General features: G+C 35.1%; 4 protein-coding genes and 1 long non-coding RNA gene across 5 annotated transcripts; all 5 read right to left on the bottom strand.

The window, feature by feature from the left end:
* Window positions 1-10313: 10313 nt before the first annotated feature.
* Window positions 10314-11969, bottom strand: LOC110792022 (uncharacterized). The gene has a single exon (XM_021996813.2). It carries the CDS (start codon window positions 11967-11969, stop codon window positions 10314-10316), a length of 1656 nt encoding a protein of 551 aa, XP_021852505.2.
* A 4283-nt stretch (window positions 11970-16252) lies between these two features.
* On the bottom strand, window positions 16253-23078 carry LOC110792018 (uncharacterized). Its single transcript, XR_008919150.1, has 4 exons — window positions 21080-23078; window positions 19413-19623; window positions 17012-18446; window positions 16253-16706 (listed from the first exon to the last, which is right to left on the bottom strand). It is a non-coding gene; the product is annotated as an uncharacterized lncRNA (long non-coding RNA).
* Window positions 23079-25598: 2520 nt separating this feature from the next.
* Window positions 25599-32335, bottom strand: LOC130471306 (uncharacterized). The gene is made up of 2 exons (XM_056841356.1): window positions 32168-32335; window positions 25599-26441 (listed from the first exon to the last, which is right to left on the bottom strand). Exons 1-2 carry the CDS (start codon window positions 32333-32335, stop codon window positions 25599-25601), a joined length of 1011 nt encoding a protein of 336 aa, XP_056697334.1.
* An 11790-nt stretch (window positions 32336-44125) lies between these two features.
* Window positions 44126-47907, bottom strand: LOC110792023 (B3 domain-containing protein REM16-like). The gene is made up of 3 exons (XM_021996814.2): window positions 47742-47907; window positions 44790-45413; window positions 44126-44478 (listed from the first exon to the last, which is right to left on the bottom strand). Exons 1-3 carry the CDS (start codon window positions 47880-47882, stop codon window positions 44224-44226), a joined length of 1020 nt encoding a protein of 339 aa, XP_021852506.1. The 5' UTR covers window positions 47883-47907; the 3' UTR covers window positions 44126-44223.
* A 2997-nt stretch (window positions 47908-50904) lies between these two features.
* Window positions 50905-52185, bottom strand: LOC130459793 (uncharacterized). Its single transcript, XM_056827343.1, has 2 exons — window positions 52085-52185; window positions 50905-51183 (listed from the first exon to the last, which is right to left on the bottom strand). The coding sequence occupies exons 1-2, from the start codon at window positions 52152-52154 to the stop codon at window positions 50939-50941; spliced, it is 315 nt and encodes a 104-aa protein (XP_056683321.1). The 5' UTR covers window positions 52155-52185; the 3' UTR covers window positions 50905-50938.
* Window positions 52186-72089: the final 19904 nt, after the last annotated feature.

Below are 72089 nucleotides of genomic sequence, written 5' to 3'. Positions count from 1 at the left end.
AAGAGTCAGTGTATGATTAAATTTCTATTCCTAATTGGATAATTTAATTAAATAGAATTCATGTAGGATTCTAATTCCAATTAATTCGTATCCTACTAGGATTACGATTCCTTTTCCATAACTCTATAAATAAAGGCCTAGGGGTCATAATTTATACATAAGTTTCAAAGTATTCAAAAGTGAGTTTTTTGAGAGAAAACTAAAACACATCTTGCTCACAAAGTGCCGAAATTTCTAGTACCTTAAGGGCGATTCTAGTTGGTCAATCTTAAGGCGGATCCGGACGTGCTGTGGACTATCTACGGAGGGACGACACTTGGAGTCCTAAAAGACTTGTTCTTGTTCGGTTCGGGCGCAGCTAGGGAGGGCACGCAACAAAGAGTATGCATCTAAATTATGCTATATGATTATGTGTAAATAATATGTTGTCCTGGGTTAATGGTTGTTTCCGCATGATCTATGTAATGTCATATGTATCATAACCTAACAGTGGTATCACGAGCCCCTTATTATTTTCATAATCTAAATTGCATGAACATGGTTAAATATTACAAATTTGCAAGAATTAAAAGGGGTGATTAATTTTCGTAATTGTTAATTAATTGCAAATTGCGTTTATTTAATTATATGTACGCAGTTTTTCGGCAGTTTCTTCATTACTCATCCGAATTGAGTGATTTTTGTGTCAATTCCGCATGTAAAAGGCATTCTAAAATTTTGACAAAAATAGTATTTTTCTGCCGAACCCAGAATTCTCAAATTCGAAGCCTAACTATGACTTTTCGAAGGTTTTAGTTTTTCGAATGCAAAATTTCGTAAATTTAAGATGTTAAATTAAATATTTGCGATTCCTGTTGATAAATCTTGAATTTTTGATTGACCTACTGCATATGTTTAACAAGTTTGAATGCCTAGTCTTGTTAATTATGCAATCTAATTTGTAATTATGATTAATTTGTTGAAAATTAGAATAATTTAGAATTAATTTGATTTTCATAATTAATTGTAATTTAATTAGAAACCTATGATTAAAAACCACCATAAAAATTGTAAATTTACGATAAATTTTAAATTTTTATGACCTAGACTTGAATCCATATCAATCGGAAATCAATTGGATAATAAATTTTCGATTTTTCGCCCTAAAATTATGAAATTAATAATATTTATTAATTTGTCATTAATTTTAAATATAAATTTTAAATTTTATGCGATTCGTTCAAATAACTTGCACGCACGAAGCAATGGACGCTTCGTGTTACCCTTAAGGGGTGTTGTATAATGCGGGCATGCGACGACGAGCAAGGGAGCTCGTCGCCCGTGCGGCACGAATGCAATGAGCAAGGGCGTAGTGCACGAGCACAAGGCAGCAGCCCTGCCTTGTGTCGTGTGCCACAAGCAATGAACGAATGGGCATGGGCGAAGGGCGAGCCAAGGCAGTCGCGTGTGGGCAGCAAGCGAGCTGCGCCACAACGCGCGCTGCCTCGCACAAGTGCGCGCAGCCTCGCGCGCAGCGAGCGCAAGCTCGCGTGCCACGAGCGCTGCGCCCAGCACTGCTCGCGCGCGCAGCGCGCGATGTCGCTCGCCCAGCGAGCGATGTCGCGCCCCAGCGAGCGATGGCTCGCGCGCGCAGCGCGCGATGTCGCTCGCCCAGCGAGCGATGTCGCGCCCCAGCGAGCGATGGCTCGCGCGCGCAGCGCGCGATGTCGCTCGCCCAGCGAGCGATGTCGCGCCCCAGCGAGCGATGGCTCGCGCGCACAGCGAGCGAGCCAGCGCGCCCAGCGAGCGATCTCGCGCGCGCGCACTGCGAGCGATAGCTCGCGTGCGATGGGGCGCTGTGCGGAGGCTTGCGATAGGACAGCAGCAGCTATGCGACGAGCGCATGGGCTGCGCGCACATGGCCAGCAATGGCTGTGTGCGTGTGGCCCATGGGCGTGCAACGCGTAGGGTGTTTGCGTTACGATTAGATCGTTTTGAATGTTTAATTTGAAAATTTCAGTTCACGTAATTTTAATTAATTTTAAAATTAATAATTTGAATTAATTTCTTGGATTTTAATTTTGAATATTATAATTATAATAAATGGAATTTATTCTAATTATTTTACTAAAATTAAAATCATGAATTAATTTAAATACGACTGAAATTAAATTAAATTTTTGGATTCAATTATAAATTTATATGAGCTTTAAATTTTAATTAAATTTGTATGTTTCCGGTTAGACTAGAAATACAATTTTATGTTTAAAATTAGTAAAGCATATGAATTTATTGGTTTGAGTGGGAGCGCTTTTTAGTCATAAACTCTTGATTAGGTCTACAAATCCTTAAGGTTAAAACAACTCGATTAGAATTAATAAGGACTGAATAATTGGTAGATTATTGGTGCCCTTGATTAATTGCTGCAAATGTTTACGTGATGCATAATGTGTTTTACTAACCAGCTATGTGGGCCATTCATGATAATGAATGGGTGAATGGTATATATTGTATATGTACTGTTTTGCAGGTTATGAAGTGACTGGTATGGCCCAAATAGGATAGAAAATATGGTCTGCGTACCATTAATTTGAATGTAATTGGTCTAAAGTACCAAAGTTATTTTTCAATTCAAATATGGTCTGCGAACCATCAAATAGTTGTAATTAGTTATAGCTTATCCTATTTGAAGAAAATGGTGCCTCCCACGGAGATTTTCAAGACGGACTTTGAAGTCAAAGCTTCAAGATGAAGTCGGGCCATACTAGATCACAAATATCTTATGCATGTTTTAAGTTATTTATTGCTTTAAATATGTCTTAAAATGCATGAGATCAAAAGCTTGATTATGTTGCATGATTAAGGATTTTAGTTCACTTAAAATCTAACCAACATAGTAAGAGCCTTAAGTTCCAAACCTAAAAATTGAGTTAAAAGGTGCCATGCCAAAATATACACTTGCTTGGATATCCTTTACATCAATCTAGTAATAGTTTTCGCTCAGCGAGGTGTTACTTATTGGTCCTAAAGGGGCAAGGTACACAAATAATTGTGAGTACATGTTAGTTTTGGTGAAACTCAACGATATAAGTAAGGAGTCCTTTTATGTCGTGGCAAATTCGATAGGTTTACCTAATAAGTTCTTAGACGTACCTATCAACCAAGAATAGTTTCTAGACTATTAGCAAAAGGCTTTTGCTTACCTAAGATGTTCTAGGATTAAGTCGACAAACTGTGCTTAGTTCTTCAATGATTTTAGGATCTTGGAATCATTTTATTCACACCTGCCGGAACACATAACTTGAATAAAATGCTTAATAAACATTGAATTATGCATGTATGCTAGAATTTAAGTTTATTAAGAGAAACTGTGAATGGTTATTTATTTGTTTATTCTTTTCAATTGTAGTTTTTAATATGGCAAACAACAATTCATTCAACATTCGATCAATTCTCGAAAAGGAGAAGTTGAACGGGAAAAACTTCCTTGACTGGCAAAGGAACTTGCAAATAGTTCTTATGCAGGAAGAAAAGGAGTATGTCCTGGATGAGGCGATGCCCGAAGCTCCTGGCGACGGGGTCACTCAGGCTGCCCTCAATCGTTGGATTGATGCCAACAAGGATGTGAAATGTCTAATGCTCGCCACCATGAGTGCGGATCTGCAGAAAACGTTCATCAACTCAGATGCTTTCACAATCATCAGTGAGTTGAAGAACATGTTCCAAGATCTGGCTCGAGTCGAAAGATTCGAGACTCATAGGCAAATTCTTGAGACCAAGCTTAAGAAAGGCGAGCCCGTAAGTCCACATGTTCTCAAAATGATTGGACTCATTGAGAATATGAGTCGGCAGGATCAGCAATTTTCTCAGGAAATGGCTATAGACACCATCCTCCATTCTCTTCATAGCGGGTATGATCAGTTCAAACTGAACTACAGTATGAATAGTCTGGACAAAACGCTCACTGAGCTTCACGGTATGCTGAAGACCGCTGAAAAGACGCTCAAAAGTGATAAGCAGGATGTGCTTATGGTGCGTGGGGGCAAGTTCAAGAAATCTGGAAAGAAGAGGAATGCTAAGAAAGGTGGCAACAAGGCCAGCCCAACTAAGCAAACTGGCGCCAAATCTGCAAAGAGGAAGGTCAGTCAACCCACTTCTGAATCCGAATGCTTCTACTGCAAGAAGAAGGGGCATTGGAAGAGAGATTGCTTGAAGCTAAAGGAAGATCAGAAGAACGGAACAGTCGTTCCATCTTCAGGTATTTTCGTTATAGACTGTATACTTGCTAATTCAACTTCTTGGGTATTAGATACAGGTTGTGGCTCACACTTATGTTCCAATCCACAGGGACTAAGAAGAAGTAGAAAGTTAAGCAAGGGTGAAGTCGACCTACGAGTGGGAAATGGAGCACGGATTGCTGCATTAGCTGTAGGAACTTACTATTTGTCGTTGCCCTCCGGGCTAGTTTTGGAACTGGAAGAATGTTTCCATGTTCCAAGTCTTACTAAAAACATCATTTCAGTTTCTTGCTTAGATGCTAAGGGATTTTCCTTTATAATAAAAGACAATAGTTGTTCGTTTTATTTTAAAGAGATGTTTTATGGATCTGCTAGATTAGTCAATGGACTTTATTTATTAGATCACGACAAACAAGTATATAACATAAATACCAAAAAGGCCAAAAAGGATGATTCAGATCTCACCTATCTGTGGCATTGTCGATTAGGCCATATAAACTTGAAACGCTTAGAAAGACTTCAAAGGGAAGGAATTCTAGAACCATTTGACTTAGAGGATTATGGTAAATGCGAATCATGTTTACTTGGAAAAATGACAAAGCAACCTTTCTCCAAAGTCGGAGAAAGAGCAAATGAACTATTGGGTTTAATCCATACAGATGTATGTGGACCAATGAGTACAAATGCTAGAGGTGGTTTCAGCTACTTTATCACTTTCACTGATGACTTCAGTAGGTATGGTTATGTCTACCTAATGAAGCATAAGTCTGAATCCTTTGACAAATTCAAGGAATTTCAGAGTGAAGTAGAGAATCAATTAGGCAAGAAGATTAAGGCACTGCGGTCTGATAGAGGCGGTGAATATCTGAGCTATGAATTTGATGACCATCTGAAAGAATGTGGAATTCTATCAGAATTGACTCCTCCTGGAACACCACAATGGAACGGTGTGTCAGAACGGAGGAACAGAACCTTGCTAGACATGGTCAGGTCAATGATGGGTCAGGCCGAACTTCCATTAGAATTTTGGGGACATGCACTAAATACAGCTGCACTCACTATAAATAGAGCTCCGTCTAAAGCTGTCGAAAAGACTCCATACGAATTATGGTTTGGAAAACCTCCAAATGTGTCTTTTCTTAAGATTTGGGGATGTGAAGTATACGTCAAACGATTAATTTCAGACAAACTTCATCCAAAATCTGACAAATGTATCCTTGTGGGCTATCCAAAGGAAACAAAGGGGTATTACTTCTACAATACATCTGAGAACAAAGTGTTTGTTGCTCGAGATGGTGTCTTTTTGGAGAAGGATCACATTTCCAAAATGACAAGTGGGAGAAAAGTAGACCTCGAAGAAATTCGAGTCGAACAACAAACTCTAGAGAATGCTCAAGATGACATTCAGGATGAAACTCAGAGATCTTTAGAAGAATCTGGTGAGAATCATGGTCAATCTAGAAATGTTACCCCGCGTAGATCGCAAAGATATAGATCTCAACCGGAAAGGTACTTAGGTATTTTGACGAACGAGAGCTATGACGTTCTATTACTTGAAAGTGATGAACCTGCGACTTACAAGCAAGCTATGACGAGCCCTAGCTCCAAGCAGTGGCAAGAAGCCATGCAATCTGAATTAGACTCCATGTCTGAAAACCAAGTATGGGATTTGGTCGATTTGCCAGATGGCTACCAAGCCATTGGAAGCAAATGGGTTTTCAAACTGAAAAAGGACAAGGATGGGAAACTTGAAGTTTTCAAAGCTAGATTGGTTGCAAAAGGTTACAGGCAAGTCCACGGTGTGGATTACGATGAAACCTTTTCACCAGTTGCAATGCTAAAGTCTATTCGAATAATGTTAGCAATCGCTGCATATTACGATTACGAAATATGGCAGATGGATGTCAAAACTGCTTTCTTAAACGGCGTTTTAACAGAAACTGTGTTTATGACACAACCTGAAGGTTTTGAGGATCCAAAGAATGCTAAAAAGGTATGCAAGCTAAAGAAGTCAATCTACGGATTGAAGCAGGCATCCAGGAGCTGGAATATACGTTTTGATGAAGCAGTCAGTGACTTTGGTTTCATCAAGAACGCAGACGAATCTTGTGTATACAAGAAGGTCAGTGGGAGCAAAATTGCTTTCCTAGTATTATATGTCGACGACATATTGCTTATCGGAAATGACATTCCTATGTTGAACTCTGTCAAGATTTGGCTTGGGAAATGTTTTTCGATGAAGGATCTAGGAGAAGCACAGTACATATTGGGCATCAAGATTTACAGAGATAGATCTAAAAAGATGATTGGACTTAGTCAAAGCACTTATATCAATAAGGTGCTTGATAGGTTCAAGATGGCGGACTCCAAGCGAGGCTACCTACCCATGTCTCATGGAATGACTCTAAGCAAGACTCAGTGCCCAAAAACACTTGATGAGCGTAGACGAATGAATGGGATTCCATATGCATCATTGATTGGTTCAATAATGTATGCTATGATATGTACACGCCCGGATGTTGCGTACGCACTCAGTGCTACGAGCAGATACCAGTCAGACCCAGGAGAGGCGCATTGGACTGCTGCCAAGAATATTCTGAAGTACCTGAAGAGGCACAAAGATGACTTCCTGGTCTATGGTGGAGACGATGAATTAATTGTTAAAGGCTATACGGACGCAAGTTTCCAAACCGACAAAGATGATTTCAGATCACAGTCTGGGTTTGTCTTCTGCCTCAACGGAGGAGCAGTAAGCTGGAAAAGTGCTAAGCAAAGCACCATTGCGGATTCTACAACTGAAGCGGAGTACATTGCTGCACATGAAGCAGCAAAGGAAGCTATATGGCTAAGGAAGTTCATAGGAGAACTTGGTGTAGTCCCCTCCATTAAAGGACCAATAGCCCTGTATTGTGATAATAACGGAGCTATTGCACAGGCAAAAGAGCCTAGACACCACCAGAGAGTCAAGCATGTACTTCGTAGATTTCACCTTCTACGAGAGTTCGTTGAAAGAAAAGAAGTCGAGATAAGCAAAATTGGAACTGATGACAACATATCAGATCCATTAACTAAACCTCTGCCGCAAGCGAAGCACAACTCGCACACTGCAGCTATGGGAATCAAGCATATTGGAGAATGGCTTTGATGTCTCTGTTTAATGTTTTAAAGTTTTAGAGTTTAAATCTTTGTAAAACATTATTGGTTAATCATTCACAACAAATGAAAGAAATTCATTTTTCCATTTAATTTGTGGTTTATTAAATGATGAGTCCCTTCAATTTGACGATATATTCAAGATAGACTGTCAGGACCAGTCCTGTGACTAAGAAATGTCTATCAAGTGAACTTGAATGTCAAAGGTTGAAAATGGTCCCTAATTGGAGTTTTCTATAAAATTGGACGCATAGAAAACGTTAGACGATTAGAATGCAAGATGACTAGTAGTTCTGTTTCTTGAACTATGAGGACATGGCAATGTCATAATCATTTGCATAGATACTTACTTTGGGAAGACTAGTATCGGACAAGACCTATGAAACTTTACTGTAAGAGATGAAAGTCTGTCATAAGTAAATTTCATTGAATTATTAGACACTAAATCCTCAATACCTGAGTGATTTGAGATTACTTGTTTGAGAACTGGTTGCTTTGACGTTGACCAACCGTCGCACCGTAAAAGGAGGCTATAAAGGCAACGCTCAGGTAATCACCTATCAAACGAAGTCTAATCTCAAGATCGCAAGATTGGGATTGTCCTCCCATAAATCGGGATGAGATGCTTAAAAGTTGTACAAGGCCACTCGGAGAGCTAGAAACTGTGAAATGCATGGCCGTGCTCGGATGAATCATAGGCTATGATTATCTGTTTATTTGATCAGTTGAACTCTGAAACCGAGGAACACCTCTGGACATAATAAGGATGACAACTCTTACCTTATGTTCAAGAGCAAGCATCGAGCGACAAAGGAATTAGGAAATGCACACTTGTCCCTAAGGACAAGTGGGAGACTGAAGGAAATAATGCCCTTGGTCCAAGTATGCATTCTATGTTAAGTCTAATAAATGCGGTTCAGTATTAATTAACAAGTTAATAATTCAGTGAGATCAAGTGAGCTGAATGCCTAGCTAGAGGCCGCTTCAGTTCAAGTGGAATTAATGATATTAATCCACAGCTTACTCTTGACTGAACCCGTAGGGTCACACAAATAGTACGTAAACGGATCAAGTATTTAATGGCATTAAATACTCCATCTATGAATATTCGGAACCGACGGATCTTGGTTTCAGTGGGAGCTAAGATCGTCACAGGCAAGAAATGAATACTCCGGAAACGATGATATTGCCGGAAACGGAAATATGGATCGTATCGGAAATATGAATATTATCCAAGTCGTAGATGTTGCCGGAAACGGAAACATGGTACGTATCGGAAAATATTATTGGAAATGGAAATATTACCAGAATCGGAAATATTACCGGAAACGGAAATATTGTCAGAATCGGAAATATTGCCGGAATCGGAAATTAATTCCGGAATCGGAAATATTAAATATTGTTCGTATCGGAAATAGATTCCGGAAATGGAAATTTAATCGGAAGCGTATCGTACGAATTAGCATCGGACGAGGCTTGCCGGACGAAGGCCCAGCACGAAGCCGGGGCCATCGCCCAGCAAGCATGCGCGCCACAAGCCCAGCCAAGGCAGCGCCCAGGCCTACCGCAAGGCAGGCCCAGCGCGCGCCAAGGGCCACGGCTGCGTGGGCCGTGCTACGCGGGCTGCTGCTCGCACGCGCATGGGCAGCCCTTGTGGCTGCCGTGTGTGTGTGAGTTTGTGCTCATGCGTGATTCCTGAATCTGCAAGAGTCAGTGTATGATTAAATTTCTATTCCTAATTGGATAATTTAATTAAATAGAATTCATGTAGGATTCTAATTCCAATTAATTCGTATCCTACTAGGATTACGATTCCTTTTCCATAACTCTATAAATAAAGGCCTAGGGGTCATAATTTATACATAAGTTTCAAAGTATTCAAAAGTGAGTTTTTTGAGAGAAAACTAAAACACATCTTTCTCACAAAGTGCCGAAATTTCTAGTACCTTAAGGGCGATTCTAGTTGGTCAATCTTAAGGCGGATCCGGACGTGCTGTGGACTATCTACGGAGGGACGACACTTGGAGTCCTAAAAGACTTGTTCTTGTTCGGTTCGGGCGCAGCTAGGGAGGGCACGCAACAAAGAGTATGCATCTAAATTATGCTATATGATTATGTGTAAATAATATGTTGTCCTGGGTTAATGGTTGTTTCCGCATGATCTATGTAATGTCATATGTATCATAACCTAACAAAAGTCTCCTTAGTTACCCTGCTAGTAAGGGTTGGCATACCTAGATACATTCCCAGGTCTGATGTTGTAGCCATACCCAGTTCTGAACTTATGCACTCTTGAAGCTCCTGGCTGACGTTGTTCGAGAAGTAGATTCGAGATTTAGATAGGCTGACTTTTTGGCCTGATGCCCCACAAAATCTATCTAAACAATCCTTAATCACACATGCTTGATCCACCGTAGCTTCTGAAAACAAAACCACATCGTCTGCGAAAAATAGGTTGGACAGCAGTGGCCCATTTCTACTCGCCCGGATTGGTTTCCAACGTTTTGAGATGATAACTTCTTCTATAGTCTGAAACAATCGCTCCATACATATAACAAACAAGTAAGGAGAAAGTGGGTAGCCTTGTCGCACCCCTCTAGTTGGCTTAAACTTTTCAGTAGGCTCACCATTTAGTAGTATGCTGAGGGTTGCCGAGGAAACACATTCCATTATAACATTTACAAGCAAGTATGGCAAGTTCATTTGTAGCATGGTGTCTCGAATGAACGACCAACGTAGGCGATCATAGGCCTTCTCGAAATCAATTTCAATAGCCATGTACCCCTTTGAACCTTGCTTCCGTTTCATCGTATGAATCACTTCTTGCACTATCACTATATTATCTGTGATTTGACGCCCCGGCACAAAACTCGATTGAGTATTGGAGATGAAGAATGGAAGATGCGGCTTAATGCGATTTACAATAGCCTTTGAGACTACCTTTTAAGCAACGTTGCAAAGTCCGATTGGCCGGAATTGAGAGGCATATTCTGGATGATCAGTTTTGGGAATGAGTACAATATGTGTTTCGTTCAGATGTTCGGGCATCCCCTTTCCTGCTAGCACGTCCAAGGCCATCTTGTGCACATTCGTAGCCACCAGATTCCAATGTTTTTGGTAGAAAATACCTTGGATACCGTCCGGGCCAGGAGCTTTTAAAGCTCCTAACTGCTTTACTGCAATATCAATCTCCACTGGGGAAAAAGGTTTAGACAAGGTTGTCCATTCCGTCAGTGGAAGTTCTTGAAATATGTCACTAGGAATGTCTCCTTGGTGATTAGAACCTTCTTCCGTGAAAAGTTTAGAGTAAAACTCCACAAAGTGTGCACGTACCATCTCTTTGTCAGTGATCCATACATCATTAAAATCCTTAATAATAGCCGTGATCCTGTTCTGCCATCTCCTTACTATTGTACTCAAGTTAAAATAAGAGGTGTTTCGATCTCCATTTTTGAGCCACTCGACTCTCGATTTTTGATACCAGAACACTTCTTCTTTTTCCAGAATATCGTCTAACTCACGTCTCAACTTGGCTTCCAATTTCAGGAGCCCACGGTCTGGCTGTTCAGCAACAATCTTCTGTATGCCCGAAATTCGAGCAATAAGAGTTTTTTTCTGGTGAAAAATGTTACCAAATATTTCCTTATTCCACACTTGAAGGTTTAGGGATAAATTAGCTAAAGAGGGGACTAAAGCACCGTTTTTATCCCATTTTTCACTAATAAACTCACTGAACTTCTCATGGGTGAGCCAAGCTGCTTGAAACCGGAACGGTTTATTCATTAACTGTAGTGGGGCAAAACCATTAAGAGAAATTAAGAGGGGACAGTGATCAGATTGCACAGCAGGCAAATGTTTCATTTTTGCTGATTCAAAACGGGATCCCCACTCAACGTTGCACAAAGCTCGATCAAGTCTTCCACTTCTCCTTGTTTCCGGGGTGAGGCCCCTAGCCCACGTATGGGCTGCACCTGAGAACTCTACCTCAATCAGCTGCATATCTTCTACCCATTCGTTGAAGAAAGCAGACCGTCTTGTTGTTTCGTGACAAGAAGAGTTGCGCTCCGAAGGAAACCTGGTATCATTAAAATCTCCTGCAATAAGCCATGGCTTATTATGAGTTGTTGCAAATGCCTTCAGATCATCCCACAACTCCTTGCGTTTGGAAGGGTCGGGACTTGCATAGACTGCTGCAAAATACCAAGGAGTGGCCCCTACTCTCTTGATATCCATGGTGATGTGTTGGTTATGCTTTAGAATTGGATCCACGGTGACTAGCTCGGGTCTCCAGTACACCCATATACCTCCGCTAAACCCCTGTGCATCAACTCTGCTATGGCCTGTGTATCCCAAGATTGAAGAGATTTTTTGAGCCTGTTGCCCTCCCATGTGGGTCTCCACCAGCACTAGAACATTAGGTTGATGGCTCCGAGTTAGCTCCTTAAGGGCTGCAACAAAGGCCTGACTTCCTGCCCCTTGAACGTTCCATACCATGCATGAGATAGGTAGGGAATCCGGTGCCAAATTTGGTATTCTGTCTTCGATAGAAACTGGAATTAACGAAAGAGAAGTCAGATAAGCTTGACTTACTAAACGCATGATACGTTTGATTTCATTGGGTAGCAACAAAGTCACTACCAATTCCGGCGGCGTCGGGTAGGGCTCTATCCACGAGTCCATTCTCACCTCTAGCACATGGGTCAGGGGGTTCGCTGATACCATGTAAAGATCGTTCGTCTGTTGTCCCACACAAAGGGTCTTCTCTGTGGGAACTGAAAGTTGAATGATGTTGGGGAGTAGGGGAGACATGGGTGACATCAGTGTTCTGGCTTTGAAGGGGCTGTGTAGGGTCAATATGGGGGGCTTGTGAAGATACTTGTGAACTGGCTTTAAAGGCTACGAAGGAGTTTTCTTTACCTCTGAAGTCTAGATTCGATGGCTCAATAGGGGTATTTTGCATAATATTCGGGTTAATATCATTGAGAGCAATCGAGATTCCTTGAGATGTAACCTTCCTTTTTTCTTGATATATTTTAGTAGAGTTTTTAGGGGAGTTGGATTTTCCTTGATTGGCCGAATTTTTTCCAACTTGAAATTGAATATTCGCACCCATGATTTCAGGAATTCCTTGGGAATTTACTCCCAACTCGACTGTTTGAAGATCTTCAATTACCATATTCTCCACAATATAGTTTTCTTTCTCCTTGTTTACAGGCGAGATATGCTCTTGATTGATGGTATTGTGAACATTTAGGACAGAAAATCTTGATCCAGTTCCTCCCTTTTCGCTAGCTTCTACGCCCCCCTTAGGGTTCGGATTTCTGGTTGTTGTTTGGCCGCCTTTTGCCCTTTCCCCCTTGTTGCCAGTTTGGACTGCCTTCTCCGTTCGAGGTGTTCTTTTTCTGATCGGTTTCTTCACCAACATCCAGGAACCAAAATCTTCCTGCTCCTCTGGTTTGCTAGTAGTATTGTTGTTGGCAATTCCAGTAACTGCAAGTTGGTTGTTCAGTTGTTCGATGACTTGTTGATCAGTATTACTTGACTGTGGACATTTACTTTCTTCATGCCCCATAACTCCACACTTGTAGCAAATCATACGAATGCCTTCGTATTGAACTCTCCAAATTCTTCCCTTAAGCCAAAACTTGGACAATAAGGGTTTTGTGAGGTCAATCTCCACGCTTAGACGTGTGAATTGTCCTCTTTCTGCTTGAGCTGTAGTTCTATCCACACGGAGCACCTTGCCTATCTTCGACCCAATTTTGCTTAGAAAATTAACATCGAAATACTCCACAGACAAGTTCGGGATACGCACCCACGCTGTAAGTACCTTTATAGGAGCTTCATCTGGTACAAAGTTTGGAACCCATTTTCGGATAGTTAGGTAACAATCATCAATCATCCAAGGTTCCTGAGTGAGCACGAAGTTATAGTCCGCTTCATTGGTAAATCGTGCAATGAAGTAGCGACAACCAATGTCTGTAAGGGCAAGCTCTCCCCGTAGACTCCACTTTTTCTTGAGTCTCCTCATAAGCCCCATATATCCTAGATTTCCATCAAACATCTTAATAATTAATGAATTTTTCCATGGTTTTCTCATTCTCCTTTTCTCCTCCTTTGTCAGGAGGATGACTGGACATCGCTCATCGACTTCATACTCCTCAGGAGCCACATCATCATCAGACACCTCATCGTCTTCATCTTGCACGATAATAGGAGATGATGTTGTGTTATAGTCTCCACTTTTTAGCATGTCACGGAAGGATGGAGGTGGTGCCATAGGTTGAGGAGGTTTTCCATTAGCAGTGGTCTTTTCCAATTCCAATCCATCCTGCGGAGTTAGTACTTGTTCAGCTTCAATCATCTGTTCGTCATGATTCCGGTTACCATCAAATATGAAACTTGTAATTTTTCTTTTCGGTTTCTTGTTGGATCGAAGAATTCGATCCTGTTCTTGGGGTGATTTTGGTTGAGAAGGGGGTTTTCCAGTTTCGGTTTCCATAGAGAAGTTGTTAGATGAAAATAGCTAATTTGGCACTTATGTTACAAAATAATCTTTATTATTATACATTAATAAACGTGCAAAAGTCCAAACGTAACAAACAAAAAGAAACGGAGGGAGTAGTAATTTTGGACCGCTTAGTCAAACCACTCATATATGAGTGGTTGTTTCCCTTTGATCAATGATATAAATAGACCACAAAAATGAATAATACAAATGACATCAATAATTTGAACGACCTTAATATGATTATACTACGATCACTAGATTAGAAGATAGAAGACTTTCATACGAAGTATAATCATATTTATGTCATTATCAATATGTATAGGGTAATATACGTATATTGTATAAAGATTTGAGACCAAGGAACAAGTCTATGGTTGATTAAATTGCCATTTGCCACATCTATTATCAACAAATCAAATAAGATAAAATGAAAAGGAAATTAAGAAAAAGACATCGATGATCAATATCATCCCCCACATTATTGAATGTTGATCTTATTACTCCGTACTTCTTGTTATTAATAATAAGAAAATGTTAAGAGAAATGGCCAAAATTTTGGGTCCCACTTACGGACCATGAGTATGACTACAAAAGGATATCAAACAGACTTATAATTTGAGGATGAATTCAATGAAAAATTTAAAGTGTAGCTTCATCGATTGAATGTTCCCATATTTTCTACTTGATCAAAACGTGGGACCTATTTGATTGAGACTTTTATATTTTGAATAATCAATATTTTGACCCTATAAATTTAAGGCATTAAATAGAACGAAATTAATTTGAACCTTGTTCGAAATTTGATATTGCAGGAGAGGTACATCGATTTGCCGTGGCCCGTGTATAAACATCATTTTAAAATTTGGCACGAATCCTTTATGAAAATGACGTGTTAAAAACTGATTATCCGATCTGACTCACACCCGGCAAAAAGCGAAGTGACTCGAAAATAAATATTAGCACATTCAATCTGCACTAGAATAATGATCCAGCACAAAACATTATTCGATTATATTCGATTGAAAGAATATCATTCCGTCATTATTTCATTGCTTGAGTGTCACAATATACACAATGTACAACGTAATCTAAGGCTAATTTGACTAAATAATATCTAACCTAAAATAACAGATTACACATAATATAAAAAATTACAAAATATTCTCCAAATATTTATTTACATAATCTATCACCGATCTATAACAAGTCGGAACTCGATGATTTGATTTGACAACCTTTTTATTAAGAAACTATAAGTATTTGCTAGGAACATACTTCAGATTTCAACCATGTGGTTGTGCGCACTGTTACGGTGCATGGTCTCGTTAAAGCCCATCAACACCTATTTGTTGTTGTTGGACTTTTTGTCTATCGATTCTCTCTAATCATAGGCCAGATGTGTTAATACTTAATAGTATAGATTCGCAAATTTTTTATTGTGCCCGTGTACAGCCAGAGCTGGTTATACCCCATCCAAAATGAACATTTACTATTTCAGTAATGAACATTTATTTATTTATTTGGAAATGAACATTTACTATTTTGGAAATGATCATTTATTTATTTATTTGGAAATGAATTATCTACTCATTCAAATATGAATGTTTATCTAATTATTTGGCAATCTTCATTAATTCAACCAATTTAGAAATGAAAAAATTATCTACTAATTGTGAAATGAGTATTTACTAATTTTAAAATTAACTTAGTTATTGCACTACTATGTTATTACTTTGAACATATACTTCCTTCATTTTTTAATAATTGCACCATCTTGGTTTTAACACTATTCACATATTCTTATATAGTTATTTTTTGTAATTTATATGTAAGGAAAAATATATTCATGTGAGATCTTGTTAGATTCGTCTTAAAATATACTTTCAAATTATCAAATTTTTATAATTTTTTAAAATGTATAATGAGAGATATTAGTAGTTAAAACATTGCATGGGCAAGTGTGAAATCTCATATGGTGCAATTAAAAAAAATGGAGGAAGTATTAAGCAATTAAACCATGTGAAATAACATATTTTACCAAAAAAATTAAACATTTTAGGCATTGCCTATGTAAAATTGTACTTAAATTACAAGATATTGGTAGAAAGCATTCACTTATTTTTCTATATTTTCAATCTTGCATCTTGCTTTTGATGTAGTCTCGAGTTCTTATACTTTTAAATGTGTGTATGAAGTGTGATTTGGATACAATATTTGACTTTCACGGTTTCAATTTCCTCATTGTTGTAGGCTGAAAATGAAAATAGTAAGTAATTTGATATGATGGTCACAACTAACTTAAAAATGAAAATCTACTTATATGAAAATGATGAGCATGCAAAGAAAACAAATAGGTTAAAAAAAAAGAACAAGAGTTTAAAAGATGCTCAGTAATAGAACAAGAAAGAACAAAGAATACAAAAGGTATGAACAAATAAAACAAAAAGTATGAACAATTTCATTATGAACATTATTTCTAGCTAAACTAATTGTTCAATATTATAACCACTAGTAAAACAATTTGGAGCAAGCTATATGAGCTAAATTGAAGGTTACTAACAGCTCAAAGAAGGGGACTTAGAAATATACATACAGTATATCTATTCCACAGATGTCCATCTCATGAGTCATGAGTCAGGACCCTCTTCTGTATCTTCCAATGGTAAATTCAAATCAAGAGAACTTTTCTGGGCACGTTTTGATACCTCAAAGCTGTCATTGATGATGTGGGAAAGCTTCCTCTTAAATGGGAACTCTTCACTCTTGGTTTGAGGGCAAAAGTGAAACAGTTGCCTCGTTACTTGTACTTGTATTCTGGTAGCTAGCTGCATTTGCCAGTTTTTAAGCAAGGAACTTAGTACAGACTCACAATTACAGTAAGCCAATAACTCACAATTCGGTGATCATAGATTTATAGTTATTTAAACGCATAAATCATGAAGCAAGGAACTTAGTACAGACTCACAGACTCACAGACTCACAGTGTCATGGCTTAAATCACATAACTTATGGTTTATGATTTGGCAAGAATGAAAGCAGGAACTGTGGACTATTTTACACATGAACTGATCAATCCGTGTACATCTACGCAGCCAAACAAAAATGAAACATTAATAATAAAATGACTGACCTCGATTTAGAATTAAATCCGTCGAATGAAGATCTAGAGGAAGTAATAGGCACAGGATGAAGATGAAGATCCCAATCTTTCTCGAGAGTTGGAAACTTAGCCACAATATTAGAGTAAGTTTCATAATTAGCAGCAAAACCAGTCAACCAAATATTCTTCCCATCAACTTCAACCAAATTACTCAACTTCAAAACCACTTGATTCATCATATCATTTTCATTTTCATCATCAACCAAAACCTTCAATTCTCCCAAATTAATCACAATTCCAGGTCCAACCAAACTACAATTCTCCACCATTTATCTAACTTCCTTAATCCTCAAATCCAGTACTTCATTTTTCTCACTCTTCCCAAGAACAAACTCCTTAATCTCCTTTTCCAAACAAAACCAACTTCAAACCATGAATTCCCACTGGAAACCCATCAATCTTCTGCTTCCAAACACACTCTTTAAAGACAATTGATTCTCGTGAAGAAGCAAGGATAAAATCAGCTTGAACTACAAAAGGAAAATTTGTCACCATAGAAGTAAGGAGGCGCAATTTAGAAGGTGGACCATGGTGCACATAGAGCATGCTGCACCTTAAGAACACTAGTATATAATTCAAAGAACATCTGGTTACGAGAAAAGAACATGAGTATTTTTTTTATTTAGGTTTTTAATTAATAGTAAAATAATATATTATTTTTATAACAAAAAAGTGAATATTATATCGCATGTTCTTTCGCCGTAGTGTCATGTTCTTTTACTTGTGCACATATGTTCTTTTGGTGCACCATGCTCTATGTGCACCACGGTCCATAGTCCACGGATTGAGAGGGAGGAAAGCAAAGATGCCAACTAAAGAGGTCCCTCTTTTTAGCCTCTTGCCAAATGGAAAAGCAAGTGACAAAATCCATTCTTCCACATCTTCTCTTCCACTCACATTGGCTTCAGGTTTCACCGGAAAAGCTTGTTTCCATAAGTAATACCGGCATTTCTGTTCAGGAGCATTGCCTTCTTCTTCACTGAGAGATGAACAACGCGTGAGTCTGCAGTTATATCTCTTGAAACTACATGATTGGTTTCACTTATTATGGATATTGCAGTCACACTGTCTGCTGCTTCCTTTGGACCACTGTTTCCCTCATGGACATACAACCTTCTCAGTTTTGACAAAAACAGAAGCAACTCAGGGTGAAGCTATGACAATTCCTTTTTTACTGCATTCACCTTATCTGTCTTTAATGGAAGGACGATTGTTGTCATCGGTAAGATATTCAACCCATACACACGTTGTACTTTAGCTATAAAATATTCGTCACATATCCATTCAGGAACAATGAATCCTATACCACAATCTGTATTTGGCAATTCACTAAACTTCACCATGTAACCATTGCTAACAATGTGAGGTAGTTGACTCACTAAAAAAACACTTTTGAAACCAATCCCTGCAGTTGAGATCAATCTTATATCAGGTAATGCGACAATTGAATATTTGGTTAGCATATTGATAGTATTATTTGTTCAAAGTATGCACATCTTTATATTATATTCACATCTAACTGTTAAAGTTTCTACAAAAAGGGTAATAAAAAAAAGCAGTTAGATCATGTAGGTGATCAAAATTGGGTGCATCATGTTAGTCCTTGTTCTCTTCACCTGCTATGATCTTATTTTTCTAGTTTCTAATCTGATCTGGTCTGGTCTTGTCTGGTCTGATTTTTCTTATCTGATCTAATAACCAATAAGAATAACAACAGACTCATAATGTAGCCTAGCATGTCCTTGAGCAATAAAAGTACAAAGGCATGCACATACAACCATGACCATAAAAAAAAGAGCTAGTTGCGGATCCTGGGACCAATACATGGTCCCTGCCAAAAGGTAACACCAAGTGGGGTCAGCTGCCTGCCCAAAGCTCCCCTCCCTTTCCTCGACCCTCCCCTCCGATAGCCTTGAACCAGGAGACTCTCACAGTGGACGCTGTCGTCACAGACCCGTGCTGGGTAACGGGGAACACACAATGATACACATGTTCAGAACTGGGAAAATAATAAGTCCAGGCCCCTACCTTTCCTAGAAGGACACAGGCATACAACTTCTCTATTGCAGTCATGTGAGTTGTGATATACTTCCTCCGTTTAGAAATAGTTGCACTACTTTCACTTTATGCACTATTCATACATTAACTGTGGCTCTCTTTTTACATATATAAACAATGAATGTTATCATACAAAGAAATGGTTGAATTAGTCTCAATCTACTAGTAATATATTATCAAAGCATGGATGCCACTCGAATCAATATAGAATTGAAAATTAATTACTCACTTTCATTTTCCCTAATACAAACCATAATAATGAGCCAAAACTCATACACTGGATAACTAATTAACTACAAATCATTATTGTTACCTTTTTCACCAATGAAGCCCTTGTTTCTTTTCCTTTTCTTTGTGGATCGACCCACACTACAAATGGACTCCATGTTTTGCCTTGAAAAGCCCACCTCATTGTTGAAAATTAAAAGGGTCTCTTTAGCTCCACATCCAGTAATATCTTTGGTCGTCAGGGCAAATTCAAGGGTGGGTTCAACACTATCTTCATATTGATTATCTTCCGCATTCTGCAATAATTAAGAAAAAATACAGTGTTAATCTTAAAGAACTACAAAGTATTGTTTATCTTCCTTCAGTGATATCAACAAAACTCGTCCATACCAATATCAATTTAAAATGTTTTTTATCAACAAAGTCCGCTACATAAAAACTAGGCAAATTTGTAAAAACTACCTATAATAGACATATCTTTATAAATAACTACATATATGCCTCCTGCGGGAAGTTATACACTTCTCAGAACTTTGTGTTGGGAGTTTTATGTTCAATTTTGAATTGGACACGTTAAAAGCAAGAAATCAAACCCTTCTATTTTAACTATTCCGTACCTAACACGGAGCAAAAGGTCTTGCGCGCACAAGGTGTACAATAAATTTATTGTACACCAAGATAACTTTTATGCAGTTATTTGTAACTTTAACCTACTTTTTTGTAACTTTTAGTATTATAAAAATAAAAAGTTGATAGATAAACATTTTAAAGGGTTAAATAATTAATTTATACATTATTTGTGATTTTGAAGAAATAATTTTTATTCAAATGAAAAAAATTATCATTAAAAAATAGATAACTTTTACACATATAAATGTAACTTTTAAGTATTTTGAGTCAACTTTTACTCTGGTGTACAATATTTATTGTACACACTTTGTAAATAAGAATTTGTGAACACGGAGTACTACCTTCGTTTTCATCCCTTTTTCTAAGTTCTACCCACTTTGACTTCATTCCATTTATGTCAACATTTTATTTAACTTTTAGCATCTCTTTGTGGAACTAAATTATATTTTATCATCCCTAACCTCCCTTAAGTACATAACCCCAATAGTGAGTCATCCTTGATTTCTGTTCAACCAAGAAAAATGGAGGTACTAAGGAGTATCAATTCAAATACTCCGTATCAAGTCTTTTAACAAATATTTTGCCACAAGGAACCCAATTTATTGCTAGAGACCACATTTTGCCGAATTCCGATAGTTGACTCTTTTTCTCGACATTGACTTTACACGTGACTTGCACGTGACCTAATAAAAATAAAATTTTAAACCGTCTTCTAATTTAAAGCTAAAGAGGTGTGATTAATACCATTAACCTCTTTCTTATTCTCCAGTTACAACTTACAACTATTACCAGATTAAGAAACAAATTGTAATACTACCATTAATCTCTTTCTTATTCTCCAATTTCAGCTCTAACTATGGACATTCTCTCATCAAATCTATACAACTGTAAACCAACTGCAATTCTATGCATCTCTGTCTCTTCCGAAAACAACCATGGGAAGACAATAATCAGTGAGGTGGATATTATTTTTCAACATTATCATAAATTAAACTCTTAGATACATACAATCTATAATTACTTAACAATTGCAAAAAAAATCGCAATTACAAAACCTAATTTAAAAAACAACCACAAACCACCAAATTACTTATAAAAGAGTAACTTTAAGCAATTACGTACCTTGATTATGTGTTAACTGTAGTTCGTGTAAGAATGATTTTGAGTTTTCTTGATCAATTTGAAGCACAACAATTCAATGGAGGAAAAAAAAAGGAGCGCAGGGATGAAAGAGGTGAGAGAAAGAAACTGGAGTAAAATCGTCGCTCAGATTGTGCAGGGGTGTGCATGGTGCTCTTGGTGCACCTGTCCCAAAACGCACATAAATAACAATAAAACGCAACAAAAATAAAAACCGCAAAAAAAAAGAACATTAACAAAAGAACATTAACAAAAAGAACATTAACAAAAAGAACACTAACAAAAAGAACACTAATATTGACAAATCAGTCAAAAGGTACAAATATAAAAAGCAGTTATATTTTTTCTTGTTCTTTTAAGTTCTGGAAATGTTCTTTTCCAACCAATTTACAGTATGTTCTAATTAAAAAATAAAACGACGAACCTTTGATGAACTTTAAAACCAGATTTATAATTTTTCTTGTTCTTTTAAGTTCTGGAAATGTTCTTTTCCAACCAATTTATGTTCTAATTAAAAAATAAAACGACGAACCTTTGATGAACTTTAAAACCAGATCTATATTTTTTCTTGTTCTTTTAAGTTCTGGAAATGTTCTTTTTCAACCAATTTATGTTCTAATTCCGTTATTTTATTTATCAAAAGATATCTGAAAACAACACTATAAACATGTAAAAAGAACAATTGCTGATTCTAAAAAAGAACACACTGTTTTGATGCCACAGAAATAGAAAGTTATAAGAAAAGAACATTAAAACTTAAAAAGAACATAGAATTAAGAACGAGAAAATTTACCTTAATCACCCGATGCACCTTCATCAACAGCATAAACCTCTTTGAATGAATAAAAAAATTCAAAAAATAGCGAAATTGAAATAGTATTTCGCTTAATAAACTAGTTTTTTGTAAACGTAATTCAATTAAAATCACATTTCAGAGAAAGAAGGAGGAGAAAATTTGTTTTGAACTTTCTCTCTCATAAAATCTCTCTTTTGTTGGGAGAAACTAAAAGCACTCCTCTTTCTCTCTCAAGAATGTGTTTCTAAAATGATAATTTATGAATCCAATAGGAGAAATATTATATATATAGAAAATGAAAAATAAAAAAAATAAAAAAAAAGAGGGGGAAGGAGAAGAAATACAAGCCATGTTCATGATAAGAACGGTGCACTTGTTTTTTTTTTTTTTTGGGTTTTGTTGTTCTGTTCTTTTATGTTTATTAGATATAAATCTTAATGTTCTTTTATGTTTGTTCTTTTTTCAAAAGTACAGTATTGAAGAGCAAATGAAGCTTTTACTTGACCCGCAACAAATGATGTTAAATCTTCAAAAACAGCTGAAAGAACAAGAAGAAAGGCTGAATAAACAGAGCAATTCCTCAAAAGAACAAAAAGAGGATGAACCTAAAAGAACATTATAAATAAAGAAAAAGAACATATCATGTAGAACACTTATTTTAACCATGTAAAACAACATTACCAATAAAAAAACGAACAACAATAGAGCATAAAAGAACATAATAAAGTAAAGAAAAAGAACATTAAAAATATCAGAAAAGAACATATCATGTAGAACACTTATTTTAACCATGTGAAAAAAGAACAACAAAAAAAATAAAAGAACAACAAAAATGGTAAAAGAACAATTTGATCTGAAGTGTGTAATATCAAAAGAACAACAAGTTAAAGCAAAAAAGAACAAAGAACAACAACCTAAAGCAAAAAAGAACAACATGTTCAATAATTATTTTCTGTATTATTACAATCTCTTAATACATATATGAGAACCAATATATAAAAGAACAAAAGATAAGAATAAAAGAACATATAAAATCGAAAAAAGAACAGAAATCAAAATCATCAGAAATATATAATCAAGATACATTAATCATCAAAATTATCAAAATATAGAATCAAAATACATTAATCAAGGTTATTGAGAAATGCAGAAATCGAAATGATCAAAAAAATCAAAATAAATTTGAAATGATGAAAATAATGAACATGGAAATCAAAATCATCATAAATAAGTAATTCGTTTTAAAAAATTGAAAAATTACCTTCACAAATCGAATTATCAGCAGAGGAATTCAAATTTGAAGAAGAAGAATCAATAGAATTTGATATTGAAGTAGAAAAATCAACCAATATCTGAGAATTTTCCATTACTTTCTCTCTCCTCTTCACAGTTTCTCTCTCCTTTCCATAGTTTTTTTCTCTCCTCTTCACAAATTCTGATTTGAAAATTATAAAAAAGAAGGTATATATACCAGAAAAATAGAGTGAAAAACAAAAGAATGAAAAAAAAGGGACAGAGCAGTCATTGTTCTTTTTTTTAACAAAAGAACAACGTTTGTTCTTTTTTTTAACAAAAGAACAACGTTTGTTCTTTTTTTATCAGAAAAACAACGTTTGTTCTTTTCTTCTCCGGATTCAACAAGATATCCGCGTTTTATATTTATTGCATGTCGTTTGGGCACCAGTGCACCAAGAGCACTGTGCACACCCCTGCACCATCATATTTGCGAGTAAAATTGAGGGGGAAAGCAAACCATTTAATTTTTTATTTAGTAGACGTGCAAAGTCAACGTCTGAAAAAAAAAATCAACTACCGTAATTCAGCTAAAGGCGGTCTTTAAAAATATTTATTAAGCAGGTTTCTACTGGCAAATTTATTTTTAAAATGGCGCAATTAGGATTATACACCCGGGTGCACACTGCACAGTGCTCATTGTGCACCTCGTTGAATGTTCATTGAAAATCTAATGAACATTGAGAACGATTTCAATGTACATGTACTAGTAAAATATTTAAACTATATGTTCTATGGATTTGAACTATATGTTCATTAACTATATGTTCTTTGGGTATGAACAATATGTTTTTTGTATTTGAATTATATGTTCTTTGTAAAACAGGGTGCATAGTGAGCATTGTGCACCCGGGTGTATAAACCATATTTTGTTAAAATGGGGTTTCTCGCAAAATGTCTATTTTAAAATGTGGTTTCTGACAAATTTACCTGCACTAGGTATACAATAAATTTATTGTACACCACGATAACTTTTTGCAGGTATTTTTTTGTAATTTTTAATACGTTGTATGTTTGGTTTAACTTTTATATTACAAAAAAAAAAAACAGTTGGATAAACATTTTAAAGGGTTAAATAGTTAACTTTATACTTCGTACATTATTAGTGATTTTTAAAGAATTAATTTATTAAAATGAAATATTTTATTATTAAAAAATAGAAAAAAAGTAACTTTATTTCGATGTACAATATATTTATTGTACACCACCTTTAAATAAATAAGAATTTGTGAAAATTTAACCATTTAACCTTTTTTAACAATTTATCCATCAAAAAAGTAATTCAAATTAATACTCCCTCGGAGTTTAAGATACTTTAATTTACTTATTAATTTAATGGGTGTTAGTTGATAGTGGGGTATTTTTTAATATAGTTAGTAGGAAATGTGTAAGGGGTGGGGAGTGGTGAGGTGTGAGTGTGAATTTTTAAATGATCTTTTGTAGGTAGTAGGGGTGTAGGTGGGTAAGTATGTAAGTGTGAGAAATAATATAATATTGGTAAAAATTTCCATTTATAGAAGCGGTGGAAGTATTAAGGAATGACCCGAAAACCAAAGCGGTGCGAGTATTAAGGGACGGAGGGAGTATAAATCAAAACTTATTACTAGACGTTACCAAAAGAAATGGTTAAAAATTACCCCATGTACTATAAAATTTAAATAATAACGGTTGGGCACAGGTGAGACCGGATCTTTTATATTTTATGGACCAAGGACCGGACCGGGAAAATTCCGGTCTAGACCGGACCTAAAATTCCAGTCCAGTCCGGTCCGTCCCAGTCTTAGACTTATTTGCAATATTTTCTTTTGAATAAAGAGAAAATTATATAATTCGATGTTTGGGGGGAAATTATTTGTACAACGAATTGAACAGTATTAGAAACAAATGGATTTTTTTTTCTTTGCTTCTGAAGGCCTATCTTTCTCTTCTCCTATTAATTCCATTACTCTTACTCCATATTTTTCTGCAAACTTAATACGGAGTACACTGTTAGAGCATGAGTAGTGGTAAGTCACTACCCTACTTACTCACAACCATACATGATCTTATCTCTCTTCCATATCATCATCCACATCACTTTCCACTATCTTTTTTTTTTAACTCAAGCCGACGTCAATATATTAATCACATACTAAAATGTACATAGGAGAAAACCCCTGCAAAGCAGGGGTAAAACTTTCAAAGTTGCAAAAGAAAAGACTTCACCTCCATGAATGGAGCAACCCCTAGAGAACCAAAAACTTGCCAAAAAGGGGCTTACAAACTGAATAAAACATAGCCTTGGTAGTCTTACGAAAATTACGAAAACAAGGTTGCATAAAAGAAACATCAAGCAAAGGAAGCAGGATTCTCCGTATAATCTGCAAAATCTTCCACCAAAAAGCTTGATCAAACTGCTGAAAATCACACACTTCAGTTGTTGGTAATCTCCCCTTCCTCTACTTCAACAATTTCAATAGCTGTATCCATTGTTGAACCACCAACAACAAAAGGAATGAAAGCTGTCTCTTTTCCGGTATCTTGATTTTTGTTATCAACCTTTTTCAACCTGTCTCTGGCTTCCTTGATGTCAGTAACAATGGACCCAAACACCAGCTGCGCAGCTCCCCCTGAAGTTTCCCCCTGATTCAAATGAACTGCATTATCAATAGAAGGATTAGCACCCACAATTGCACTTGTTTCATCCCTTGCCTTTCTTCTAACTGTTTCAACATAATCTGGATTAACGTTTTCAAAATCAGCTTCATAATCACTTCTTGCACAGGAAGGAATAATGTAATGCAGCTTGCTTCCTACTGCCATGATGAGTGAATGAGCAGCTAAAGAATGAGCCACTTTGTTGCAGAATTTAGGAATGTGAGTGAGGTTTCCTACCCAAGACTGATTAAGAAGGTTGGCAACCTCCCTCAAAACAGGACCCAACTCATGATGATCTTGTTCCTTGATTTTTCCCAAAAGCACTTTGAGGTTTAAAGCATCAGTTTCTATCTCCAACTTCTCAAACTTGAAATCTCTTGCAATAATTAGTCCCTCCCTTAAGGCATAAAGCTCTGCAGCAAGAGGGGAGCTAACAGTGAATTTACTGGAGAAACCAACAAACCAGGAACCTGTTGACCTTCTGAACACACCTCCACCTCCTGCCACTACATTTGACTTCCAAGCACCATCCACATTTAACTTCATCACTCCATCTTTTGGAGGAAACCAAGTTTTCTTAGGCAATCCTGGAACCTGATTTGCACCTAACTCCTTACCCTGTGAACAATTGTTAGCAGAAGTCCAATCTACATAGAAATCATTATAAAGAGAAAAGGCAGATTTCATTTTGAGATCAAACACCACCCTATTTCTGGAAAGCCAAATCTTCCATATAGCTGTAATAAACAAACTTTTCCATTTAATAGAATTATTTAGGTTAAAAGTGATCCAAGCATTCCAATTAGAATTGTAAAAAGTATAAAAATCAAACTTAGGGGTAGACCAAACACGTTGAAATATATAAGTCCATAAAATACTGGATTGGGGGCAATCCCTAAACAGATGCAAATGATTTTCAGAATTTAAGTGGCATCTGGAACAAATAGGAGAGAGTTGAGGTAAAAACTGATGCAGACTTTCTGCTACAGGTAAAATCTGATGGACACAGTTCCAAAGAAGCATTTTATATTTATAAGGACCTGGAATTTTCCAAATATTGTGCCAAGAAACATTATTTGAAGATGGGCGATGAATGGCACTGAGTTGACAATGATAAGCTGACTTGATGTTAAAGCAACCATTTTTAGAATAAATCCATCTTATGAAATCCAACTCCTTACAGTTATTAGAAAGAGGATAGGAAAGGATTAAGGATTTGATGTGGGATGGAATGAGATGCTCATATCATTGAGATGCCAAGTTTTATTTCTAATAATATGGCTAACCAACCAGTGAGCCTTAGAATCAGGAATTGTAACTCCTTCAGTTTTATACAATGGTTGATCCCCAATCCAATGATGATACCAAAGAGAGGTAGTATTACCATTCCCAATACCAATAATGATGCCTTTTTCAAGAATAGGGCGACCTTTGAGAATGTCTCTCCATAATGGAGATTGATTGTTATTAGGAATACAATTGAAAAGATTTGCATGTTTGAGATATTTTTCTTTTAAAATTTTCACCCACAACTTTTCCGGATTAGTTAAAATCGCCCACCCCAATTTGGCCATAAAAGCAAGGTTCCATTCCTTCAATCTCCTAATTCCCAGCCCACCCTCATTGATTGGTCTTGTAATCTTGTCCCAAGAAAGCCTAGACATATACCTACTTCTTTCTACCTTATTCCAAAAAAACTTCCTAAAACATTTTTCCAAGGCATGGGTAATGGAAGCAGGGAGAATATTAGTTTGCATAGCATAAAGAGGATAGGAATTAAGCACAGATTTAATTAGGGTACATCTCCCTGCCATATTTAGAAGTTTAGCTTTCCAACCCCTCACCCTATCCATTGATTTATCTAAGAGACCTAAATAATTAGAAATTTTCAACTTATGAGGTCGAATGTCAACACCTAGATATTTTCCAAAAGAAGAAGAGATTTTGAAACCAAAATCTCCAGCAATATCCTTTCTGATAGAATGATGAAGATTGGAAGGGAAAATGAGAGTTGATTTGGCCATGCTAATTTTTAAACCAGACTTTTCCCCAAAGTAAGTTAAAGTGTCCATAATATTACTTAAAGCTTCTTTGTTAGCTGTACTAAACAGGAACACATCATCGGCATAAAAAACATGGGAAATTTTTATATTTCTAGTAATAGCAATGGGGCTCCAACTATGAGTATTAACCCTTTGCTCAATAATAGTAGATAATCTATCAAGGCATAACACAAAAATGTAAGAGGAAAGAGGATCACCCTGTCGAATTCCCCTAAATGGTTTGAAAGCATTACAGATTTCTCTATTCCACAGAATAGAGATGGAAGGAGTTGAAATACAAGACATAATGAGGCTAATCAGATTTGGAGGGAAGTTAAAGAATAGAAGAGTTTCTCTAACAAAATCCCATTCAATACTATCATAAGCCTTGGTAATATCTAATTTCAAAGCCATAATCTTATTTCTTTTTTTAACTTTATGGAAATGATGAGCCATTTCTTTAACAAGGATAACATTATCCTCTATACCCCGACCATGAATGAAACTAGATTGGAACGGACTTATAATACGACCTAAAATATTTTTTAATCTAGAAGAAATAATTTTAGTGACAAGCTTGTAAATAGTATTACATAATCCTATCGGTCTAAACTCCGCAATTGTAGCAGGGCAAGAATTTTTAGGAACAAGGGTAATATAAGACTGATTAATATCTTCTGGAATTGAACCATTAAGGAAACAATCATTGCAAAAATCAAAAATAATAGATCCTAGTTGAACCCAATGCTTTTGAAAAAAAATTGGTTGGATTCCATCAGGGCCAGGGGCTTTTATAGGATCCATTGCAAACAGATTGTTACGCACTTCATCTATAGAAACAGGAGAATTCAAAATATCAAATTCCTCCACATTAACAGCCAAATTACTATGAGTATTACAATTTAGATTGCCATATAACCTAGTAGTGGTAAAAAGATTCTGAAAATAATTAGTAGCAATGTTTTTCAATTGATTTTGATCAGTGATCCAAACATCATTACTGTTTTTTAAAGTTTGAATTTTTCCTCTTGATTTCTTAATATTAGCAATCATATGAAAATACTTAGTATTAAAATCCCCATATTTTCTCCAATTCATCCCAGATTTTTGAGCCCAAATCAGCCGTTCCTTGTTTAAAATGTCATTTAATTGTTGTATGAGATTTTTTTCCAAATTAACTAAATACTGTGAATGATACCTACTTAAAGCGATCTGAATTCCATCAATTCTCGCAAGAAGGTTTTTCTTTTGTTTTTTTAAATTCCCGAAAATATTATGATTCCACATAGGGATAGAGTTAAGAAATTCGTTTCTTCCTTGTAAAAAGGAATTGTGAGGGAAGTTCCAATTACTAACAAAGTAATTAGTGAAATCTGGGTGAGTTAACCAGACTTCCTTACATCTAAAAGGAAATGGCCCATTAGCAGTAATATTAGATAATGTAATTAAAATGGGCGAATGATCAGAGAAGGTACGAGGTAAGTGATTAACCTTAGTATGAGGATAAGCTTCCATCCATGGAGAGTTAGCTAACGCACGATCAAGCCTTTCCTGAATTAGATGGTGCGCATCCCTGGCATTAGTCCAAGTAAAAGGACAACCACTGAAACCCAAATCTACTAAACCAGCTTCGTCCATAAAATTAACCATTTCTTTTCCTTGATTGACACGAAAGGGTCTTCCACCCTGTTTTTCAGATTGGCTAGTGATTTCATTCATATCACCCACCACAAGCCAAGGAGCATTCTTAGGAGGTAAGTTGGATTGGAGAGAATTCCAGTGATTGGATTTTTCACGAGAAGAACTTGGTGCATGCATGGCGGTGACAAGGCCCTCTTTCCCCAGATTTTTAAAATGAAAAAGAGAGTGAAAATATGTGTTTTCAGCATAAAAAAGAACTAAATCAACAGTTTTTTTCCAAAACAACCAAATTCCCCCTCTTGTTCCAACTGGTCTAACCACCCTAAAATCCGAAAATTTTAAACTTATCATTGTTTCCCTTGCCCTGGAACCATCAGCCTTAGTCTCTAAAAAAATGAAAATATCTGGATTTTGATTAAAAACAACTTCTTTTGCATGAGGTAAAAACAAGTTTCTATTTGCCCCCCTCACATTCCACATGCAAATTTTCATCTGTAAGTCGGGTTTGGATAAAGAGGAGTTAACCTTGAACAAACCTTGCGAACTAGATGGCTGTTTTATCAGGTAACTCTCCCAATCCTTCCAGAATTGTGGTGCTCCTAGCTTGGGAATGTCCTCCAATCGAATCGGTGTTAGATATGTGAATATCTGTCGCTGGGCAAGAGGCGGGTTCCAATAACGGCCCTGAATCTGAATACCCACCACCTCCTCCCCTGACATGTACATTGCTGTAAGGCGTTCGTGGTGCCCCATGTCTTGACCTAGTGTTTCGAACCTTAAGGGCATTATTGGTACCCCTCTTGGCAGTGGTGGAAGAGGTTGTCGTTGTAACACCGGGCCGTGAACTGGTGGTGAGAATTCCCAATTTTTCGGGCTGTATAACTGTCGAGGGCCCACTGCTATCGTTGATTTGGGTCCGAAGCTCCTGATGGAAGGCTGAAAATGGCGGAGTGCATGAAACGGTCGGGCTTGGTAGTTGAGAGTATTCAACTCGGTCAGACTGCCTTTTAGCTCCTCCAGTGAATCCGTCTTCGATTCCGTAGTCTTGCATGTCATGATCGGAGATGTTGGAAACAGGTTCATAGTTTTTGGAGGTTTCATTCCCCATGGATCCTCCGGCAGCGTTGGTGTGGCCTTGACTGGGGTTTTTGAGTGCTCCTTCCTCTTCCTCAGTTCTACCGGTCTTCGTTGGTAAGTTATGGGTGGTGGTGAATTGAGAGTCTCCGGCGTCTGTTTTTGATATTCCGGTTCCATGGGGGGTGGAGAGAGAAAGAGGTTGAAGGATTGAAGAAGGCGATTGATTAGAAAAGTTGGGAATAGTAGAAAGAGAAGTAGAGGAGAGAGACTGAGGATGATGGTTGTTTGCAGCGGTATTTAAAACCGAGGCTGAATAGGAAGTTGAAGAGTTTAAAGAAGATTCTACCAATGGAGAAACTACCAATTGAGAAGAAATCTTCGCCACGTGTTTGTAAAGTTCTTCAGCTTCCTTTCCGCAGTTCTTAGTTAAGTTATCTTGTAAATCTTTATCATTATTGCTCTGTAAACTTAAAAGATTTGTTTCCTGCTCTCCATTGATTGGCCAGAACTATTTATTGAATTGCCTTTCCCAGACAAAGAAGAAGAAGGGTTATTTGCTCCGATATTTAAAGCAGCAGATTTGTGTTTTCCATACTCATTAATTCTCGAATTAGGGACCCTATTTTTAGAAATTTCCAATCTGTTTTTATTGTTACTTTTTCTATTTGTGACAAGGGTCCAAGGCCCATAATTCTGATGTTCTAAACCTAAACCCTTCTCTCCACTTTCCAAACCCTTATCATTGTTTTGGTGTATATTATTAGATAAAACTTGATCAGTTTGTTTTCCTAGGGTATGAGTGGTATTATTAATGTTATTATTCGTACTTTGCATGTTATTATCCCGTTCACTCGTATTGTGCTTAGTTGGGCAATTAAAATGCGTATGGCCTATTATACCGCAATGAAAACACAGAGTATCTATATTCTCGTAAATGATATTCTGCCAATCTCCTCCTACCCAAACTTTAGTTACCAGAGGTTTTTGAAGATCAATCTCAATACAAACTCGAGCATATCTAGCCCTTGTTAATTTGTCTGTAGAATAATCCACCCTTATCGGTTTTCCCGCAATCTTTGCTATGTTAAAAAGAGCCTCTTTATCATAATATTCAACTGGTAACTCCGTAAATCTAACCCAAACAGTCATTTTATCAAATTCATTAATAGATGGTCTAAAATTTGGCCTCCAAGTTGTGATCATAATATAATGATCTAGGATAAACCATGGCCCTCCAAAAAGGGCTCGCTCATAATCCTCCTCCATGGAAAATCTATAGAAAAAAATTCCTTTTCCTACATCGATAGTTTCTAGAGATCCTTTGATTCTCCACATAGATCGAACTCTAGCATCCATAAAAGATTGTTTTGGAGTAATACCTAAGCACTTACCCATTAAAGTGAGCTTCCATGATGATCTTAACCTGGTCAAAGTGTTCTTATCGAATTGAACTACAAATTCACCTGGAGGAGCCATAGTTTCTTCATCATCATTCCAATCTTTTGAGGCAACGACAATCTTTTTTGCTTCTTCAAACCATTGTGTAGATTTAGAAACAACTTCTCTGAAAGAAATAGAACTTACCTTGTTTGATAGTTGAACAATCGGACCTTCGGTTGACAATCCACTATTGTGCATGGTCGATTGTGATGGAGATTTAGCTCGCTGAGTATTAATTCCTTCATGATTATCATCTTGCATCTCTACATCTTTAGGAATAGATGACTGAGGAGGAGGCGGTTCCTCCTCCATAATCACTTGGATTCAAAGAACTCAAAATGGACTTTGCAACTTTCTCTCAACTTTTCTCTCTCTAGAAATTTCTCTCTCTAGAAATATAAGTGCTGTTATTTTAATCTAGCATAACTTTCTACTATCTTGAGTCACTATTATGAGTCACCTCATTTATTTTTCTACATTGGTGAGGTTCTCCACCACTCTCTCTCCTAATTTTATCAATACCCCACCATTTATTCTCTCTCTTATGTATTACTCCATCCATCTCTTTTTGTTTTTTACGTTTTTCTTTTTGGATATTTCAAAATGTTCTTTACATTTCCTTTTATATTATCACATTAACTTAGTATTCTATCAAAATTTGTGTCCAATTATTATTTTAATCAATTAAATTCATTGAATCATTTAATCTCTTACACTTTTCCATTAGGACATTAAATTTTTCTCATTTCCCAATATCATAATTTTGATAAAAGTGAAAACATTATAAATAAACATAATTTATCTTGTTTAAATAAAAAAAATTGAGGAATCTCGATGCAAATTAATTAATCGTTAAAACGCGTGAAAAATGTCAAACGTAAAATACAAAAAGAGACGGAGGGAGTACTAATTATTTCTAGTTATTGGGCTTATATAATTAATTAATAAAACTAATGACATTGTTAATTATTATTTTTTAATTAAAGCATTTTATTTAATATTAATAATCAATACTATTCATAATTACGAAATATTTTTATATGTAAATACTATGCAAATTGATTTTACAATGAAAAAAAGAAGGATAAAAAAATATATCGATATTGGGCTCAATTTATAGATGAAATTATAAGAATGCCTTTGGTGTAATTATTTTTTTGAAAAAAAAATTAAATAAATTGTCAATTTACGTAAGAAAATTAACAAAGAACAAAAAAGGGTAACATTTTATCAACATCAAACCAATGTAATTTGTGTAAGAGGAAATGAAATGCAAGGACACATGTCAACATTTAAATGGATCTATTTTACTTTCTGCCACCGCGGGTCCCATAATTCAGTGACTCTTCAGTGGTTGCATCCCCTCCCCACTAGGGATGGAAATATCAAGTGGATCACCCGATAACCCGATCACCCGCTTTAAATAAATGGATGAAAACCCGCAATAAATGGATGAAAGGCGGGTGACGGGTGAACCGGGTGACGGATCCGGGTCGGATTCGGGTGAAAAAATTTGGTCCATCACCCGACCCATCACCCTTTTAGCACCCGACCCATCACCCGCTAATATATATATGCGTATAAAAAAAATCTGTTTTAAATAAAATTGCATATTTTCCAAAGCCAAACCCTAGAATACATTAAGGCGCCTCTTAGAGTCTCACGCAGTCACGCTCATCGTCTCAGACTACTATTACCTATCTCTCTCCTCCTATTTTCAAACTACTCAAGCGGCGGATCTCAAAACTCTCCTCCATGGCTCCATCTTCTCTTCTTACATGAGTTTTATCTCCACTTTCAGGTATTTCTCCTTCTTATTCTACCTTATTATTTTTCAATCTAAAGTTAATATGTTATGGAGCTTGCCACTTTGTCAGCCTCTGTGGTTTCATTATGCAAATAGATTATCGCATTTCATCGTCAATTCTCTTAGTGTCTAACTAATGAGTTACTTGATTGATTTCACTTTTCTAATTTGAATTTAGGCGACCTAATTAAACGAAGGTCTATAATCTATTAATCTGTATTGTTTTGGTTAGGTATATCTTTGGAGTTTTAAATAAAAGAAACTCAACCTTTTAGTTACTAATTCTTACTGGTCACTATAATACTACTTACTATTAATTCCTAATTACCTTTTAAGCATATGGGATTGCTGATGCAACTATTGTTCATTTAATTTGTGGCATCAGTTTGATTTGTAGTCTAAAGTTGAGAAATATTTTGGATGTGTTGTCGGACTCATTCATTTGGTTCGTCGCATCTAACCAGGAATTCAATTCATTTGGGGTTTTAGTTGTTGCCTTATTTTATTGTTGGTTCTAGAAAAAGTTAAATAGAGTTTTTCTATTTACATGTTAAATACTACAGAGGAGCTGCAGAACAAACTATCTGACCTTACTGAATGTATAGTTAGTTAACAAGTTCACACAAATTCTTAATCTCTTTTAATAAATGACATTTCCTTATTAATATTCTCTTATTGTTTTGTTGATTTTTTAATTATGCAGGAACATATAATAGTATACAATGATGGATGGTAATGATTCTGGATATGAGTCTTCATTACCTCGCTCGACTCCTTCTACTGTATCTCCTAGTCCCGTTCCCAACAGTATGCCACCACCTCCTCCCCGCCCGCCATTATATCATTCACAGTCCAATAGCTCTCGCCAACAATCGTCTTCTCGTCTTGGTGAAGCTAATGAACCTGGGGTACAACCAGAACCAAGTGAACTTACATCTTCTCGCAAAGGAAGAAAACTTACATCACCTGTGTGGAATCATTTTGAAAGGATTACGGTAAATGATCAGTTCAAGGCGAAGTGCATTCACTGTAACAAATTGATGTCGGCTAACACCACCAATGGGACTTCTCACCTTAATGATCACTTAACCAAAAGGTGCACTAAGAAAAACCAGAAAGTTGATATTCGCCAAAAATTATTGAGCGTTAATCGGAGGAGTGATGGGACATGTAGTGTGGAGAATACAAACTTTAGCCAAGAAGTGTCAAGGAAGGAGCTAGCTAATATGGTGATTGTTCACGAGTATCCATTGGCCATAGTGGAACATTTTGGTTTTAGAAGATTCGTGAGTAGCTTGAATCCTAGCTTCAAGATCATATCTCGTCCTACTTTGAGATCAGATATCTTGAAGATGTTCGTAAGTGAGAAAAATTGCTTGAAAAAGGTGTTGGAGAATAATGAGTCAAAAATTGCCATCACCACAGACATGTGGACTGCTTCGAATCAAAAGAAAGGTTATATGGCTGTGACTGCCCATTATATTGACCAATTTTGGGTACTACGTAACAAAACTTTGAGGTAATAATTCTTACATGACTATATTCTTTCTTATAATAGTTTCTGTACATGTTTGGGTGAATATTTTTGATACTTTTGGTGCTAAAACCTTGCTGTCCAGATTTTAGTTTGTTGCTTATTTACTTGTTCTATTACTGGTTTGTGATTATTTTGTTGTCCTTTATTGAAATATAGGTTTACTTATGTTCCTTGTCCACACACAAAGGACGTACTTGCTCAAGTTTTATTGGATTCACTTAATATGTACAATATTGCTGAAAAGATTTCATCTGTGATTGTTGATAATTGCACTACGAATGATGCTATGTTGGATATTTTAAAACCAAGGTTTAGTGAATAATCATTGATTTTGAAGGGTAGATTTTTGCATATGAGATGTAGTGCGCATATTCTTAATTTAGTTGTGCAAGATGGATTGGATGTGATTGGTGGAGGTATTGAGAGGGTTCGTGATTGTGTGGCTTTTTGGGTTGCAACTCCTAAAAGAATTGAAACTTTTGAAAATAAAGTGAAGTCTATGAAAAGTGAAGAAGTTAGAAAGCTTGTTCTTGATTGTAAAACTAGATGGAACTCAACTTTTCTAATGCTTCAAACTGTGTTACCATATAAAGATGTGTTTGCAAGTATTAAGCGTCAAAGCCCTCGTTTGAAATTCACACTTCCAACCCAACAAGATTGGGAATTTACAGCCCTAGTGTGTGAAAAGTTGAAAAGGTTTCACAAATTGACTGAGTTGTTTTCTGGTAGAAAGTATCCAACTTCTAATTTATTCTTTCGCCAAGTGTGTGAAATCAAACTTGCTCTTACTTCATGGTTGCAATGTGAACCCCTAGTTATCAGGGACATGGCAAAAAAAATGATTGAAAAGTTTGATAAGTATTGGAGCACCATCAATGAGGTTTTAGCTATTGCTGCCATTTTGAATCCTAGGAACAAGTTGGAATGTGTGGAATTTTATTTCAGTGAGATTTATGGTATTGATTCTGATATGGAAATTGAGAGGGTCAAAAACACTTTATATGAACTCTTATATGAATATCAAGATAAAGTTTTCTCAAATGAAGCATATTCGTCCACTCCTTCTGAAAGTAGTGTGCTTGGAAAACGTTCTGCATCTTGTTTAGATAGTAATAGTGTTGGTGATGATGGTGGTGGTGATAAGTGGAGTAGAGTGAAGAAAACCAAAAAGAGAAAGGTGAATGTAAAGTCTGAGTTAGACCATTACTTAGAGGAAGATGCCTTGCCGGAGAATGGCAATTTTGATATTCTCAAGTATTGGAACATTGAGCTCAAGTATCCAACATTGCAAAGAATTGCTAAGGATATACTAGCAATTCCGGCATCCACAGTTGCATCCGAAAGTGCATTTAGTATGGGAGGTAGAGTTGTTAGCCCTTCTCGTTCTAGACTTGCTCAAAACACCGTGGAAGCTTTAATGTGCCTGCAAAATTGGATAATCGGAGATTATTCAGGTAACATAACACTACTACTTATATTTTATTTGTATACTCGTAGTTTATTTTTTATTTGATATATTTTCTACTTTAAATAGGTAATTCATTCGACAATGCTCAATCTTGTGCTACAATTTTAGAAGACGATGACCCTATGGAATGTGAAACAAGTGGTGGGTATGGGAGCGATGTGCTTGATCTTGATGACTCGGTAAGTTCATTAAATATTTAACTATGTACGTGATGGTAACATTTAAAGAAGTGTATATTCATACCTTAATCATTTATTTTATAGGGAGATGAAGATTACTTTAATGCCATGTAATGTAAGATGGTTTGGAAGCTTGCATGCTGGAAGATGATGTTGAGTTGATGCTGATCTGCTGCTAATTAACCTACTGCTGCTTGATGTTGTTGCTGACTTGTTGTGCCAATGATCTTTATTTTGTACCTGCTGTTAGCTACAGAGTACAGACTTTGTTGTTTTAATTTTATTGTTGAACTCTTCTTTTATTTGGAAATTTATTAAAGTCAAGTGGTGTACGCTTAATGTTTGTAATTTTTCCGAACAGTGGAAAGTTCTCATGTCGTGGAACTAAACGTTGAAAGTATTTTAGTACGGAGTAATATTTTTTTTCGTATTAGTTGGTATTTTTATACAAGAAATTTATCGTATTTTCACCCGAAATTCACCCGATCCACCCGATTCACCCGTGGGTGATGGATGGATAGAATCCGGGTGATAGGCAAGCCGGGTGATGGATGGATCGGGTGGAGCGGATGGATGCGGGTGATGCTCCACCCGACCCAAATCCCATCCATTTCCATCCCTACTCCCCACGGTGAAGTTGTGAGTTACCACCTACAAGGGTGAGTTAACTCACAAGTAGGAGAGAGTTGTGAGTTATTACTAACTCACCACTACTCATACTCTTACATCCATCTAATTCATTGCATCGGTGAAATTAATTATGTCGACCTAACATTATAGGTGAAACGAACCTTCAAAACTCACTTAAACATTTCATGCAACATGCAAGGCTGATAGAGTATAAAACTAATCTTGGGTCTTCAACCATCAGCTTAAGCTTTTGATTGAGTTAGTCCTTTGACATGGTATCAGAGCTAACGTGACGCAAAGGTCACGGGTTCGAATCTCATCCACCCCTCCTTTCAAAGTGGAATATTTCGCGCCGGGATACGAGGGGCCTATGCTGCATCCACACTTCAAGCCCAAAGGGCTTTCATGTGAGGGAGCGTAATAGAGTATAAAACTAATCTTGGGCTTCAACCATCAGCTTAAGATTTTGGTTGAGTTGGTCCTTTGACAAAGGCAAGTAAAAAACCAAAAACTTAAATTGGCATGAGAATTAGAATAAAGTTTAGATCGATAGTAGGTATAGATATATATAAGTAATAATCACAATAACAATTAATCAATGGTGTTGCATGTGGCATGGCGGCATGTTACAAATGCAGAAAATGGAAGCAAATTTGAGAATTTATAAATAAACCTGTATAAGTTCCATGAGAAAATGGACGTCTTTCGTATAAAGTTCAGCCGAAAGACAAGTAACTGCATGGTGTAAATCTTGTGTTAATGGGTTTGCTTCTTTCGACCCAATTGAGAACTTTTTGCTTCTCAATTCTTCGATGTGATTTCTAGCAGTTGCCGCCGCCGCCGCCGCCACCACGGCAACCTTAACTGGGTTACTACCGCTGCTAAACTGCCCTGATTTTGGCATTTTCGGCTGCATGGGCGGCTTGGTGTGGTTTGTTTGCAAGATCGATCAAAGAACGATGTTTGGAAGAGGAAAAGGAATCTCTGTGAGAAAATTGAAGCAAAGGGAGGAACTGTGAGAGTAGTGCGTTGTTTACTTGAATTGGTTTGTAAGGATTTGACAAGTCTAATTAAGTCCAGGAGTGGGAAACACTGATTTGTCTGATTTTTATTACTACACAAGCAAGCAAGTAAGGATATAGTATCTTTTCTATCAAAGTTAATTTACAAGTGTAATGCTAAACTCATTACTCATGCCACGTTACATGGAGAACTATAGACACGTACGCACGTAAAGAAAAACTAGTTTATACTCTTATATGATCCTCTTATTCGTACTAAATTTTTGGTTTAGATAATTTATCTTTCTAGCTACTTTCTCTAATCTCCCCCGTCCTCCATAAATTGCATGTAAGAAGGTGCGTTACAAATAGGAGTGTCAATTCGAACAAACGAATCAGATTTGGGTCGGATTTATCGGTTTGGGTTAAAATGAGTTAATTTGGTTATCAGGTCGGATCAGCTCGATTGAAAAAATAACGGGTCGAATCGGTTCGGGTTGGTTGGCACGGGTTTACGTCGGATCGGGTTTATATCAGGTCGGATTCGTGTCGGGTCGGGTTGTAAACGGGTTTAATCGGGTTGTATCGGGTCGGATGCATATCGGGTTGGTGTCAGGTTGGAGCACGTCAGGTTGTAAATGGGTATAGCCGGATTGTAACAGGTTCATGTCTAGTCAGGTCAATTCGAAAATAAATTATATACAATATCGGGTTATTATTAAGGTCATAATTTTCAATACGTTTATATTATAATATGGATGTCTTAAATAAGAGACAAGGGCGGTAACTAAATTTTAAAAGTGTTAAAATTTTAAGACAAGCAGAGTTAGTGAGTATATATAGTATATGACTTAGTTTTATCATAGATAACGATGAACTAATGACTAATACGTAGTAGAATTTATCACTTCGTATTCATGAAACATGCATTTATTTATGAATTAATAACTAAATAATATAGTAATTAATAATCGATAATGATGAACTGATATGTAATGAATTTGTAAAGTTTGTAAATACAAGTTTAACATATATTCATATTGGTTTAAACAACAACGAGACTAACATGTTCAACAACGAAACGAGACAAACAATTTCAATTGTTAATGAATTAAGTCGATTCAGTTAAAACAACATAGTGTTTCGATTGGGTCTTTGGTTATAACTTACTTATAATAAGATTATAACATATTGAATTATATCAATTTAGTTTAGTAATCGATTAGTCAGTTGAATATGAGTCAATATAAGAGCGCAAGACTAATAAATTAAAATAATACAAATTCATAAGTTCTATTCCGTATAACATTGTCAAATATAACATTCTACATTTGATTACTCTAATAAGCTAATAACTGATGAATTGATGATCATAACTAGTTTAAACTAGAACCCTACAAAACTATAACTATATAAGGATATAAATCTACAACGACATAATTGTGTAATTATATAAGTATATAACTTTGTGAGATAATTTGTTTACAACTATCTAATTCTATATAACTTTATGAGATTATAGATCAGTTTACATATATCTATATAATTCTACAAGATTATAATAATACAATAATATATATATAGCTCTATTGGAAATACATCCGATAAAGAACAATATGTTAAACAAGTTTAGATTATAACATGTTTGGTTACTTACTCGGTTGATAAACAACTATTCGGATACTCGATTTGGCCAAACTCAGTGTTGTATTTATTATAGAAAGTTGAGGTAGGTTTTTAAAAAAATTTGTCATATAAATACGAAACAGATTTTTGTCATAATTGTCATATAAATATACAACAGGCATCAACTATAGAAATGTACAACAACTTTCTTTTAATAAACGAAGAAGTGGCAAAAATTACAACCGGATCAACAGGTTTAGAACTATTCCGATCTGGAATTTTCAGGACAAGACTGGTATTGTCCGGAATAATTCAGAACCGATCTCCCAAGATCAAACAACTTGAACTTATTTATTTCTTACACGACATCTTTACAGAAAAATTAAGTGATTAGTTAATTAAGAAAAATGAAATGCATAGACATTTCTCAAGGTCTCTGTCCATCGTCTATCATTTGCTCAGCGTCTCCTAAAGCACGTCCAGATCAACATTACCTCCTGTAACTATAATATAGTTTACTTCCTCCAAGGGTTAGTTTTATAGGACGTGATAATTATTGCTTAGATGGATGATATGGATTACCGATGTTGGTTTTGCTACCTAAGAGAACGCCGTACGAATTCGATGTGAAAATTCTGACCGTATCAGGTATTAATTTATAGTTTATTACAGAGTATTTTTGATGTAAACTATTAGCCTAATTATTAATTTATTATCTTTCTTATATTGTCATTAATTAATAAAAACGTTATAGTCCATAGTACAACTTTTAATTTGGATCAAATAAAACGTGTTATACGGTTGTCTTGTAGTTCGGGGGAGACGAGTTATAAACGGTTTGAATTAAACGGGTTGTAAACGGTTCGAGTACGTTGAAACAACTTGGGTTGTAAACGGTCCGTTTTGACACAATTCGGGTTGGAAACGGTCCGAGTTGAAACGGTCCGAGTTGAAACAGTTCGGGTTGTAAACGGACCGGGTTGAAACCGTTCGTGTTGTGAACGGATTTTCCCGGGTTGAAACGGTTGATTGAAACAAATCGGATAATCAACGGTTTCCGGGTCCATTCGGTTCGGGTAGAAACGGTTCGAGTTGACGCATGACAGTTTGTTATTGGGTATTGGATCTTAATCGGGTTAATATTTTCGAGACGGTCCGAGTTCGGGTTGAATATTATTGGATTGGACAGGTTTTGGGTTCCAACTCATGGGTTATTAACGATTCGGGTTCTTAACGATCGGATTAACTCAGTTGGTTCAACAATTCGGGTTGAAAATTGAGAACTTTAGTTACAAGTATAAAAAAACGGAAGAAGTTTTGTACAACAAGCGTGGGCATTCACATATCATTTTCATGCACGTACGGGGGAGATAGTACTAAAATTAGGCAGTGATCTTTAAGTGCAAATTAAGAGCACCAAAGGGATAAATGCTTAGTAAGTTACTATATTGATGGAAGCTACAATACAGTAATTAATTAATTGTCATTAATTATAATATTGTTCACGATCTAACCCAAACAGCTAATAAATTAGCTGGTCCTTTTCTACCAAACATTAAACATAGTACTCCATTACAAGTACATTACCATTTGTAATAAGGTTTTAATTTCCACATGGTACATGGATTGTACATGGATTTCAATACAAACAGTATGCACACAATTTAAGGTTCTTTGAGGTGATCAATAATTCAACTGCGAGGTTTCTAATGTGTTGAGTACGTACATCCCTGTTACATAAGTCCTGTTACATAAGTCACTTCGTTCTGCTGAAATTACAACACTTTCTTTCTAATAATTAACTTATACGAGTACCGTTTAACCCATTTTCTTTAAACATAGTCGTCTAGTTGTTCTACTCGTTCTTTCTCTCCTTCTCTTTATCTTTAAAAAATAAGTCTAAAATAACAGGGCTTCACTTTAGGAACTTAGAAAAAAGAGTAAAGGGACCAAATATGTAGCAACATAGGCCCTGTTTGGCAAATGACTTTTTGCTGGCTTTTTGGTTGGCTTTTGGCTGTTGGCTTTTAATCTGGTCAAACAGCCAAAAAAATATGTTTGGTAACTGGCTTTTTAGCTAGCTGAAAACCAGCTTTTCCGCCAAAAATGAAAAGCTAATGTTACTAGCTTTTTGGAGTTGGCTTTTGGCTTTTCACTATCTAAATTACTTTTTTGTCCTTATTTTTAACTAATTAACTAATAATTAATAATTAATAAATAATAAATAATAACTCTTAGCTAACCATGGGATATGGTATTTTTTTTTGCACGCAAATATATATAACTTGAAACATCAAATCGTATAGTATATACTAACTTTTCACGTATTACACACCACATTGTGTTGGTAAAATTAGTAACTCGGGGCACCCCGAGCCGAATACAAGTTAATTATTAATTATTAATTAATTAGTAATTAGTATTTATTAGTTAGTAACAATTAATTATTAATTATTAGTTATTAGTTAAAATAATATTCTATTAATTATACTGCATAAAGTAATTTATTTTTAATGTATATTTAATTTATTTGTTATTACGTTTTACTCCGTACATAAGTATGTATTAAAAATGAAAAAAGGACATTAAATGTCCTTAAATATCATTTTACATAGCTACAGCCAACAACCAACAACTGATTTTACCAAACATATTTGTAACCAATCCATAGTCAAACAGCCAACAAAAGCAGCCAACTTGAACAACCATTCAAACCAGCCAAGTAAAACAGCCGACAGTCGACAGCCGACAGCCAACAGTCAATTGCCAAACAGGGCCTATAGAGTGAAGGACTACATATGAATTGGTACCAGGTGCCCCTTTGAACAAATATCGTAACAATTCGAATTTTGATTTCAACTGATTGTGTAATTGATTTTGGACTACCCACCAAACAAGCAATGGAACTATGGAAGTGCTACACTTGAAACTTGTTTGGTTGAATAGGCCACGAAATAGTTTTATACGGAGTAATAAGGAAGTTTTTGTCCACATATAATAGCATTTCACTGGAAATTCATAGTTTGTTTAGTTAATCATGAACCTTACATTGTGTATTTCCACTTACGTAGAGCCGTAGGGACCTAGATAAGTAATTTCCTTCAAATGACGGGAAGTATAATTTCTTAGAAATATCAAATTTTCATGTTTTGTCCATAAAAACACATTATATTCTTTCACTTTCTAGAAAATTCCGAGTTTATAATTTGTCAACCAAACACTTATAAGTGTACCTAAATTTTATAAGAAATCTTGAATCAATACAAAATGGGGCGTAAGAAATTAGAATCTTGAATCAATACTATTACACATATATACCATGGGCCCAAGACCACAACTATAAATGGCCCCAAATAGACAAGCGCTTAGCTGAACGAATGAAATTAGCTAAATGAGCTATGATGGACCAAAAGCCCAATCCATTCGTCATCAGAACTCAAACAAGAACATGTCTCACTATTACAAGTAGAGGTGGCAAACAAGTTGTTTAGATTAGCGGATGTACTTTTCGCGGATGAACCTGAACTTATCTGAATTGATTAAACCTGAATGAAACTTAATGAACATGATTAAACCGGGTTGCAAAAGAGTAAGCTCGAGAGAGTCAATAAATAGGACCTGTTTGAAACTTATAAGACCTGATTGAAACATATTGACCTGATAAGACCTTACTGCAACTTATCTAAACTGATTAACAAATACATACCCTCATCATATATAGCAAATGCATACCCTCATCATTAACCAAACTTGCACAGGCTAACCGGCAGGGGAGAGGGTCGTAGAAACATATATAATCACAGCAATACAGAAAAGAAAAAAGGGGGGGGGGGGGGGGGGGGGGGGGAGGGGAAGAAACCTGAACTTCTCTAAGAAAAAAATTATCACCATTCAAAGTTTCTACCTCAGTAATCAGTCAGACTGTTTTTTAAGAAGTGTGAAGAGCTACTACCTAAGGTGCAGCGCGGTATATTGAGACATCAAATACAACAGGCTCACCCTTTTGGCTTACCAGCTTAAACAAGCAGACATCAAATTCCTGCAACAAGTTATCTATAGCAAACTTGTACCACCCTGTAACAAGCACCCCGCCTCCATACCGAGGTTCGGTATTAAACCTCACGGTCCACTTTCTCCCATCTGCACGAAGGTCCATGTACTGGTTTTTCCGAGTAAGGTAAGTCCTTGCCCACGGTGAAGGTATACGCTGCATCAGGAAATCCAATCAACAAGGTGTGTTCATTTAAGCTCAATTAAATTAGACCTCATCAAATTGTGGGATGGGCCACACCTTGAAAATTCTCTCCATTAGGTCAGGCCGGGCCAACTATGGCCCGAATTTTCTACCCAAAACCCGCTATTTCGGGCAAAAAATAGCGGGCTTTTCGGGCCATTCAGGACGGACCAAATTTATAACTAAAATTGCAAATTTGAGTTGCCCAAACCTGCTATTTTTCGGGCCGGGCTCATGATGATCAGGTATAAATTAAACAAAAGGAGTTATCAGCGAAGGCTTACCAAGCGATAGTAAAAGGAAACATTAGAAGCTTTCATGACGACAGTGAAGCTCTCATTTGTCGTTTCCTGGCTCGCCAATTGCATAGCTCTTGCTTTATCCGCTGCACTTAGGGGTACATTGTTTGGTGTGTGAGGTTCAACATCAGCACCGTTGTTCCTCAAGCTACATATGGAGTGCCTACGACGACTCTTCCTCCTCGAGGCTTCTGCAGCGTCTTTTTCATTGTCCGAATCATCAGTCTCCAATAATAACTCCTCATCATTTCCGACAACCTTGTCAGTTCTCTCATTAGTACTTTTTCTCTTCAACTGAGAATTTTCACCTGCATCATTTTTTCCAAGAACAGATTTCTTCACAAAGTATGAATCAGCTTTCTCACACAAGTTTCCTCCACCGAACACCAAAACCTTAAAGCAGGATTCACGGATGTACTTAAACACGAGCAAGTCGTTTTCCTTGAAGTTGTGAGCTTTTGCAAACTCTTTCCATCCATCTCCGGAGAAAAAGGTGTCGTTGTTATCCCTCATGAGCCGTACCTCCCATGCAGCACCCCCGGGACTTTTGAGGATTACCTTATGAGGTAATTTGTCCCTCATGTTTTCAGAAAATTTCTTTGGGATCATCTGATAATCCATAAATTCACATGAAAATTAACACATCAGGGAATCAAATCAGGTTTCAGAAATTCATCCACATACAACAAATGTTTCGGTTTATACGTTATATCCAATACTTCCGACAATATTCATGTTACAACCGATTGAGTAAGCACATAATTCTGGTTATAAATGCAATGAAAGTTGTAGAGAATACGGAATACAAAAAAGTGAAGTACATTAACAAACCCATGCTAGATACACAAAAAAATGCAAATGAAAGTTCAAGCAAATCAAAGAATGCAAATAACTGGAACACACAAAAAAAAGTCGTATCAAGGGAACTAAAACAAGACAATGTTTCTTCCTAAGCAAAACATCACTGTACAAAGTACTTATCTTCTAACGACAGAGCCTGATAGTAAACAAATACGTACATAAATGGACATTCGCAAGTACATTTCCAATCAGTTTTTGAATAATTATGCCTAATATTTGTTTTAAGTGTAATATGGAAGTGATTTGCTTGACAAAGTACAGAGCAACACAAGAAAATCCCAAGTGAAAAATGAAGAAATTAGGTGAAAATCAAAAAGGAAATAAGAATCATTTTATTAGCATCACCTTGAATGGGTTAAAACACACTATTAATTAGATTGTATCTGTTAAAACTTAGTCTCCTCAATCAGTTTCTTCCAGAAACTAAGACTTTGGCACCAATGCCATTCCTAACAATCAAATGAACCATAAGTCATAACTCATATAAATTTCTGCATGGGAAAAGTTATTGCAACAAAAAGTTGTCATTCCTTAGTGAGTCGGATGAAGAACAGTACGTTCTCGAAGCACTTGATAGTCGATACACATTTAAGGACATAAATTGGCAAAAGAAAACCTAACTTCTATGCTTCAAGGATGTTAAAATTAAGCGAAAATGATAAAGGTCGCAACATGCGACCTTTAAGCCGTGTCACAATGATGACATGGCATGCTTATGTGTAATGATTTAAATTGGAAACTAAAATATTTAACTTATATAATCTATTATATATGTTTAAAAAAAAGGTAGGAAAATCTTAATATTCTGATTTGTTTCCTTCTTTACATCGATTACCTAATTTATATATTTTTATAGTAAAAATATTGCATTGATAGTAAAATATTTATGATGACGCATAGCATACGTGGCGCTTATATGTACCAATTAAACTGCGACATGTAAGATTGCGACAACTAAATGTTGTCGCAACTTGCGACCTTTATCATTACCCAAAATTAAGAGATAAATCTAACTAAGCTACGCCCCCCACTAAAAAACCTACCCAGGCACCAATCAAAGCAATAAACTAAGAAAAATACTTGTAACACTCACAAATCACAATCTCACTCCAATCCTTTAATTTCTTTTCCAAACTCCTAATTTACATTTGTAATGGATTAGCGAAAATGGAAATCGACAGTGTTTGTGCCAAAGTTGTGAAGGGCCGTGCCAAAACTGAAAATTACTACTCGTACTCCGGTATAAAGTTAAGCTCTCACACTCCCACCCGATCAAAAATGTTTGTCACCTTGTTTGCATTCGATACTTTGATCACAAATTTATGAAAATAACATTGATTTACAACATGATAGATGCATTTTCATATTAGTATTAAACTTATACTTTCATACATACTTTTTTCCTCCATTAACTCTACTAATATGTTGTGGAAAAATGTTATGTTCAAAGTTCAGCCTGAAAGAATTAGGAAGACACTATCACTATACTTCGTATATGTTAGTTGGACTCTTCATTTCACCTCGGGTTGATGTGTTGGATCTTTGACACTCGGAAATGAGTATGAACATTGGACACTTCATTTTGGACCTAAATCGTGGAATTTTTCACATACTAGCCGAGTCGGACACTTAGTCTCATACCCGTGTCCAACATGGATACCCGAGTAACATAGCACTATCACATGATACAACAACATGAATCACAATTTGCACTTCTGAAACATCTTATTGCACATTTGCAGGCCTAAAACACAAATGTATAAGTTCAAGACAAACCCTACTCACAATTTAAAGGTCAAAACATGTCAATTCTTGAAACTAAACTCAAATTCATATCATACTTCTAAACAAGCCCACTAACAACCATCGAGGGTCTATGTACGATAGGTCTCAGGTTAATTCAAACCCTCATCCGCATTTGTAATTTGTACTGCCATTGTAATACTTAGTCATTCACAAACCCAAATTAAGAGACAAAAATGAACATGCAAATATGAATTAATATAAAGCAAAAACCAAGAAACATAAAGGTTAACGCCCAAATTAAGAAAGAAGAGAGAGAGAGATAGAGATTACAAGTTGGGAACGGAAATCGGGTGAAAGAATTTGGAAAAAACGCATTGACTTGAAATTGGTCCAATAAACTTGTTCTTCAAGTGTTCTGCAACCACCATTTTCACTCCCATTGTTGCTGCAAAACCCATCTTCCTCCTCCATTCAAAATGTAACTTTTATTTTTGGAAGACAGGATATGAAAATTGAAAAGAACGAATCAAATAATCCTTTTTTATTTTTGTAACGTAAACGTATCAGGTATGTTTGGGCTGGTTAACAAGAATTGTTAGGCCCGAATTTTGTTGTTGGTTTAGTTATTCTTAAGGTGCATTATGGTTAGGGTGTCAGCGAGCCGTTAATTAACAAGTTCGCTCAAAACTTGTTCATTAATAAATTAAATTTCTATACACACGATTGATTAATTATTTCTTGCTCTTTTAATGATAATTTTCTCCTAATTTTAATATTTTGGTGATTTTGATAAATATCTTGAAAATTCATTTTCTTCTATGTTATTATACTATAAAATATTTGTGTGTTTAATTTTCTTTCTCTGATTTAAATAAAGGGGTAATAGTCAATTACTTTTTTGACGCTGCCTCATACGTTCACTTATATAATAAAGGTAAACTAGTACTCATAAAAATTTAAACTCATTTAATAAACGAAACTGACTTGAACAATCTTGACATTTGTCTAAGCAACTAAATACATACTCTGTAGGGCCTTTGTTTTATAAAGTTACGATATTCGTATAAAATATCATTCATGTGGTTCTTGCTAAACACTAAGGCTCTGTTCTGTTCGACTTTTTTTAACTTATTTCAGACAAAATAAGTTCAGATAAGTTCAGTTAAGTTCAGATAAGTTCGGATAATATAAATTCAGCAAAAGTAAGTTTTTTTTCAAACATTTTCACACACAAATGATTTTATTTTAGACAAAATAAGTATTTTCGGATAAAATAAGTTTAGATAAGTTTAGATAAGTCCAGTTAAGTTCAGATAAGTTCAGTTATCAGATAAGTTCAAATATATACTATAAGTTCAGTCAAAATAAGTCCAATAGAAAGGAGCCTAACTTTTATATAAACAAAGTTAAGATATGATTAACAGTCTATAACCAATTTGTTACATTGTTATCAAATAATAGCCAGCGCGCATATCCTGATAGAGTGATACTCCCTCTGTATTTTAAAAAGAGATACACTTTTCTTAAACGGTCGTATTTTAAAAAGAGATACACTTTTCTTTTTTGACATGTTTTGGTCTCCATTTCCAACTATATTAATATTTCTCTTTTTTTGTGGTCCCTACACTTACTCACATCATCTTTTTACTATAATAAATAATCCACACACTACCGACTTTCATCTTATTTTAACAAATTCAACTCATCCTCCTAAAACTACGTGTCGGTCAAAGTGTATCTCTTTTTAAAATACCGAGGAAGTACCATTTAGAATTGACAAATATATAAGTCAAATAAAGCTCTATTCTCGTCAAGAAAAAAACGTTTAAATTTATTTGAATTATTTAGACAAAATAAGTTTAGATGGAGAAAATCTACCAAACAATTAGACAATTTATGACAATGCATTTGTTTTAGACAATTTCGAACACAATAAGGTCTTATATTCACCTTATTTATATCTGTTTCATTAAAAATGAATTTAGATATGTTTAAGAGAAATAAAGTCTACAGGGCAACTTAACTCATAGTCTCTCTGACCTTAAAAGATTACTCTATATTCTTTTTTACGGTATCACATTAAGGACCCGTTCTATTTGCCTGGTCTGCTCTGGTCTGGTCTGATTCTTTCTGGTCTGACCTGGTCTGATCTGAACTAAACTTTTCTTATTGTTTTGTTATGTACTCCGTATTATTTTTATTACTCACTCTGTCCCAAATTAGTTGTTACACTTTCCTTTTTTGTCCGTCCCAGATTAGTTGTTACACTTCTAAATTAGGAATGTCTCCACCATTATTATATTGTCTCTCTCTCCCCACTAAATTTTTTTGTCCCTACACTCTCTCTCATTCAATTAAAAAAATACCCCACTAACTTCTATCACATGTACTTTTTCAATAAAATAACAATTGATAACCAAACAACCACTTATCACCTAAAACTTTGTGCAATGGTAAATGTAACAACTAATTTGGGATGGAGAGAGTATATATTTTATTATTATTATTATTATTATTATTATTATTATTATTATTATTATTATTTCTATTTCTATTATTGTTATTATTATTAATATTATTGTTGTTTTTATTGTTGTTATTATAATTAAGGAAATTAAAGATGGATTTCTACGTTAATAAGAATATTTGGGTAATAGTACGTGTTAGGCAATAAAAACAACAAAAGAATCATGATAATAATTATAATAATAAATAATAATAATAACAATAATGGTAACATTGATAAGAATAAGATTAAAAAATAATAATAAGAATAATATAGAAAGTAAAAAGTACTCAGTAAGAATAAGGTGAGTAAAAAAAAGTCATGGTCTAATAAGATCTGATCCAATAAGTAACAATGATAATGCGAAAAGAACATGACCTAAGTTTGTCACATACTTTAAATGATAAATTTTTCCACTCGCTCTCTCTTTATCTTTTTCATGAGCCCAACCACTTTACCAACGCACGTACACAAATTACTCCCTAATATTAATTAGTCAAGTAATAGTATACTTTGCTCTATGAGTCATTTTTTAAGGGTGGAGGGATTAACCGAATAAAATCACATATGTGAGCCCAATCCTTGTTGAAGAACCTTGGGTCTATTGGGCTGATTCTGATTTGATCTCTTGGTACCTTTTGCACAAAATATCTAAGCAATTCCACGAGTCAGCATACTACTCTTAAACAAAGGGTTTTAATTACATTCTCCTTGATTCCCATTCTCATTCTCTTTCCCTTTCTCCTTCTCCAACCAAACGGCCCCTTAGTAAACTATGCATTGCACTTGAGACGTGTGTATAGCTTAGCAACGAATTTTGTTTCACTCACAAACTTTATTTCGCAATGGAGGACATATATTGGTATATAGTGATGTGCTTGTAAATCTTACATCTTTATTTGTTACATGTACAAAAAGAAAAACGAGACACACTCTAACATATACACAAGCACAACACACCAATTATTTATACTTTTTATAATATTATATATTACATACTTTGTTTTAAGGACAAATAAGATCAACAACGCCCAAAGTAACATGAGCAACCTAGTGCACGCCATTTGCACTCCCCGGTAACTGCTCCAGAACTCCTGCAGCTTGCGCGACACCTTCTATTACCAAAGAAAGACAAGCATCTTGCTCTGCCAAAGTGAGTATGCGTCCACCATCCACAGTGATGAATGGCTTCTAATAGCTTTCTAGGAAACTCAAGTGGTGTTTCGGATTCATCAGCATGATTGTCACCCTTTACTATTGCGATGTCTGAAAAATTACAAGAAAAAATAACATATCTTTGTCACATTTGTTGATTCATAAACTCTACAAACTATGTGTTAAAAAGCGTTTTTACAAGCGTTTACATGTCAGTGAAAAGAGATATATGGTTTGCATAGGAATCGAACCCGCAACCTCCACTATCAACACTAGACCATTAACCAATTGAGCTATAATCTTTTACATGTTATATATGCAAATTAATTTTAATATAATATAGAAAAATTATCTTCTCAAAAAAACTCAAACAAAATTACATTTAAAAAATATGATAATTATTGTTATTCACGAAATAATCCGGGGCATCGCCCGGGCCCAAATACTAGTTGTTTTTACTTATTTCGGGAAAAATAAGTTCAAATAATTTTTAATAAATTCAAACAAGACAAGTTCAGAAAAAATAAGTACAAAATAAGTAAACAGAACACACTTTAAGTATATAACAAGATTAGATCCATATAAACAGTTTTTTACAAAATAATTAACTGAACATCCCCATGCTACTGCATAATTATAATGTTTTGAATATAAACATTTAAATTTATTCATCTAATATGCATATTATATGTGTAATATGCAAATGTGACAAACATATTGAGTGAATATGTTTTCATTAATATACCGATTTGACTAAAATATTACCAAAAAATATTTAGCAAAATTATTATTGTGTAGTCTCTATTGTTGCTAGAATTATGAACTAATATTTTCTCCATACATAAATAGTTTATAAAAAATGATAGAGAATAAAAATAAAATAAAATAAATATTTTTTTAGGAAAATGGTTTTTGGCGGGAAAATTTTGCACCAGGAAGTGACACGTGTCATTCCTGGTGTCTGTTTTAGTATAAAGTAAAGTAATAGATGCAAAATTACAGGTTAACTTACCATTGCTTATAAGAAGGGTGAAAACGAGGAAGAATGCCACTACATTAACCGAGTAATTTGATTTGGCCATATCGATCTTTTGTTTCTCTACTTTTGTGAGTTTATTTTTAGGGATTAAGTTGAAATTAAAATCGTGTGTATTTATAGATTTATTTTTTGACAAAATCATTTGCTTGCAAGATGAGCATACATATGAAACTTTCGCCCCTCAATATATATATCATCCACTAATGGTAAATGGTTGAATATTTATAAGATTTGATTGTTTCTCTATTTCAATTCATTTCGTAATTTAATTAGAATTTGTAAAACTAATGTTGATTTAATTCGTTTCTTGTATATTGTAGTATTACACTAGTGGCAACATGCAACTATCAAGTCCATAATACTTAGGCCATGTTCGGCTAGTTGTTCTTTTGATCTTTTTACCTTATCTTCACTTATCGAGAGTAAAATAGTTCAGATAAAAGTTAAGTTCAGGAAAAATAAGTACTATCTAAACACAATTTATAACTAAATGAAACTTTGGTAAGTTTTAATAGTTAATTTCAAATAACTCAGTTAAGGTCAGATAAGGTGATCGAATAAATAACGCAACCTAATATAAAAATTAGGATTAATTATATATATTCTGTCTGGTTTTATTTACCGGATGAAGGTGATCGGGATATATGAATTGCGCGTATGATTCTTTCTCTAACAAAGATCTTGAACTTTTAAAAATTATTGCCAAGTAGTACAAGCGAAGTACCACTCAACCATTCAATTGAACCTTAATTCTACTAATGACATCAATAAAACCCAAAAAGAGGGAAACAAATTATAAAGATTTATTTAATATATATATATATAATTTTTCTGAAGACTTTTGAAGTCTGAAAATTATTATATAAGTAGTGATCTTGTCGAATTGGCAAAGAGGATAACTCCTTGTTTCTTGAATGAACCATTGACACAAGTCACACAACACCATGACAAAAACTAGTTAAATAAACTGACTTTGTTGCATCATAATGTGGGAGTCTAATAGCAATTTCAATGGTGAGCTACAAGTGTTGTGGTTAAGTTTGCCACATCAAATTTCTAGGTATAATTGATTTAAGCTATAAATTTTTATATTGGTGGGCTACAATACCTTGTAGTTCCCTATAATATTTAATTTAAAATTTTATTTATTTGAGCTACTTTTTTTTTGAGCTACCTGCCCACAATAGTTACAAGGTTTTAACAACTGTCTATGTCATAGTTGTACCAATGGTGGACTATCTGCTCATATGTTCATTTTTTTGGTGAGCAAGTCCCTTATTAAACCATTGGAGTTGCTCTAATAGAGCTCATTTTAATAGTGTTATAACGGAAGCAAAAAAAATTTAAAGAAATAAAGAACATATAAATTTAACGTGGTTCGCTAATAATGTGTCAGTTACATCACCATGCAGAGGAGAGGGAGCTTTATTGATCTTGAGTACCGATTACATACACATAATTAGGTTATTGCCGAAAAATTAAGTTTATATAGTACTCTCTAAATAGATACGGAAAAGTCAAGAAAATAGGCCCTAATGCTGAATAACGGATACCGTAAAGTTCGAGGACCACGTTGCAAGTTGCATCCCCGAACCCCTAAAAACCAGGGTGCGTCGCCCCTGAATCCCGACTCGCTATCCCCGTGTTGGGAGCTTGGGGAGTTACAGTATGGGAATTGACCCATTTAAGACATATTCTACACAAGTAGCTCCGAATATGTAAGAGTTTTGTATGGCCCCCAAAACTAATTTTGTTGTTCTGTGTGTTTGTAATTTGTGAAAAGTATTCTAAACACTTAAGATGAAAATTTTAATATACTTCTAGTTTGAAATTTTTTCAATATTGAGTTTGAAAATTTCGCGATATTTCATATTTTCTTGTACAATTAAGATGAAGAATTCAAGACATTGCCAAAATACCAACCTATAGTTGATATAGTAATATCAATTTTTTCCCCCATTGAATTAAATTGACATGACTGCTTCTTCTGCTGCTCATCTAGCAAGTTTTTAATATACTTCTAGTTTTATTTTGTGGAATAATCAAATGAATAAAATTCATTCAATAAAATACCTATGTCATTTCAACTTATATAATGTATCATAATGCTTCTAATCCGTTTCACAATAATTTTTACAGTTACTATGTGCACAAATATTAAAATAAAAAAGATAAAGTGTTAAAATGTGAGTCAGTATAATAAAATATGGATAAAGTAAAAGAGAGAGTGTAAAAATATGTGGGGGGGGGGGGGGTGTTTAAAAAATTATGAATAAAGTAAGAAAAAGCGAGTGGAAAAATGAAAATTCTAATTTGTGGGATAAAAGAAGTAAGATGGTATTGTAGGCACAAAAAATTCGTCAATGTGCCACGTTGGATATTATTTGGGTTAAAAGTCAAAATATTGACTCATTAATTATTTGACGGTCAATAGAATTAATTAACTTGGGTGTATGAATTAATTTATCCCATTTTTGTTATTTTTAATCAAACCCGTTTGTTATAATGGTTAAAACTATTTAATGGGTCATGATTGTTAAGTTCAACTTAAAAGGCCCAAAGCATATTGAAAAGCCTAGAGGTTCCCTAACTCTATAAAAAGAGTGCTCCATTTCATTTTCCGAGGGGGAGAAACAGACGGCAAAACCTAAAACTCTCAAATCTCTCCTTGCCAGTCAAGTCACAACTCTCTCCCTAGAAGAAGAACATCAAGCATTCAAATAGACGTGCCGTTCCATTCTAGAAGATCAACCTTGGACGAGATCAAGCCCGGAGGCCCTTATTCAAGAAGATCTATCTCGTTTGCGAGCAACATCAAATCGACAGCAAATCATCCCGGTGGAAGAAGAACAACAAGCATACAAAACTGACGTGCCGTTCTATTCTACATCAACATCCTTGAACGAGATCAAGCCCGAAGGCCCTCATTCAAGAACCAAATCAAATCAGTTCGTGAATCAAATCAAACAAGTCCGTGAGCCAAGTCAAATTCAAAGTGGAGATCGAATCAGAGGAACAAATATTAGAGATTGTACCCCAAATACAGAAAATCAATAAAATATACGGATTTTTCATGAAATACCCCCGAATTATGGCGTAATTCACCAAATGCCCCTCGACTTTCAGAAATTCACCAAATGCCCCTCACAAATGACTTAATACCCAAAATACCCTTACTAATGACGCGCCGTTAGTCCTCCGTTAGCCTAATTTTTAAATTCACCAAATACCCCTATTTTATTACTTATTTCATATAATACCCCTATTCTGAAACTTAATTCACCAAATACACATAACTTAAAATTACCCATTTTGATGCTCAGCGGCTAGTTTTTATGTTTGAAAATTAGCCGTTGCTTATTGTTTGCTTATAAAAACCCCTTTTCTGACTATTTATTGTAGTTTTTCTATTGTTTTGTTAATTTCATATCATTTTTGTCATGAGTTTTCTTTCAAAATCATCATCCACACCCATGAATCCACATATGTAAGAGTCCCAAACAATTTCTAATATTATGGGAGGAAATTTCCATCTGAGGCTCCGATACAACACTCAGTAAGTTTCAATTATGATCCAATAAGTTCAGGCCTCATCCAGTAAAGACAATGCACTTTAGCTGAGCAAAAGGCCAAAAAACCCCATTTTCAAAGGGATCTTATGTAAGTGAAGCTGAAGTAATCAATCTAAAGCTAACACCTTAATTTTCTTATTGTCCGAATGGTAAAGAAACTAAGAAATCAAGTTCAATAACACATACATTTTTATCACAACCTCGATTTCAACTTGGATTCATGATGTGAAAATCTTGAGTTTGGAGGCAAATCTTTGTGCCAAGATTCATGTTTTTTCACTGGTTCATGAGCTTTGGAACATACCTTAGTTTCATTTTTTTTCTTGTTCCCTCAAATCCAAAAATAGACATGTGTCCATAAATCTGACCATGTCAATAGGACCTAGCTCAAAAGAAAAGTGGGAAAACCTTTATGCCTCGACTGTAAGGTTGAGAGAAAGTTAGGAGATTGAAGAAAGATGTTTGGAGGCAGTAGAGACAGGAGACAAAAGGGAGTTAACGTTAAATATGTGGCATGGAAGCAATAGAAGCCGAGGTAGCTGGAACATATGCGTTAGAATAAAATTAATAAGAGCTTTATTTTTAATCTGTTTGCATATGTTAAAGATATTTCCCATATTGAAAAAGGAATACCTTCCGATTGCGTGGTAAATATAATTAATTGGTCACATAAAGAATAAGGTACAAAAGAAGTAGCTATTTTCTTGAAGAGTTGCGACGTTTTGAGGTGTTTTTAGGAGTGTTTTCTGTTTTAGTGTTGTACCGGAGCTTCAGATTGAGTGTTGTATCAGATATTCGGATGTCAAATTTTCTCCCATGATAACAAAATTTATTTGGGACTCTTACATATGTGGACTCATTGGGTGTGGATGATGATTTTGAAAGAAAACTCATGACAAAAATGATATGAAATTAACAAAATAATAGGAAAACTACAATAAACCGTCAGAAAAAGAGTATTTATAAGCAAACAATAAGCAACGGCTAATTTTCAAACACAAAAACTAGTCGTTGAGCATCAAAATGAGTAATTTTAAGTTATTGGTATTTAGTGAATTAAGTTTCTGAATAAGGGTATTTGGTGAAATAAGTATTAAAATAGGGGTATTTGGTGAATTTGAAAATTAGGTTAACGGAGGACTAACGGCGCATTATTAGTAAGGGTATTTTGGGTATTAAGTCATTTGTGAGGGGCATTTGGTGAATTTCTGAAAGTCGAGGGGCATTTGGTGAATTACGCCAAAATTCGGGGGTATTTCATGAAAAATCCGTAAAATATATTTTGTTCACGTTATTTTGAGTTTATTATTTGTGCAGACGTGAAATTTGTGTTTACAAATTTGGCACGCTTGGTGGGACAAATATGATAAAGCTTTATCTTGCTTCTTTTGTTTCATTTTCAGGTTCGTGATCTTTTATACATGGAGAAAATTTGTGGATCCAGAAGAAGGAAAAACCCATGCTCTCAACACCTTAAACCGAAGGCCAACACCGCATGGAAGCTAGCTGCTATGTTCAACTTGAAACGCATATTTTGTTCGGCCCAGTTATATATATATCCAACGACCCGGAGCATATAAGCACGATCCCATCGTTCATATTGAAGACATGTGTCCTTAACAGTCTGTCCAAATTTCAGCCATATCGAACATTTGACCTTCCGATGGAGGTGTCGATCAAAACTGCTTCAGAAAATCCGTACAACCTCTTCTTAACACCTATTTTCTTGAGCCTGCAAGGAGATGATTCTCGCCGCTGCCGTGAGTCCCGTGACCTATAAACAGGAGATTGTTAGAGCCAAACCGTCCACTTGATGATCGAGATTAATTTTTGTTTGTTTTTCTTGCGGGTTTGTACTGTGATCTTTGATGGAGAAGAAACATTGCAATCGTTCAGCTCATCCCGCATATTCAATGAGGGCTTACAATGCCATGCTAGAGACAAGGTGGTGGTTCCAGACTTTTAATAGTCAATTTACAACCTCTATCACCACTGGAGCCTTGGACAGTGACAAAATTTAAAGAACTTTTGTTACCCTAATGTCACTACATTGCCCCTTAATTTGACTAGCTTTCAAACTTTAAAGAGTCTGACATTGAGCCACATGGAGGATCTTAGGAGTAGGAGTTCTTGACTCGTTCATTCTATCACGTTCTTGGATCTATATCTGAAGGAGCCACCTGTTTGACTCGCACCTTGACAAACTGAAGCCACCGTGACGGAAGAAAAACCATCTAATGGTCGACCCAATTACAGGTTATGTTCAATCTATTTTCCCGATGAACCAGATGAGATAAACATGATCGAACTATACAGGTTGAAACTATTTATGTCCCCACAATACAACCAAATTAATTTCATGAAAATTGGACCATGTTTGCCTCTCCGATGGAGGTACTGTTGATCAAAACTGCTTCAGGAAAATCAAGTTGTTGCTTGTTTTCTTGTTTGTATGCATCCTCAAAAAAGAACACAGTCGTATCAATGCAAGTCCATCCACGAAGCCGAAACTGAGGGGGTTTTGCAAATTCATGGTGATTTGGTGCCTGAAGCTTTCTCCAAATCTTGATGCATGAATGGTATTTAATCGATTTGCAAAGGTGTTGGTGTACGAAACCTTATCTGATTTCAAGGAGTTGGTGTTCTTAACAACTTTCTCCCGGTCTTCAAGAAATTTTGTTATCCTATTGGAGCTTCAAACCTTTCTCCAATCTCCGTTTGAACAATTTGGTGAATCTCTAGTGCTTGACGACTTTCTCGACATCTTCTAGAAAATTTGGCGAAGTTTAGTCCTTTTGAACTTTGACATGTGATGGTGGTGCTTGATGACTTTTGTCGAGTCTTCAAGAAATTTTGGTGAAGTTTTGATCCTTTTGAGCTTTGATACGTGATGGTTCTTGAAAGCTTTCTCCATCCTTCCATTTATCTCTTCTACAAATTATGCTGCGTAGAAGCTTTCTCCAAATCTCAATGTAGTTGAACCCGTGGTGCTTGGAAGCTTTCTCCAGATCGCTGGTTCGAGGTGTTTGGTGTTTTTGAGCTTTCTCCAAACTTTGAGTAAATAACGATGAACTTTCATAGTCATCATCGAAAAATAATATTTGAAGACAAAGTAATAAAATTTAAATTCTTTTACCAATGCCCCCAATGTTGTACTTCGTTTTTAAAAATAATTTGTGTTTTTTCAAAACATACGTACTCCTTTTATCTTTTTTTATGGAATACAATTTCAAAATTCAAATTATACTCCAAAAATGATTTTGTTTTTCTTTTTGATGTGGCCGCCCTTGAATTTTTTTATTAACCAAGATGCCTACGTACCAAATAAAGTGATTATTTTTTCACTTTTATGGATCAAGCCAAACGTAGTTCCAAAGATTTTTTGCAATTTTTTTTTGCAATTTTTTTAAATGCAGTATAGGCTCATGCTTAGGAGCTTTGATGGCGATCTTTTTCACCTTTGTCCCCAGGATCATTGTTGAAACTTCTTGCAGACTTGTGGCACCAAATCGTTGAAGTCTCAACAAATTCCCGACTAATCGGATTCTTCTTCATGATTGGCTAACGAATTCTCCATTTCATGAGCTCGAGTTGCTAAATCCTGGAACTTTTTGGGCTTGATTCCTTGCAAGATATAAATCAAGTCCCAGTGCATGCCTTGGATGCACATGTCAACTGCAGAAGTTTCGCGCAAATGTTCATTGCATTGAAGACTTAGTGTTCGCCAATGATCGATGTATTCTACGACCGGTTTATCCTCCAACTGACTTGTTTGTGTCGATTCCAACATACTGACAATACGACGAGTGTTGAAGAAGCGATTCAGGAACATTTCCTCCATTTGATCCCAACTATCGATTGATCTAGGAGCTAATTCGTCTGTGTACCAATCGAAGGCAAGTTCTTTTAGAGATCGAACAAACTACTTCACCAACAAGTCCCCTTCGGTGCCTGCATTGTTACATGTTTCAATGAAATGTGCAACATGTTGTTTGGGATTTCCCTTGCCATCAGAAAACATGAATTTGGGAGGTTGATAAGCGTTGGGCATCTTCAAGGCATCAATCCTTTCTGTGTAAGGTTTGACGTAATGGCCACTTTTGCCAGGCTTATCGTCGAATTTGTGTTTGATAGTTTTGGCTATCATATCTTGAACTTTTTGAAAGTTGAACGAATCACCATGGTGCTTTCTATTCCTTATTGACTTGGAATTTACAGTCGATTTAGAATCGTCGCTTTTTCCTTCACTTTCGGTTCCACAATTTTCGTATGATTCAACAATTGGCCTTTTTTTGAGCTTCTTGGTCAAATTGGAAATTTTTTCGTCTTGACGTTTGATTTGGGCTTTCTGTTCTACGCCGTCCTGGACAAGTTTTTCAAGGACTTTCTTCATATTCGCCAATTCTTCCTCAACGTTGTTTGCTTCAATCTCCATGACATTTACAACGATGACGTCTATTGCTCCATTGGTTGGCTCCTGTGACTGACCGTGGACCGCTCCATTGCTTGGCTCCTTTTACGAATCCTGGATTGATGTTGGAGGGAAAAACTTGTTGCTTTTGTAGCCACCTTCTGGGTTTATTCGCGACGATAAGGCTGCATCAAATCAAATGGACATTTTCTTAGGCGCCATGATTGGACCTTGTTTCTTTTCATCGCCGTGCGTATTTTGATTGTGGAGAAAGAGATGAGAAGTAGAAATCGTCCCACCAAGCGTGCAAAATTTGTAAACACAAATTTCTGGTCTGCACAAATAATAAACTCAAAATAACGTGAACAAAATATATTTTATTGATTTTCTGTATTTGGGGTACAATCTCTAGTATTTGTTCCTCTGATTCGATCTCCACTTTGAATTTGACTTGGCTCACGGGCTTGTTTGATTTGATTCACGAACTGATTTGATTTGGTTCTTGAATGAGGGCCTTCGGGCTTGATCTCGTTCAAGGATGTTGATGTAGAATAGAACGACACGTCAGTTTTGTATGCTTGTTGTTCTTCTTCCACCGGGATGATTTGCTCTCGATTTGATGTTGCTCGCAAACGAGATAGATCTTCTTGAATAAGGGCATTCGGGCTTGATCTCGTCCAAGGTTGATCTTCTAGAATGGAACGGCACGTCCATTTGAATGCTTGATGTTCTTCTTCTAGGGAGAGAGTTGTGACTTGACTGGCAAGGAGAGATTTGAGAGTTTTAGGTTTTGCCGTCTGTTTCTCCCCCCTCGGAAAATGAAATGGAGCACTCTTTTTATAGAGTTAGGGAACCTCTAGGGTTTTTAATATGCTTTAGGCCTTTTAAGTTGAACTTAACAATCATGACCCATTAAATAGTTTTAACCATTATAACAAACGGGTTTGATTAAAATTAACAAAAATGGGATAAGTTAATTCATACACCCAAATTAATTAATTCTATTGACCGTCAAATAATTAATGAGTCAATATTTTGACTTTTGACCCAATTAATATCCAACGTGGCACATTAACGAATTTTTTGTGCCTACAGGTATAATTTCATGTCCAAAAATAGTACGGTGTATAAAAGACAATGTAAAAACATTACGGAGTATAAAACAGATTAAAATGAAAAGTATAAAAATTATTATAAAACGGAGAAGTACTCCCTTTGTCCCTTTTTGTTCTTTAGGTATTCCATTTAAGGTGTCCCAATTTATTCTGTACATTGAGAATATTTCCTTTTTATACTATCACATAAATGCCTTTAATATTCTGTCAAAATTGTGCCAAGTGATTATTTTAACAAATTAAATTCATTTGAGCATTTAATCTCCCACACTTTTCCATTGAGACATTGATATTTTACACTTTCTCAACGTCAGATTTTGTAGTGAAAACAAAATAAATAAACGGAATTTACATTGCTTAAATAAAAAAAATAGAAGGAATCATAGTCTACATTAATTACTCGTTAAATCATGTACATAATACCAAACATAAAAATTAAACCGGAGGGAGTAACTCGTAAGTTTGCTCGAAATCAAAAACTTCGAGTCACCCAAATAAAAGAAGTAATGGCCAATTAAGTCCACTGACTTTGTCTGCATAATTACAATTTTGCAATCTCTATTATGTTCAACCATCTTGGCAACACTATTGGTGAGTCGATAATCTAACTAGGGATGTCAGTGGGGCGGGTTTCGTGGGAGACCCGCCCCGCATCCGCCCCAAGTAGGCGGGGATGGAGGTAGGTTTGGCGGGTGATGAGGCGGGGATGAGTATAGAAATCGTACCCGCCATGGGTGATGGGGCGAGTGTGGATTTTGTGTTGAACCCGCCCCATCCCCGCCCGCCCCGCCCCATCCCCACTCGCCCCGCTTCACACCCGCCATGGGTGATGGGGTGAGTTTGTATTAATGTGCATATTTAGGTGAGAATTTTAAGTTTTTTGTTATTACGGGTATTTTTTCGATTATATATGTCTCTTTAGTCGTAAGGTTTTTTTTTTTGTAAAGTTAACTTTCATTATTTCGTACATATGAAAAATGTTTGCTAAATAAGAAAAATTAGGCGGATATTGGCGCGGGTATGGGGCGGGGATAAGATGGGGATGGATACCCAATTGGGTGGTGGGGCGGGGATGAATTTTAGTTTATACCCGTTGGGGCGGGGATGGGGATGAATTTTGTACCCGCCATGGGTGATGGGGCGGGGATGGGGATGAAAATTTTAGGTGGGGATGGGGATGGAGGGGCATACATCCGCATCCGCCCCGCCCCATTGACATCCCTAAATCTAACACCTTTTAACACAAAAATTAATATGTGGTCCGATTTCTTAATTTTATTCGAGTTTATTTATTTTGTAAATATGTGCACATACATATGGAGTCGTCGTCGGCACCAAATGATATCGAATTACGGTGGTGACACAAGATTAGTATTTAGTGGCTGATCAACAACCTTCCCAAATATGAAATCCCACATTCGAAAATCAAAACAAAGTTACATACTTTTTTCATAATTAGTTGATTTATTACACCGTTTTTTATTTTTGAGGCTTAAGCTAGAAAAGTAATAACTGTACATTTATAAATTGAGTAATCATACCCTTTTTTTCCTTTTTTTAGCATTCACTTTTATTTAATAACGTCAAAAGAATATATATATCTTTATATAGAAAGATATAACATAAGTTGTGGTTGGCTAAGATGGTAGGAAGTGTAACTTTTAACAAAGAGGTCTGGTGTTCAATCCTTGTTACATGTTTTTGGTTGTAATGACAGGTCATGATGCTAATTAGTGGTGACGTGGCGTAATGAGGAGAGGTATACGTGACACGTATTTCTTAAGAGCGCCTTTTAATATATTAGTATAGATTAGTGGGTGACCCAGGCATTGTCCCAGATTTTGACATTTATTCGAGTTTCTTTTTTGTAAATATGTTTTTATAATCCATGTAGATGGTGTCGTCATCGAAGCGATGGTGACACAAGATTAGCGATCGATCAACAACCGTTCAATCTAAAACTCCACACCAGAAAATCAGAACAAAGTCGAATCCTTTTCGTCATCATTAGTTGATTAATTACTTAATTCCCGTCAATGTTTTCCGTCTTACTCAGTGGCGGATCTTAGTTAGTATTGGGGTGGGCCCGGGCCCCCGGGCCTGAAAATTTTGTAGTATATTTTTAGTTACGCCCCCCCAAAAAAAATTTATGTAAAATTTTATAAATACGTACTTCGTAGTATATTGCTTTTTTTTACCGGCCCCCCTCGTAAATCTGTTCAAAATCCGCCATTGCTCTTACTCATTATTACACTCTATTACCCAAGCTTTTTTGTAACTTAAGGCCTAAACTATGAAAGTAATAAATGTACATTTATAAATTAAGAAGTGCACTCATTTTTATTAAATTTATTATATGTATGTATAGACAAAACATAAATTATACTGTAGTTGGTTAAGATGATAGAAAATGTAACTTTTAAATAATGAGATCTTGTGTTCTATTCTTACTACACGTTTTTGTTGTATTAAATGACATGTCGTGATGTTGATTAATGATTACGTAGCGTAATACGGACAAGGATACGTGCATGACAACATAAGTTGGTGGAGTTGGTGGGGAACTCACCTTGTGACTTGGAGGTCACAAGTTCGAGCCCCATCAACTGCGATATGCTTGGGAGTGGCTCAAGCGATGACCTGCGGAGCTGGGCTGGTTAACCTGTGCTAGGTGCTGGTTCAGTTAGGGTCCCTTCTTCTTACCTATTAAAAAAAAAAAAAAAAAATGTATACGTTCTTAAAAACACATTTTACTATATTAGTATCGATAATAATTTTGGTTTCGGTGCTCTCCGATAATCTACCCCATATTATCGTTATGCGGAGCTAGTATGTTCTACTACAAGATATTCAAACATCTATTAGGGGTAGGTTTACTTATGTAGTACTTTCTCGGTTTTATAATAGATGTATAATAGACTTTTTAAATTTTAACACTACTAACTTTGACAGGTGAATTCAACTCATATTTCAACACAAATTCTTACTGAAAGATGATATACGATGCATATTGTACAACGAAAAAAAAATTAACTCAAAATGTTTTAAAATTACTTCGATATAATGTAAAAGTTGTCTATTTCTTAGTAATAAAATATTCCATTTTAATAAAAATTATTCTCTCAAACGCATTAATAAATTAATAATATATGTACAAATATCACCATTTAAACCTTTTTAATGTTTATCCTTTAATTATGTTTTCATATATAAAAATTGGTAAAAAATAGTTAAAAGTTACTAAAAATTAGGTAAATGATATTTTGATGTACAATAAAGTTATTGTACATACTACACGTGCGCGTAAGAACTTTTGTCCAAACAATTACATACATCGTACATATACCAATTGTCTGTTGGTTCAGTGGTGATTGGGGCTGAACTTGGTAGGGAGAACCCGTGTTCGATCCCCGCAACAACAATTGGGAGGGGACTGGAACCTAACCACCCAGAACTCGCCCTGAATCCGTGTTAACCCTAAGGGTAAACCGGGTGCTAACACACAAAAAAAAAAAAAAAACAAAAAAAAACATACCTCGTACATATGAAACGGATGAAAAATGCGGAGTATTATTGTATATTTGTATGAATTGAAGTCGGCAGTTGAAGTCGGCAAAAGTAGCCAGATGAAGTGGATGAAGCCACTTGACAAAAGCACCAAACACGTGTCAACACTTCTTGTTCCATAAACAAGCTTCATATTTTGCCAACGCATGATTATATTCATGATTGAACCACCTTGTTTTGGCTTCGATCAATAACAACAAATTTGACAATGTAATATGTATAGGAAAAACCAAAAACCTATATATTAATTTGGATTTGAGCAAATTTGGGCCACAAAACTAAAACATATATAAAATGTAAAACCATTAATTTTACAAATTGCTATAAATAAGCTTCAATATTTTCAAACAAAAATCACAACTCAATCTACAAAACAAACCAAAAATATCACAACTTTAACAAAACAAGGCACTACATTATGAAGGTGGTAATGATTTTGGTGGTCATGCTTAGCGTTCTATTTGTCGTAACGGCGGCCGCCAACGCTAACGCCGCCGCCGGTACCACTCCGAAGTCTAATGTTGTTGTTGTTGTTGCTAAAGGTGATGAACTCACCAACAACACTAATGGTGGTGTTGCGGGAAATAAATTTAAGGGGTTACCTTGTGTCGGTCCTGGTAGATCGTGTAATTCACACAGGTTGATATTTTGTTGTTATCCTTTAAAGTGTAGCAAAAGATTTTCTAGATGTTTTGTTTAAATATATATTGGGATTAGTTCTCAATATCTAAATTAAATAAATGTGATTGTTGTTGGATAGTTAATGTCGCATTGTGTTGGATAATTTATGTTTGGAGTTGAATGTATCAACCTTATGGTTACACTTATATACAACATAGTTCCTCAGGAATTTTCCAACTCTCATTAGAGAAATGTAATTCCTCTACATTTTTAGTTGTTTGAATTGTTTTTGACTCTTTTAAGAATTATAAATTCTTGTAAAAGATCATACAATAGTGAGATTGTTAGTATAGGACCCGTGCGATGCACGGTTTATATACTTTTTCTTTAAGTACAAAGTTAAATTAATTTAGAAAATAAACATAGAAAAATACGTACATTTTTTTTATTTCTTTTCACGCATCACCCATAATTTCATGTTAGGTATAAAATCAGTTATTATCCTATGAGTTGAGAGATGTCAATTCTCAACCTGAACCGTTGGACCCGCTGGGTTGGTCAGATTCGTTTAGAACCCAAATTGTTATTAACCCGCGAGCTGGAACCCAAGACCCAATCCGATTATATCCAACCCGAACCGACCATAAAATATTAACCCCGGCCCATTAGGATCTGAAACCCGATAACAAACTTGTTCTGCAGCAAACCGGTCCATTTCAACCCAAACCCAATGGATCTAAAACCCGTTAATGACCCAATTCGTTTCAATCCAAACCGTTTGAATCCGAGGAAATCAATTTTACAATCTGAACTGTTTTAACCCGTAACCCGCTTAATAAGAAACGTTTACAACACGTAACCCGCTTAATCAGAACCATTTACAACTCGTAACCCGTTTAATTCGAATCGTTTACAACTCATAACTCGTTTAATTCCGCTATTGATCCAAAATTCTTAACACTTTTTTAAAAGTTAGTTCTTATTTGTGTTCTCTAATTAAGGCCTCAATGTTAGAATTTATAAACGTACTAAAAATTGTGATTTTATAGGAACCGAATTCACTTGACCCGAGTACAACATCTACCCATTTCACTCCGCTGCTGATTTATCCACATTGTATGAACCTAAACCGATAAAAACCTGACCCGAGATAAATTTGAACCCCAGGTAACCCAGCGATACTTGTTCAATCCGACCCATTTCAGATCCGATATTAAGTTCAAATACTATCTCATTTTTTTATTGTGTTACCCGCACCCATTTTAAGTACTCTTCCATTCTCAAGTTTATTCTCTTGAAATCAGGTCTTATCAAATCCTTAAATTTCATTAGATTTAATCAGGTTCAAGTCCAGTAAGTTCAGATAAGTTTGAAAAATTCATTTCAAATAAGGTGAAGAGAACGCACCCAACCTCCATTTTTCTTTGTTCCACTCACTTATTATATGTGGTCAAAATAATAAATAAGTAAATAAATAATTGATTGTACTTTGTGAAGTATTTATGAAATAAATAAATTATGTTGGCTAAAACTCAAAACCAAAACAAACCCACCATATCACTAAGAAGGATACAATTTTATCTCTATAAATGCCCATCACTCGTCAAATCACTACATATATATTACCGTCTAATAGGGTGGAGACAGACAAATGTTCATTATATCCGCTTCACCGGTTTTATTATTTTAATTGTGATATAAAATATTTTATGAAGATATTGAAGAATATAATCCGTACTCTAAAGTTTTCAGATTTTAGATATTAGTTAATTTATTTGGTGATAGTTTTCAACTTTTCATATCTTATTGATGTGTTTTCATTTAATTAATAAATAGTGGGCCAAATACATACTTCTTAAAATCTTAGTAATTAAAATAAAAATAGCCATTAAAGAATTACGACAAACACCTAATTGTTTTAGTTATCAATTCAGTATATATATATATATATATATATATATATATATATGAAAGTTAAAATTCATAATTCGTGCATCGCGCGGGTCTTATTTTTCATGTATGCAAAGATATTCATAATTTCATTGTATACATGTATGAGAATGTACCATGAGATTGCATAAAGGATTAAAGGAGTATGTATGTATATTAGTAATGTTGTCAATAATATTATTGTGTATAAAAGTCTTACACAAAATCGAATTCCAAATGAAAAGTTCATGATACGTTGTTTAAGTAAAATATACTAAGATAGGATTATGTGAGGTAGTACTCCGTATGATTAAGATATTATGCATGAGATTGACTATGTAAAACATTAATGTACGTATTTCATAGAATTTTTCATATTGATAGGTCATTGTTATCATGAAATCCAGTCAGCCTAATCTGACAATAATGTATCTATTGTAATTAATTTATGTATAATATACACCTTTTTTTTATACTATCTCCGTTCCTGAAAGTTCTCTACGCTTTCTGTTTAAATCTGTTCCTGAAAGTTCTTTGCACTCTATTTTATTCCATTTTTAGCATATTAACTTTACATTTGTACCCTCATTTGACCCACTATAACGTACATGCAACTTGCAATATTTTGTTATAGGAATCCACTATAACTTACCCAATACATCACAATACTTTAATATTAATTTTCATCCCATCACATTGTTGGAAAATTTATAGCTACTCATTTTTCATTTGTATCCCCACCATCACATGTCCACAAAAGTTCCTTAATTGCCGTGCAAACAGTAAGCGTAAAGATAATTTAGGAATGGAGGTAAGCCTTTATCTTTTGGACTTAATTTCAGTTCCATTTAGTTTAGTTCGATCAGTTCAGTTATGCTCCTTATGCATTCAGCTCGATCAGTTCAGTTCATCTTCTCATTTAATGATCTTATTTTATTATTATTTTTATAATTATAATGTTAAATATTACTATTAATTATATTGGAATGTTCATCTTTATTTTTATTTATTTATTTATTTATTTATTTCTATTTTTATTTTATTTTATTATTATAATTATTATAATTATTATCGTGTAAACGGTTTACATAAAGTTGGACGGGAGTCTAGAAACATGTTGTGCTATTATTATTATTATTATTATTATTATTATTATTATTATTATTGTTATTTTTTTTTATTATTATTATTATTATTTTTTATTGTTGTTATTATTATTGTTATGATGATTATTATTATTATTATTATTATTATTATTATTATTATTATTATTATTATTATAAGCTTTCGAATTTTATTACACTTCTTTTTAAAAAATTGTTAGAAGAACATATAAATTCATTTGATCTTCATCCTTCTCATCTACTCCTCCGTTCCACAATGATGTTCCAATTTAGAATTTTGACATTATTAACAATTGAACAGAATCTTCTAAATTACATCCAATACATAAGAAAAAAACATATTATGTGGCGTCTTATTTGATTCGTTTTAATGAATAATTTAATAATATCAAAAATTTATATTTGTTACAATTAATACATAATTAGAGATATAAAGATCTAAAATGTGTGTTGTCAAACGTGAAAAGTATAAATTGAAACATTAATATGGAACGAAGACCCGGAGTTTACATACCCATTTAATACCCACTTTATGTATCCCGTTCCACAAGTTATCTTATTATGATTCTTTTCATAATTGTGCAATAACTTTTTTTAATTATGTTCTTGGTGATATAAACATAAACAGGGGGAGTATTTATTTAGTTAACTTTTTGGGTCAATATTACGACATATAAACCCTTAATTGTAAGATATAACCATTATAAAGTCTACGATGGCTTATCGAGTTAGAAATTCAAAAATCATATTTTCCCCTTCACCCCCAGTATGATATAATATGATATATTGTTAGTAGATCAAATGTGTTACATTATAATGTGCACCCAATTTATTCGACCAAATATTCATTCAAAAATGTCATACTCCACCCTCTTAACTCAATTGACTCATTTAAAAATTTATCTTATTCATCAAATTTTAAACTGAACTTAAAATAAATCGTAAAATACAATTTTTTTTTTCTAAGTTATATGTATGTATATGCTCACCTATCTTATCTTGTTATGTATTTTTTATATTATAAGCTTTCGATTTTTAATACAATTTTTTAAAAAAAAATTAGAAAAAATTATGAATCCATTCGATCTTCATCCTTCTCATCTATTACTTACCCATTTTATGTATCCCGATCCACCACTTATCTTATTATGACTCTCTCCATAATTGTGCAATAACTTTCTTTTATTATGTTCTTGGCGATATAAACATAGACAAAGGGAGTATTTATTTAGTTAAATTTTGTGTCAATATTACGACCTATACTTTCATTAAATTAGTTTTGCATGGACATAATATGAAACATATCAGTTGCGTTGACAACTCCGTATGTCGTATTAATACCATTTAATGTTTACTACTTCACTAATACATAAATATAAAATATATTTTTTAGCTTGACAACAATATCTTTTAAAATATACTTTGGAATTAGATATTGAATTGAAATATATCCTCCATATAAATTATTAGTTTAATTAGGAAGGGAAAAAAGAGCTGGATTTTTTTTTTAAGTATGTTTATTATCAACAGAATCTTAAGGATTTATAATGAAAATCAATTATATTTTTCCTTAATTTAAGTGTTTTAATTATTTTTATTTAGCTAAAAGAGAGGCGAATCAATAAGTGACATTTGTCATCACCACATTGATTTCCTCTCTTTTAGTATAATATATAGATGCTACTACATATATGGTGCAACGTACATGACATCATTCACCTCGTAACTAGATGTCATAATTTTAAATAACTTGACGGTTAAAAATGTAACGTGTATCATACTCAATTTAATAGGAGGCTAGTTTAAATCAAATAATTTTACAAAACCAAATTAAGAGAAACCATTAACGTACAAATGTAAATTAATAGAAGAAGAAAAAAAGACCAAGAAGTATAAAGTTCCTCTTCAAATGTTCTGCAACCACCATTTGTTTTGTTTTTGGAAAAGACTACAAATAAAGAGAAAGAGCCAAAAGACGTTGACAGTCGACAATCTCTTTTTTGCGCTCTTAGGTCCGGTTTAGTTCAACTTATTTCTTCTGATCTGATGTGATCTGATCTGAACTATTTTCTAATTGATCTATCCTGAATTTATTTTTTCTGATCTGATTTGATTTGGTCTGATCTGATCTGAACTTATTTTTTCTGATCTGATTTGATTTGATCTGATCTGATCTGAACTTATTTTTTCTGATCTGAACTTATTTTTTCTGATCTGGTCTGGTCTGGTCTGATCTGATCTGATTCTTCATAATTAAGTTTAAACAAAAATCTACATTTATTAATATTAAACGACTTACATGTAAAATAAATATTACACAAATTTATAATATTGTTATTATTTAATTGACTTTGCTCATGATTTAACTATTCCTTATATTAGATAGACCTAGAAATGATCTAGATAGATCGATTATGATTTGGATATGATCTGGATCGATATGATCTGTACAGATCGATTCTGATCTGGACATGATTTGGACATGATAAGTTCTGATCTGGACATGATCTGTACTGTTCAGTTCTAATGTGGACATGATCTGTACATACCAGTTCTGATCTGGACATGATCTGAACAGTTCAGCTCTGATCTGGACATGATCTGTACAGTTCAGCTCTGATCCGGACATGATCTGTACAGATCAGTTCTGATCTGGACGTGATCAGTTCTGCTTTGGACATGATCTGTACATATCATTTCTGATATGTACATGATCTGTATAGATTAATTATGATCTGGTTATGATCTGTACAGACCAGTTCTGATCTAGTCATGATCAATACAAATCAATTCTGATATGGACATGATCTTTGCAGAAAAATTCTGATCTGAACATAATCTGTACAGAGTCGATATCTAGACCAGTTATAATCTGGACATATCGATTCTGATTTGGATATGATCTGTACAAATCGGTTTTGATCTGAACATATTGGTTATGTAAGGATCGGTTCTGATGTAGACAAGATCTTTGCAGATTTGAACATGATATGGACATGTTCTGTACAGATCAGTTATGATCTGGATATTGTCTGACCCTATCAGTTCTGGTTTAGATATATAATGGTTCGAATCTATAAAAATCAATTTTGATATGGACATGACCTGATCATATCGTTTTTTATCTGGACTTAATGGTTTTAATTTGGACATGATGAATTTGAATGTTTTGTTAATGTTTTTTTATGCCTTAAGTAATACTCCATCCGTATTTATTTAAGGGGTAGACTTGGTCGGGCACGTGTATTAAGAAGAACAATTGAATGAAATAAAGTAATAAAACAAGTGAGGTTGAGTAGATATTTTAATAGGTAAAATAAGTGGGGACCAGGTCATTTTAGGGGGTGGGAGGTGGAATGTAGTTCTGAAATTATTTGTGTTAATAGGGTGGTGGAACATATGATATATTAGATAGATTATTAATTAGATGGTGGTGTTGATAAATTACTAAAAATGCAAGTGTATCTCTTAAATAAATACGGCCGGAAAAGGCAAGTGTATCCTTTAAATAAATACAAAGGGAGTAGATTTTAATTGCACCGACAACAACATTCTTTTGTATTAAAACAATAATAGTAATAAAATATACGGATATTTCATGAAATACCCCCGAGTTTTAGCATAATTCACCAAACGCCC

The sequence above is a fragment of the Spinacia oleracea genome, chromosome 4, assembly GCF_020520425.1.
Source record: "Spinacia oleracea cultivar Varoflay chromosome 4, BTI_SOV_V1, whole genome shotgun sequence".
Classification (NCBI taxonomy): Eukaryota; Viridiplantae; Streptophyta; class Magnoliopsida; order Caryophyllales; family Amaranthaceae; genus Spinacia; species Spinacia oleracea.
This window is presented reverse-complemented; position numbering and strand designations above follow the sequence as displayed.

Excerpts from the sequence above, each read along its gene's own strand:
- LOC130471306 (XM_056841356.1), bottom strand. The coding sequence starts at position 32,335 with ATGGAGGAGGAACCGCCTCCTCCTCAGTCATCTATTCCTAAAGATGTA. Across the intron at positions 26,442-32,167 it reads TTGTTCAACTATCAAACAAG|GGTAAGGAGTTAGGTGCAAA; the intron begins GTAAGTTCTATT and ends AATTGTTCACAG.
- LOC130459793 (XM_056827343.1), bottom strand. The coding sequence starts at position 52,154 with ATGGCCAAATCAAATTACTCGGTTAATGTAGTGGCATTCTTCCTCGTT. Across the intron at positions 51,184-52,084 it reads CACCCTTCTTATAAGCAATG|ACATCGCAATAGTAAAGGGT; the intron begins GTAAGTTAACCT and ends GTAATTTTTCAG.
- LOC110792022 (XM_021996813.2), bottom strand. The coding sequence starts at position 11,969 with ATGCGTTTAGTAAGTCAAGCTTATCTGACTTCTCTTTCGTTAATTCCA.
- LOC110792023 (XM_021996814.2), bottom strand. The coding sequence starts at position 47,882 with ATGGAGGAGGAAGATGGGTTTTGCAGCAACAATGGGAGTGAAAATGGT. Across the intron at positions 45,414-47,741 it reads CCGATTTCCGTTCCCAACTT|ATGATCCCAAAGAAATTTTC; the intron begins GTAATCTCTATC and ends ATGGATTATCAG. Across the intron at positions 44,479-44,789 it reads TTTCCTTTTACTATCGCTTG|CGTATACCTTCACCGTGGGC; the intron begins GTAAGCCTTCGC and ends TTCCTGATGCAG.